The following is a 72,089-nucleotide window of genomic DNA, read 5'->3' as shown; positions in this document are numbered from 1 at the left end:
GGTGATAAATTTGATATTTCATGGTTTCCATTAATGGGCATGGCCTAATGGCTCAACAGCGCCCCCTAGAAAACTTTGTGCCACAATACGGTTTGACATACATGCACGAAAATCGGTACACACCTGTATCATGTCGCAACTTAAAGAAAAGTTGGTGCCATGGCCAAAACCGAACAGGAAGTCGGCCATTTTGAAATAATCGTGTAATTTTGGCGCAATTTATGCCATTTCTTCGGCCGTTAATGCGGCCCGAACCGTAACGTGCACCCAGGTGTGTTATACATCAAAATGTTCGTCTCCAATTATTATTATTATTTTCAAGTATTTTTATTATATCATTGGTTACTGCTGTACCACTGCTGGCTTTTATGTGGATGTTTCACTTCAAGACCTTTTTTCCTCATTTACATGTTTTTGTATGAGTTTTTCCTTTCTTTTTTGTTAATTTGCCCACAATTTAAGTCTCAAGAGTTGTTTTGGTTAATTTTGCTGCTCAATTATTCAGTGTCAAGTGTTTTTTAGCCCCGAAAAAAACTCTGGTAATTAAGACAGACTAAATGGGAATGGCAGAACACTGCATCAGTGTAGTTACACGCTGAAGTCATTAAGTTTGGACCTGTAGCAGTTCAGGCTTGGCAGGTACGGCTCTGGAAAATGTAGATCACAGTGTGGTCTTTGTGCTATTGGAACAGCAGTATAAGTAATGGCATCACAGCTCAGCCAGGAGGCTAACAAACTTCTGTAGTTTAACTGAGCTTAAAAGAAACACAACTGACTTTTTTGCAGCTCAAAATAAACCACGGACTTCTATGACAAAAACATTTCTTTTGTAATCCAGCTATGTTAGATTAGATTAGAATTTTTCAATACCCGCCAAATACAGGTCAATGGACATGTTTTCGGGGGCTTAATGTGTTTCGTCCATCATTTCCCTTCTTTTGCCTAATGAGATATTCAAAAGCGATTTGTGATCGATCTATCTCAAGGTGCAAAAATTACGGGTATTCACCTTACTCTTTTCAACCACATCAAAATGTCATTCAGACAACTGCATAGTTGTCTTTTAAATAGCAGGTTCGCAGGCAGGTTCGATTCCCAGCCTTTGCTGCATGTCATCCCCATTCTCTCTCTCTCTACCCCCTTCCTGTCTGCAACTTGAATAAAGGGCCACTAGAGCCATAAAAATAAATAAAAATCTTGTTAAGGTAATTTTGCTGAGAGGGTCAGGCTCTATTTTAAGTTAGAAGGATTTAAGCATCTTAAAATTACATTTGGTCCTTTCTCCATTGCCATAACTTCGACTTATCGATGCTAAAAGCATTCTTGGACACTGTCTCAAGACCATTTAACTTGCAGGTTGAGTCTCATGAGGACCTAAGATTCGTTGCAGTTCCTCGACTGGCTGCACAAGCGACTCAGTCTCCATTGACTCCCGTGTTAAATTATCCACCTTTAGAATTAAATTAAACATATTTACAGCCTGGTTAAAAAAAAAAAAAATGTTGGTCCCAATCGGGAATTATTTGTACCATGTTTGGAGAATTTCAATAAACCAATAACTTTATCTGGAATATGATTGACTGACAGCTCAGCCAATCGCTAGCCACTGCCACTATCGCTTCCTCACCCGTAACATCATGCTACCGCACCGCATGACCAAGCGTCTGCTAAATGCGACATTTTTGATGTGGTTGTCAAGTCAGCATCTTAAATGGTATATTTTACTCTGCAGGTATTTCTTTTTTGGGGGGCACTGTAGGAGCTGGGAGCCAAGGCTAACTTTGACTGACATACAGTAGGTTGGGCGTGTTCCCGCTTCTCAAGCAACATGGCTGCACCCCGTACTAAGGCTACGTTCACACTGCAGTTCCCAAGTGACCCAAATCCGATTTTTTGCTCATATGTGACTCAGATCTGATTTGTTTATGACAGTGTGAACAGCACAAGTCACATGGAATCTGATCTTTTCAAATCAGATTCAGGTCGCTTCCATATGTGGTTCTAAATCGGATACAGGTCTGATGTTTTGCAATGCGACCTCAGTGTGAACAGGCAGGTCGGAATTAATGCGACTTTGACGTCACACGCAGAGCGCCGAGCCGCCGGGGAGACACGGGAGACGGCGGGGGTCCCTCCGGGCGGCCTCCTCCTCTCCTCCTCTCCTCTCCTCCTCCCCTCCCCACCGCTCACCTCTTTTCCCCTTACGACCTCAGATCAGACGAGACAACCCGCTGAATTTAAGGATATTACTAAATAAAGAAGCCATGGATTCAAATCAGCGAAGCGGTCGTGGTCGCATAACCTGCCCGTTTTACAGCGAGCAGGACCGTGTGTTAGGTGATAAACCCAGCTGAACGCCGGAGAGCAGAGCTGACACTCCGGGGAGCGGAGCTAGAGCCCTGCTATAGCGGGACTGTTTTCTTCATCCCGCTCCCGCTGCATTTCTGACCATTACCGCCCGCACCCGCAACGTGTGTGTTCCGCTCTCGCCCGCGCCCGCAGTGTTTACATCCGCTCCCGCCCGCTCCCGCAAAACTCTGAGAATTCATGCCCGCATAATGATAGAGATGCAAGAGAAACGTCCTTGACAAATCTATCTGATTTAATGTTAACATGATAATTGTGGAGCTTGATGGATAATTGGCAGTTCACAGGCACCTGTTGGATGCAAATCCATCAGTCATCATCCCACGCCTCTGCGCATGCGGGTCAGTTCAGGGCCGCGATGCGTTCACACTCGAGTCGGATATAGACCCCTTTCCGTGTTTGTAAACAAGTATGACGTAGGCATGCTGCGCGCGCATTGTTGCGGCAGAAAGACGGAGTTCATGACAGTTTACACCAGCCGATTGACGGAAAAAGATCGTGGAAATTACGTTACTAAACTAACTTTGGCGGATGGAAAGCAACTTCCTTCCCGGAGGAAGATATCACAAAGTGGCCTGATGTCCAATGGCCGGATATTCATCTGTATTTGGTTGAGAAACCTAGTGTTTACACTCAGGAGAAGCTGCGACACTGTCAGCAGCTGTCACAGCTGAAGTTTGTAAAGAATTATGACAGTCAACTGAATGTATTTTATACACTAGACATTTTAAGTTATTTTATTATTTCACATTTATTTAATTTATATTATTATTTTTGTTAATTTACTGTGTCCCATTTGTTTCTTAATGAGTTTCATTGCATTGCCTTTGAATGAAAGCCATGTCATGTGTACCTTTGTCTGTGCTGGCTGAATGAAGTTGATAGTTATTTAAAAAAAATTAAAAATGAAAAATTATATGAGCTTTACTGTCCATCCTGCATCTCACATTATCACCATTAATTTCCAGAAACCTATTCCCACTAATATGATAAAAAGAAAAACATTAAAAGGCATATGATGCAAAATACTGTTTTTTAAAACTTAGTTGATTATTTTTAGGTAAATTCATTATTTTTATTTGAGGGTTTGCAGGGATTAATATATCTATAATTTACCTGAGTTTGATATACAACACATATAGTGAATATATGTATATTTGTGCAGCATATTTACAGCTGTGGAAGTTGGATGTTTGTAGCTTTAAAAAGAGAAAATAATCAATACATTTACACAATCAATGAGAAAAAACAAATAACTCCGGTAGTTTATTAGCAAAACTTTAATAGTCAAGTAAATCATTAATGGCTGATATTCAATTCATAGTCACAGCTCCAAATCACTGATGAGAAAATAAAAAAATGTCAAGACTTGATGTTATTATTCAGAACCCTTATTTCTTAGATTTTTTCGGAACAACACTTTTGCTAAGGTTTGTGAGACTAGCACACACAATAACAATATCATCATTATTCCTCTGGGAATTGCAAAAAATGTATGTTCCTAAGGATTTCGATTTGTACACCCGTACACACAACAGCTGGTGGGCATGTTGCTCTTCTATAACGTTACTGCAACTCCAAAAACGCAACTTAAGAAACAAATATTCCCTCGCTCCAGTCAAACTCATACAACTTCTGCCGCTCTTCTGCCGCAAAAATGCGCGCGCATCCTGTGATGACGTAGGCTGGAAAGGGGTCTATAGGACACATTTTAAAAGATAATGTGAACAGCCACACAAAAAAATCGGAATTGGGACAAAATCGGAATTGAGCATTAAGGACTGCAGTATGAACGTAGCCTAAGAAAGACAGGCTTCAAAACCGGTTTTCAGTAACCAGTTAGGTCACGTGACCTAATGCTTGGTCCATTGTTTTTGTACAGTCTCCAGCGGTGGTCTTCAACCCTGGCCGCCAGGACCCCCATATCCTGCGTGTTTTAGACGCTGCTTTGCATCATCACATCAGCTTCTAATTCAAGGTCATCACTAGCATCATCAAGATCTGCACAAGTCTGTTAATGACACATTCATTTGTACACGGGTGTGTTAAAGCAGAAAACCATGCAGGACAGGGGTCCTGAGGTTTGAAAAAAAAAGCATTATAGATTACATTATATATTAAAATGCATATACAGGACTGTCTCAGAAAATTAGAATATTGTGATTTTCTGTAATGCAATTAAAAAAACAAAAATGTCATACATTCTGGATTCATTACAAATCAACTGAAATATTGCAAATCTTTTATTATTTTAATATTGCTGATCATGGCTTACATCTTAAGAAAACTCAAATATCTTATCTCAAAAAATTTGAATATTCTGGGAATCTTAATCTTAAACTGTAAGCCATAATCAGCAATATTAAAATAATAAAAGGCTTGCAATATTTCAGTTGATTTGTAATGAATCCAGAATGTATGACATTTTTGTTTTTTTAATTGCATTACAGAAAATAAAGAACTTTATCACAATATTCTAATTTTCTGAGACAGTCCTGTATATGCTTTAGGTCAGGGGTCACCAATCCTGGTCCTCGAGGGCCGGTGTACTGCATGTTTTAGAGTTTTCTCTGCTTTAACACACCTGATTCTAATTAATCATCGTCATCAGCTTGTCATGGAGGTCTGCACAATTCTCTTAACGACACTTTTATCACGGTGCAATGAAGCAGCGAAACTGTAAAACATGCAGGAAACCGGCCCTCGAGGACCAGGATTGGTGACCCCTGCTTTAGGTTTTTACCAAACGTGGTATTAACCATTAATATATATGCAAAAAAAAAAACCAAAAAACAACCAAACCCAAACCAGGTGGAATATCAGTGCTCTGTGTCCGTGGCCTGTAGCACCTTTAAGTGATGCTGGACTGCTAGACTAGGAGCTGGTTGCAGTGTCTGTAGCTATTTGAGCCTCTTTGTAGAAGTTTTAAATCGTTTGATTGTCTTTGTGGATGTTGTGAGTGATTTAAATTCCCTTTTTTATTGTTTTGTACTTCTTTTAGTGATTTAGATATGAACATGATATCTGAACACTGAGGATTTCTATGTTTGAAGCAAAAGCACTCAAAGACGTTAAGCACAATCTAAGTGAATGAGCTGGAAACATTAAATATAAAAATGATAACTGAAATGCTTGTTGTATGATTGAAGTGCTTCCAGTACATTTCTAGGGGAAATACTATTTTTATTCCCAAGGCCAGAAACGAATACATATTTATGTACTTTCTGTTCTGAGAAATGTGATCATGAGGGATGTGTAGTCATCATGACTCACTTGTTATGTGTGTACGGGATAATAGGAGTTTAGCAGTTAACAGAAATGAAGGTCAACGATGGAACGTTGGTTCCGACTTCATCTCAGAGGAGACTTTAAACTTTATCGACCATGTGTATATTTTTCTTTCTTTCGGCTTCTCTTTCACATTATTGTCAGAGGAAACTATGAATTTCTATAACAATTCACATGATGCCCAGTAATATTTGACAGTGATGGCAGATCTTTCTATTGAGTTATTAAGAAAACGAGCATCCCTTAAAGGAATAATGATTTGTAACCAGTATTTTTTTTTTACTTCTGAATTTGGACTGAACAGAAGTTATATCCACATGAAAAACCTGACCATACCAGTCTGGCCTTCAGCAGGAGGGTCCCCCCTGATGAGCCTGGTCCTGCTCAAGGTTTCTTCCCTCCTAAAGGGGAGTTTTTCTTGCCACTGTTTGGCTTAAGGTTTTTCTCCCACTAGGGGAGTTTTTACCTGCCATTGTTTATGTAATAACTGCTCGGGGGTCATGTTCTGGGTATTAATATCTCCTTTCACTTTTATTGGATAGATTTGCAGAACCATCTTCTTATAACAGGACGTTTCTGTGGGAATGTTGTAGGACTGGACCCAGATACAGGACGGAGACAGAGGTGACAATAAACAGTTCACGTATGGGCTCAAATTAATGCCATAAGTATTTTGTATCTGTAAATAAACTTTGTACTTGTAGAAATATTTTGTGCGTGTGCAACAAATATTTGTACTTGCAAAAAATATTTGTACTTGCAAAAAATATTTGTAATTGCAAAAAATATTTTGAGCGTGTGAAAAAAATATTTGTACTTGTAGAAATATTTTGTGCGTGTGCAAAAAATATTTGTACTTTCAAAAAATATTTGTACTTGTAGAAATATTTTGTGCGTGTGAAAAAAATATTTGCACTTGCAAAACATATTTGTACTTCTAGATACAAAGCTACAAACTTTTTACAAAGCTACAAACTTTTTTTTTACCAAGCTACAAACTTTTTTTACAAAGCTACAAACTTTTTTTTACAAAAGCTACAAACTTTTTTTCAAAAGCTACAAACTTTTTTCAAATATTTTTTGCAAGTACAAATATTTTTGCACACGCACAAAATATTTCTTTTTTTTTTTTGTACTTTATTTTTCTATGTGCCACACCATAGTGACGTTCAGTATAACAACAAAAAAACAACAACTAATATACATATATAGACATAAGACAGACACCAACCTCAACATATACACGAAGAAAAAAAAAATAAATAAATAAATTTAAAAAAAAAAAAAAGAAAAAATTAAAAGGACATATCTAAACAACAAACACAAACAAAGCAAAGAGAGGCCTAACATGCCTTTAAATACCTTCTAACCCCCCTGTTACCTCCCTCCCCTATATATCCCTTACACTTCACTCTTTTATGTATTAGCCAAAATTCCTATTTTCACAAATCCTTATTTCCATTCTTATTTCATGAACACAATACAGCTAGAGGGAGAGAGACGCTCCATGAGAACAAGTACAAATATTTTTTTCACAAGCTCAAAATATTTTTTGCAAGTACAAATATTTTTTGCAAGTACAAATATTATTTGCACACGCACAAAATATTTCTACAAGTACAAAGTTTATCTACAGATACAAAATACTTATGGCATTAATTTGAGCCCATATGTAATGGGAAGGTGAGAGTTTACTGGATGGTCTCTGTGGTTCCCAGATGGGAGGGATCCAGAGGGAAGACTCCTCGTACATGGTCTGGCTGATTAATAAGAGAGAAGGAGGTTAAGACAGGTAGGTTTGTGATAAGCTGATCCTGACACCAAACTGAACTTCTCCTGCTTGCACTTAGACATGGTCAGCATATATAATCACACCATATATGTGTGGTGTGATTATGTGTCTAAGTAGATATATACATAGATATAGAGCAGATAAAGTATAGTGTAAATAAGTATATTTATATAAATATTTATATGGGCATGTGGTACAAATATATAGAAATATTCAACTATGTGTATGTATGTATGCATGTATAAGTATGTGTGTGAGTATAATTACAGTATATAATAATAATAATAATAATAATAATAATAATAATAATAATAATAATAATAATAATAATAATAATAATAATAATAATAATACTGTTATTTAGCAGTGTGAGTACAGTGTGTGAGTATTTATAAATACAGGTTAAATGATCAGTGAATGGGGGTTGGACTAAATAAGTTTACACTTCTTCCTACTCCTTTTTTGGCACATGTAAATCAAGATAGCAAGTTTTAAAGGATGAAATTCTTTATTTTGTTGTTTTGTTTTCTTAAACTTCTCATGAAGTATTGTTTTTTTTTACATGTACAAAAATAAAATAAATCAAATAAAATAGATCAAATCAAATCAAATCTAAGCCTATACTAGCGGACATGAGCAGACAAACTGAGACTGAATGAAGGTATCCAGGGTGTTTTATGCACTGGTGATGAGTAGATGAGAGGCATATTCTGCATATGGGTCAATGATGTGACGCCTATATTTTCTGAAAAACAGATTTTTTTTCAATTCAAAAAAGGTTTAAATGTATAAAAAAAATATCATATATATGAACTACCTGTCCCACATATGGACTCACTTGAATCTTACAAAAAATACTAGTTATTTGGGATTTTGTTGTTGTTTTAAGCGTCAGAATGTCATGTGGTGCGACCGTCCAACCATGACTCTGGTTTTGAAAACTTTTTTGAAATCACTCTAAATGTATTTAAATCAATCTTCTGTCCTCTCTGGCATGATTTCTGAAGTATCTTGTAGTGTGTAAGATTGCAACACATTTGTATTTATATTTCCATCATAATATCAAACAAAGTTTGACTGATGTCCATTTTATGAAATATCATGTGGCGCGATCATGAAAAAAAACAATCATTTTTGTAAAATACTGAGAACTTGTAAAAAAAAAAGATGTCAAGATGTTAAGGAAATTAATACATTTTAATATGAATCATGGTTGCACCACATGACCTTTTTTAAGGCTAGTGCCAATTCATCTTGACAAAAAACTCTGAAATCACTTAATTTAATATGTTTATATGAATTTATGTGTACTCAACATTCTTAATGTTTGAACTACTGCAATAGATATTATTTTTTTATTATTTTGAAATTGACCTGTTGAAAATCCTTATTCGTCATTGACCCACATACAGAATCAAATATGAACTCTTTCATCCTGTTATCCTTACTGACGAAGTCCCATCGTATCCTAACCCTTGTGCTGTCTCTGGGTCAAGGAAGGAGGAGGAGAAGAAGAGAGGAAAGAAGGAAGGAAGGAAGAATGAAAGGAAAGAAAGAAAGAAGGAAGGGAGAAAAGAAGGAAGGGAGGATTGGAGAAAAGGAAGGGAGAAAAGAAGGAAGGAAGGAAGGAAGGAAGGAAGGAAGGAAGGAAGGAAGGAAGGAAGGAAGGAAGGAAGGAAGGAAGGAAGGGAGGGAGGGAGGGAGAAAAGAAGGAAGGGAGGAAAGAAGGAAGGAAGGAAGGAAGAAGGAAGGAAGGAAGGGAGGGAGGGAGGGAGAAAAGAAGGAAGGGAGGAAAGAAGGAAGGAAGGAAGGAAGGAAGGAAGGAAGGAAGGAAGGAAGGAAGGAAGGAAGGAAGGAAGGAAGGAAGGAAGGTAGAAAAGAAGGAAGGGAGGATGGGAGAAAAGGAAGGGAGAAAAGAAGGAAGGGAGAAAAGAAGGAAGGAAGGAAGGGAGGGAGGGAGGGAGAAAAGAAGGAAGGGAGGAAAGAAGGAAGGAAGGAAGGAAGGAAGGAAGGAAGGAAGGAAGGAAGGAAGGAAGGAAGGAAGGAAGGAAGGTAGAAAAGAAGGAAGGGAGGATGGGAGAAAAGGAAGGGAGAAAAGAAGGAAGGAAGGGAGAAAATAAGGAAGGGAGGATGGGAGAAAAGGAAGGGAGAAAAGAAGGAAGGAAGGAAGGAAGGAAGGAAGGAAGGAAGGAAGGAAGGAAGGAAGGAAGGGAGAAAAGAGGAAGGGAAGAAGGAAGGAAGGAAGGAAGGAAGGAAGGAAGGAAGGAAGGAAGGAAGGAAGGAAGGAAGGAAGGAAGGAAGGAAGGAAGGAAGGAGAGAGCAGGAGGAAAGAAGGAAGGAAGGGAAAAAAGAAGGAAGGAAGGAAGGAAGGGAGAAAAGAGGAAGGGAAGAAGGAAGGAAGGAAGGAAGGAAGGAAGGAAGGAAGGAAGGAAGGAAGGAAGGAAGGAAGGAAGGAAGGAAGGAAGGAAGGAAGGAAGGAAGGAAGGAAGGAAGGAAGGAAGAAAAGAGGAAGGGAGACGGAAGGAGAGAGCAGGAGAAAGAATGAAGGAGAATTAGGTCATTTTGACCCAAACACAGTACCAGGGTTAAAGAGCTCCCAGTTCCATGTCCTCCCATCAGAGGGCTTCTCTCTCAGGCTTCCCTCTCACTTCAGGGTCCTGGAGTTCACAGAAGAAGAGAAGGGGGCAGGTCTTTAAATAATCAAAATCCTAAGCTAGCACCTTATCCTAAGCGAAGGTGACCCCCCCCCTCCAAGTATCCCTGTAGTTCTGCTGCTGGAAGCTGAGCTGCTGTGGGACATCCTATAATGCTACACCGTTGCTAGGCTGTCACTGCTGTCAAATGTCTGTTCTTCTCTCTGTTCCATTAGAGGCTTCCCTGGCCTTGTGTTGTATTACACTCATGAGTTCTCTCGGAGGGTCTTTTACTCCACTGTTTCCCGCCTTCTGTCAACATGACGACTGAAGTGAAATGAGGATTCAGTCTGATGTGAACTAGGGTTCTTTTTTTAATTGAATTGGATGGAATTGCTTTGTAATTAGCTGTATTGAATTATATTGCACTAATCTGGCAGCATTGATTCTGACACAATGGCGTGTATGTAACTGTACTTGAAGTGAACGTGTTTTGCTTCTTTGTAAAGCACATTGGGACTACAGGACTGTCTCAGAAAATTAGAATATTGTGATAAAGTTCTTTATTTTCTGTAATGCAATTAAAAAAACAAAAATGTCATAAATTCTGGATTCATTACAAATCAACTGAAGTTTTGAAAGCCTTTTATTATTTTAATATTGCTGATTATGGCTTACAGTTTAAGATTAAGATTCCCAGAATATTCTAATTTTTTGAGATAGGATATTTGAGTTTTCTTAAACTGTAAACCATGATCAGCAATATTAAAATAATAAAAGGCTTGCAATATTTCAGTTGATTTGTAATGAATCCAGAATGTATGACATTTTGTTTTTGTAATTGCATTACAGAAAATCACAATATTCTAATTTCCTGAGACAGTCCTGTATCTGTTGAGGATGGGCTCAGTTTAAAGTTCAACTTCACTGAGCTGAATTTAATCAAATTGAAAAGACGGCATTGTGTTGGTGTGGTTGTTATCAGTCACCTCATATCAAGAGGTGTCTTGTATCTTCTTACCACACTTCTTTTTCTTTTATAATAACTACATTTTATGCGTGATAAGTTCACTGGTGATTGTCCATATAGGTATGAGCATCTATGGTTGTCTGCGTGTTGACAGATTCATGACTTGTCCACTGTGTATCTTACCTCTCGCCTATTTAAGTCTTGGATACGCTCCAACAAAACTCAGCAGGATGTAAAGTCTTTGACAACAGACTTTACACGCATAATGAACTGCCTTTTGACAGCTGGTTGGTTCTGGCAGTGCTGAGCTTTATTATTTTACATATGGAGATAACTAGAACATGTCCTACAGCTGGAGTGTGTTTTTTAGCCTTCAAGTAGTTTACTCAATCCCCAGATGTACGGGGGGACTTAGGCTAAACTCGGTTTCACTCCCAGCAAAGAGGAGGGTGTCATTTATTGGCAACAGCTGCCTTTTTTTTTTGCCAATTACCAGCTCAACATGTTAAACCTGGCAGTGAGACGTGCTATTTTCTGTTAGCGTGATTGTGAAATGATCCATGTGCCCTGGCTAAATTCCCACTGCTATTACTTTTTTTTTTCTTTTTCCCCCCTAAACTGACCAACGCATTGGTTATGCAAGCTGCAGATGTCTGGCTCTGTTGTGCTCCCGAGACCCTCGGAGGAGCTGTTATATGATCGCACTGCAAAATAACAGCATGCATATATGAAAAGTCTGCCCGGGAAGGTTTCAGTCAAATGAAAAATGAGAACATGCAGAGAGGAGAGGCCATTTCTCTCACCCCTGCAACGCCCCCAATGCACATTTTAAATGTTCAAAACCCCTAAAAACAACCGTTTAAAACCAGTCAGAAGACCGGCGGCGAGAGACGTTTGACCCCAGTCTTGGGAGAATAACACATCTTTAGATGAATAAAGGACGTTACATCAAAAAAAAGAGTGGACTCTGTCCTTTTATACAAACACAGAGCTGGGAGATAACACCAGCGGCTGATGCAACGACACTGATGATGGCGAAAAGCACGATAGCTAAAACAGAAAGTACTGAAACCGTCTCAAATGTTAGAAAAGGCATCTCAACAGATGCAGCTCGTCTCCTTCTCCCCTCAGATTGTGCTTCTCCCACACTGTATGTACGCATACATGCATGTTATAACTTATTCCAGATGTTTTTCTTGGCCTGGTTACTTTCACGAGACAATCTGTGTCAGCATTAAGAGAAAAAAACACCCTTGTATGTATGTGTGTGTGTGTGTGTGTGTGTGTGTGGGTGGGGGTGGGGGTTGACCACACGTGCATAACATAGCAGTCAATAAGAGTGGGAACTGCAGTTATGCAAGTGTTTACTCAGTGTAAAGGGAGAGCAGGGGGGGGTCCTGGTCCCCCTAAAGTTCTTACACAATCCTCTGCAGCTGCATATAAGCCGATCCCACCCCAAACCCACGATTGCTTTGAGCTGCACTCTTCTTGTAGGAGCAAGGTATGACAATGGATTGACTTTTTTTTCCCTTTTTTTTTTTATGTCCAACATTTTAAATACTTTGGAGAACGTTTCTTGTTTTTTTAAATGGAAGTTTCTAACCCTCCGCTTGACTTATTGAGGATTTTAATGGAAACAAACAGGCATTGTTGCTGACCAACTTTTCTCTCTCTTCTCTCTCTCTCTGGTCCCCGTCATTTCCTTCTTTTCCTCACACTCCACGCCCCGACCTCGTCCCTTCCTTCCCTCCATCCTTCCTTCCTTCATTTCTTCACTTTCCTCCCTTTTTGCCCCCTTTTGCCCTGCGGCAGGATGCTGAGGTGTGTTGTGGCGCTGTGTCTTCTGGCGCTATCCTGGGCACAGGACTGCCAGGTAGCCAACATCCAGGTCAAGCAGGACTTCGACAAAACCAGGGTAAGTAGAGAGGAAAAAGTTAAGACTTTTACCTTCTGTTAAGGTTAAGGTTTTTATCTTGGAGTTTTGCAGCTTTTGCAGTCTTTTAAGATTTGTTAGACCTAGGGCTGGGCGATTTTGGACAAAAATAAAATCCCAATTTTTTTTCTCTGAAAACCCGATTTTCGATTTCGATTTCGATTTTTTTAGTAAAACTACAAAAGACAATGAAATAAATAGTTTCAAATATTTTATCTTTATTTTTAAATAAAAATAGCAAACAAATTTCCCTATTGGGAATGAAGTGCAATTGAAAGATACTGTAAATCCTCCTTGAGTTTAGTAAAGTGACAACATTTACAATTTTCTTGACCAAACAAAGATGACTAGACGAGCTCTGTCTGTCATGCAGCCAGCTGCAAAAAAGGAAAATCCATTTTCCGATTTTCCTTTTTTTAACATCGATTGTGATTAATAAATCCGATTTAGATTTAAAATCGATTAATTGCACAGCCCTAGTTAGACCTAAAAAAAATCTCTGCTTTTTTCTTTTTTAAGGATATTATAGTCTATCATAGAGATGTGGATTAACACGTAACCTTTGATCCACAGTATGCAGGAGTCTGGTATGCCGTAGGAAAGAAGGACCCCGAGGGTTTGTTCCTCCTGGACAACGTTGTGGCCCAGTTTACCATCGAAGACGATGGCAGAATGACGGCCTCCGCTAAGGGCAGAGTCATCATCCTCAAGTAGGTGTCTCTCTTCCCTCACCTCTCCTCCCCAGTGAAATGACAACATAACCGCGCTCCGGGCTAGTTGTCGTCGTCTATAATTCACATGTCTTTGTCTTTTTTTCCACCCGTAGCAATTGGGAAATGTGCGCCCACATGTTTGCCACGTTCGAGGACACTACCGACCCCGCCAAGTTCAGGATGAAGTACTGGGGAGCCGCATCCTACCTGCAGACCGGAAGTAAGCAGGATTCAGTTAGACGTTTTCACCAGTTCATTTCTACATTTGATGAAGGATTAATCAGGGGCCGTAACTGTCGGCGGAGTCATGGATGTGGCTGATGGGATTATTGACCGGAGGTCAGCTGCTGATACTGTTCTGATACTGTTCTCAACTGCAGAGCCTCCTTTGTGCACCCAGTTAGTTGATCAAACCTGTTGATTAACAAGAGTCGAGACCTTTTCTAGTCGACTTCTGGGTTGATTCAATCTTTTGATTGCAGCTTTGACACGTTCAGGTTAAGTTAATTTACTTTAAAGTGAACTGAATCTCACTTTTAGACACGATCACGGTCATACACCAAAACCTATGAGATTAAAAGTAGATAGGGCTGGGCGATTTTGGACAAAAATAAAATCCAGATTTTCTTTCTCTGAAAACCCGATTTTCGATTTCGATTTTTTTGGTAAAACTACAAAAGACAATGGAATAAATTGTTTCAAATATTTTATCTTTTTTTTCCAAAGAAAAATAGCAAAAAAAATTCCATATTGGGAATGAAGTGCAACTGAAAGATACTGTAAATCCTCCTTGAGTTTAGTAAAATGACAACATGTACAATTTTCTTGACCAAACAAAGATGACTAGACGAGCTCTGTCTGTAATGCAGCCAGCTGCAAAAAAGGAAAAATCGATTTTCCGATTTCCTTCTTTTAACATCGATTGTGATTAATAAATCCGATTTAGATTTAAAATCGATTAATTGCACAGCCCTAAAAGTAGATATATTTCCCTTTATTTTGGATCTTTCTTCCATGTGTTTTGTGTTATTACATCTCCAAGTTTAATAATCTGTTCCCAAATTGAAGGAAGACACTTTAAGGGGGATTTAAAAAACAAAAGTAACCTCTCCCACGCGCTCTCTGCTCTCAGATGACGAACACTGGGTCATCGACACCGACTACGACAACTACGCCATCCACTACTCCTGCAGAATGCTGGACTCGGACGGCACTTGCCTGGACAGCTACTCCTTCGTGTTTTCCCGCCACCCCACGGGCCTGAGGGCAGAGGACCAGGCCATCATCACGCAGAAGAAGGTGGAGCTCTGTCTGCTGGGCAAATACAGACGTGTCACACACAACGGTGGGTCCACTTCTGCTAAGTGTCGGTCAGATCGTCGTTGCGGACGGTCCTCCATCGATCCGTGACCTTTTTTTTCAGTATGTTATTCAGTACGTTGAAAGACTGACTGAATGAATGATTAACCGAAGTAAACTTGTGGCCACTTTTCAACTGTATTGATTTCTTCATTTAAAAAGACCTCTGTCAATGATAAAAGAAATCTCCGCAGACAGTGATTGTTTTTTTTACTGGTGGTTATTTTGAAACTTTTTGAATATTTTCATGACAACGCAGCATTGATGGATATTTTTTATTTTTTTTTATTTATCCTTTATTTATTCAGGAAAGTCCCATTGAGATACAATATCTCTTCTGCCAGGGAGTACAAGATAGCAGCAAAAAAAATAAATTCAGTTTCATATAAAAGAAAATACATACAAGGACAAGTAACTTTACAAAAAATAAAAAAATATCAAAACAAGAAACCAACATAAAACATACAAGGATCAGAAAGCTAAAAAGAATTCATGACAAGAATGACACTTGATTAAAAACAATGACATTGTTCTGTGAAAACTGATTTTTTTCTTCTTCTTTTTAACTTTTTTTTCTCTTTTTTTCCTTTTTTTTTCTCTTTTTTTCCAATTTTTTTCTCTTTTTCTTCTTTTTTTCTTCTTTTTTTCCTTTGTTTCTTCTTTTTTTCTTCCCTTTTCCTTTCCTTTTTAATCTCGACATTTTGACTTTTTTCTCGACATTTTGACTTTTTTCACGAAATGTCTACTATTTCCTCGACATTTTGACTTTTTTTTTTTCGACATTTTGACTTTTTTTCTCGAAATTGTACTTCAGCATTAATCTCGACATTTCAACTTTTTTTCCTCGAAATTTCAACTTTTTTCTCGAAGTGCATAATGAAAAAAAACTCTTCCCCCAATAATAACTAATATAGATACATGCAGCATGTGTTGCCTTCATTCTAAGGCTTATTCAAGACTTTTCATTTTTTGCGGCTCCAGACATAAATGTTTTTTTGTGTTTTTGGTCCAATATGGCTCTTTCAACATTTTGGGTTGCCGACCCCTGTGCTAGAGTAATATTTTAATAAATTGGATATGTACAGCGGTAGTTTACCCAGTAATGCTTTTGCAATAAATATTAACATATGTGATTTTGTCCTTATAAAATATATTGAAGGATGTGTTTTTCCAGGTTGTATTTTGTAGTGAGCAGAATGTTGTGTTTGTGTTGCAGGCTTCTGCGAGAGCAGTGGATCTGAGCCGCAGTGATCGCCCCCCCCAGAACTGTTCCCTCTGCTGGTCCCGGGACTCAGTCCCACCTTCGTCTCCCGTCTGCTGCCTCTGTTTACTCAAGAGAGGCCGGAGACCGCTCTCGTTCTTGTAAAAAATGTGAAACTGAACCGTCGACTTTGAAACTAGTTGACTCCCTCCTTCCCCAGATCCCCCCCCGTTCGGTCTCAATAGCTGTGTAGGATTTGTTTTGTTCTTTGTTGATAGAAATGGAGCAGCCCTCCTTACGGGGCGCCGGCCTCCCCACAGACCTCGCTGGTTGCAGTCACAAAACCAGGCACATCACTGAAATAATTCCTTCAATAATCAAATGTGGAACGATTCTTTGAATAATCCTGTTTGGAAATTTCTCTTTAGACAACCAAAACTTTCAGCAGCTGTTTTTTTTTCTAATAATTAATATGTTAGAAAAATAAAAAATTAAAGATTCCACGTCTCCCGACTTTGCTTTTACACCGAAGACCAAGCAATATCTCGTAGAACAAGCGTACATATTGTTGTTCAAACTTAATATATGCACCTTTGGTATTATAGGTAGACGCACACTAGCGTTTGTTCTTTTTTTTAAAGTTTTTATTCTGTAGTGTAAAACATTTTGATCCAGTTTTTGAAATAAATCATTCAAACCATGCTGGTTCCTTAGTTTCTAAGGTGTGCTTTATATGTTTATTTTCTCTTTTGAAGTTGCTCCTTCATAGTGAAAAGAGTGGAACCCTCAGACCAAACTTTCAGCATAAATGTCAACACACCTAAACATTGGTTGACATTGATAATTCCTGGGTTTGTCATGAAGTCTTAAAGGAGCATGAGGCTCCTTTTAAGAAATGAGACTCTCTAGCGCCACCCTTCACCAGGATGGCCGTCGGGGGTACTGCAACCAACAGTGAAGCCGGCACGGGAGAACGGGGAGAACGCACATGCAGCGTCATGTGACGTCACATCCGCAGCCCAGCGCGGGAAATTTGGGCCCGAATTGCAGCACATTTTGCAGCACACAGCCTGTTCAAGGCAACGGAGAGATACACTAGAGGGATCATTCTTTTTGGTTTGGAACGCTTCATCTGACATTATTACTAGAAAACTTAAAACGTATACACATTTTTTTCATAAATCCTGCCTCATGCTCCTTTAAAGATTGTCTGAGACAACAAGAAGACTACAAATCTTTTGTGGACATCTCAACAACTATGAACGTTGATTGAACTGAATTATACTTTCTGAATTTCAAAAGGTCATAATGAGTGAAGATAAATTAAACTGGGAGAAGAGAAGAATGGTTAAAGTCTCCAGTGGTAACCATGTTAATAGTATTTGTCGCCTGGCAACAGCCGAGCTGAACACATCTCCTGGGCAGACGGCGTGGAGAAAAGCCACACCTAACAGTTGAAAAATCAGGTTGATGGCGGGATGCAAACCATTGGCATATATTTTGGGAATGTCCAGTAATTGTACGTTTTTGGTTAGAGATGCACAAAATATTAGAAAACATGTTTCATATTAAAATATATCATTTCAAAACTTTTATTCTGGGAGAAACTCATTTTCTCACAGGGCATCTCAACAAATATCTATTTGGTGCTCTGATTTCTGCTGGTAAGAAAACCCTCACACGTCACTGGCTGCATCCTGACCCCCCCACAATGGAGATATGGACTGATATTGTTCATGAAATATATAAAATGTAAAAGGATTACTTTCTCACTTCGGCTACAAATGGAAAAATTCACAAGGTCATGGTCAAAATAGGTCTCCTATATACAAAAGTCACAATTATCTAGAAACTAAATTACTTGTCTCCACTCACTTACTTTCTCGGTCATTTCTCTGTTGGTTTGAAGGACTGCCAGGTTTCATGCGTTTTATACGTGCATAATTTTATGTGTGTGTATATCCAAACCTAGGGCTGGGCGATTTTGGACAAAAATAAAATCCAGATTTTTTTCTCTGAAAACCCGATTTTCGATTTTGATTTTTTTGGTAAAACTACAAAAGACAATGGAATAAATAGTTTCAAATATTTTATCTTTATTTTTAAAGAAAAAACTAATTTCCCTATTGGGAATGAAGTGCAATTGAAAGATACTGTAAATCCTCCTTGAGTTTAGTAAAGTGACAACATTTACAATTTTCTTGACCAAAGATGACTAGACGGGCTCTGTCTGTAATGCAGCCAGCTGCAAAAAATCGATTTTCATTTTTTTAACATCGATTGTGATTAATACATCCGATTTAGATTTAAAATCGATTAATTGCACAGCCCTATCCAAACCCTTATAATATTGTAGTTTGGTCTCCCTGCAACTGAATGTAGTCGCTGTTACAAGCCCATACATCCCGTTTTGATTAATCATTGCTCCCCTTTTTCTTTTTTTTGTGTGTTTGTGTCTTTAGTTAGTTCTGTTTGTTCGTTTTACCTTAAAAAATATTAATATACAGAGGTTTTGTTTCTTTCAACATTACACAACTATAGGGCAACAGCTATGTTTTGACATGCTGATGTTTTTCTTTCTCCCTGACAATAATTGTAAACCAATTGTACACCAGCTGTGTAATGTAAGATAATAATAAAGAGAAAAATAAAGAGAAAAAAAAATAAAGAGAAAAAAAAAAAGAAAAATCAGGTTAAAGAGATGCACCTCCACAGTAAAATGTTCAAGATTACACCATCTCTTGATAATCTTTACTTGCTCATAATCTAAAGGCCAGGCAGAGGTGGTGGACTTCTACAGCCACATCTCAGTAAGACAAAAACTGCTCCCCTGACGGTCCCGCTGAGATCCCCATGGCATTACTGCTCATTCATTTTGAGAGGGATCTCAATGTCCTCATGGTGACTGAAGGAAAGATGTTTACATTACTATTACTTCAGCCTTAGTTGCACTCTGACCCTAATTCATGAATGAGCCCATTGTAATCAAGATAAACACATTATACCAGCTTAAAAGTAGCATATTTAGTAAGATAATAGCTCAAAGTCCTACTTAAGAAAATAAAAAGTCATTCTCAAAAAAAAAAAAAAAGCACATAAGAAAAGAAAAGCAAAAGCACACATTGTGCAGGAAGCAGATTGACATCTTTATTGCACTTTGTTGCACAGTACAGAGCACATCGAAACAACTTTGGGTCACATGATTAAAACAAAGCATAAAAAAAAAAAAAATCTAAACAATTCCAACATCTTCTTCCAAAACACACAACCAAAGTTAAAACAGCAACCTAAAAGATCAGCTGTACAGCAGGGCGGGTCCGTCCTAAGTCTATTTAGTCACATTGCCAAGAGTGCAGGAATAAAGACACCTTAACCCTTTTCTACCAAGGAGACCTTTAGTAATCCCTGCTGGAAATAGTTTAGTACAAGGAATTAACTCATACAATCTCATTCCCAGACTCACACGGCTGCAGGCTTGAGAAGTCAAGGCAGAGATGGGTAGGAGGAAACGGTAGACAAGCTGCCACATGTGACAGGTAAGCTCCCCGCCGCGGCCAGTCTGAGGGCCGGTTAGGTCCAGGAAAACAGAAAGATAGGATCTTAGTCATGGTTACAGTCACACGGTTCAAGACGGAGGACCCCGTCTCCTCTAGTCCATGCTAGAAAAGAAAACAAATAGTGCAATAGAGGAACACTTTTTTTCTCTCTTTAGAAAGAAAAAATAAGAAAAGTTGCCTCATAACACTGCTGACCAACAATATCCAATGATGCCTGAAAATATTTCCCCATGTTTTTCTCATCAATATTGTCAAAAAAGCTAAACAAATGATCCCTGTTACTTTATTTCTGCAGAACAAACATTATTACACACTCTGAGGAATATATTAGAGAACGCCACTACAGGGGATGTTACTGAAACTTGGAGTGGAGAACGGTGGATTTACAGCAACTCAGCTCACTGGAACATATATTATCAAGAGGCTTGTAAACAAATATTCACACAGAACCAAATAAAATAAAAAAAAGTATAAGGCCATGATTATATAAAAACACCACCGCACATGCAGAATCTGGTACATCAATACATAATTTACTGAAGGAAAATAAAACTTTTCACCCAAAAAGAAAGATAGCACACTTTAGAATAAATACTTCTGTCTAAAAACTCAATACTCTAAGAGCTTCACAAGAACTATACAAGAGCGATGCAGGTTACGGGATCAGTGTCCCGGTGGAACCCTAATGACCAAAATGTCTGGAGTATTTTGTGAGGAGTGAAAGTGTAAAGGTATGAACGATGATTTAGAAAGACATTTCCTTTGATTTTAAAACATTTCACGGTTGTAAAAAGAACGCCATTTGACTCCCTTTCATCCTTAAAAAAAAAAAAAAAAGAAACAATGTTTTTGTTTGGCCTGAGGATTTAAAAAAGCATGATTAAAAAGGTCATTCTGAGTAAAATTTAGATGCCCTTTACTTGGAATAAAAAAGATTATTTACATCACTGACATGTTTACTTGGCTTTTGAAAACTCAAAAGAAAAAAAGAAGTGGTGATCATGTAACGAGTGATCTGCTCACAAGAGTGCTTCATTCGTGGAGTTGGAATCTAAAACATGCCTTTTTGTTGCTTTCGGTTTGTTTTTTGGACGGATGCTTTAGATGGAGTGCAGGAGTGAAGTTTCCGAACCGGCTCTTTTGATCTCTACTATTCATGTTTCCAACTTTCTAATCCTCATTTTAAGCAACAGAAAACTGGTTTGGTTCTTGTTGGTATTCTAGTTATTTACATAAGCTTTGATACAAACCCTGCACATGCCGCCATCATGTTTCCCCGTTTGGATCCGATTGGTATTTGGTTCTAGTTAGGAACCAAGATTGTGTTTTTCTGTTGACTGAAAAGCTTCTAGTTTGCCCGACGGTCTCAGGTTTCCCCTTTTTAAACACACTCATGCTATCATGTAGCAGCTATCATGTAGCAGCTATCATGTAGCAGCTCAGGCCAGGCAGTAGTCGATGTGCGCCAGGAGCTCCCTGTGGCGACTGGTGGGATAAGGAGCCCGACACTTTGGACACTCCAGGAAGCTCTCGTCCAACAGGTTGATGACTTTAGACGGAGACGTGGGGCCGCGAGGGCCGTCCACGCTGAGACGCTCAAACTCCAGACTATTGTAGGAGCTGGGCTCGGAGAAACGGGCATTTGGCTGTTTCTGAAATACAAAACATCACATTTAATTTCCCTTATGGTGCAACATTCTCTATTTTCTTGAAGAAAAAGCACGCTTACTACTCTAAGTACATTAATAAGCTTTAAGAGCAATCTGATGAACATTTGCATTAAAGGCATATTCCAGAGATAAATCAAACAAACAAATACAAATCAATACCATTCACGATACGTGAACTTCCCACTCTGAACTCTCATGGCTATTGGAGGAACAACACTGTTATCACAACCAGGCTTAAACTTGTGTAGTTTGTCTTAATGTTAATGATCTGTTTTAATTCATACGTACTAGGGCAATGTGCAATGCAACATGCACTTTGTATGTCACACAACTTGTATACTCAGGACCATAATATTACCATCGCTGGTATTTCATTATTGTAATATGCATTTTTTGCTCAAGTCACTTTAGATACAATCCATACTGCTTTTAAATGCTGCTAAATCTATTTTGCTACTATGTATGTTTTATGTTTGTTCCCTTGTTTGACTGTATTGTTTGACTGAATTGTTTTTCTGTGGGGACTGCGGGTGGAAACTAGCATTTCTGCTAAAATCCGGTGTATTTACACTGCTTAATGTAGTGTTCATTAATATGCATTGTCCAGTCTAAATAAACTTTGATTTGATTTGAAACCTAGCTCTAATAATAGATGGTAACCAGTAAACCAGTAAACGGGACAACTGTTAGAAGCAGCGAGTACTAAGGCCCAGTTCCAATCCCCCCCTAGTCCTACTTTTCAGCACTACCCCTAAATTTTGCGCGTTCTCGTGAGGGTAGTGGTGTCCCAATTCCTCTTTGCATCTAGGGGGAGTGCACATATCGAGGCGTAGGGAGTATGAATCTAGCCCTTCACAGCAAGGGATTTCAGATACTGACTCGCCGACCGAGGGCCTGAGAAAATTTCCCAGAATGCTTTACGTCATCATTTTCAGACTGAATAAAAAAAAAAAACATGGCAGACATTTCTAATTTTTAGTGAATAAAATCAATATTTTGAGTTAGTTTCTGCATAAAAATGCATTTTGATTACATTTCTAGCGAGAAATATACATTTTACTTTCATAATATTCACTCAGTGAATGTACATAATCGCTCGCTTGGTCGTTGTTGCGTTGTATCTTCAGATCTCGCCAGAATAAAGGCTGATTTATGGTTCCGCGTTACACCAACGCAGAGCCTACGGCTAGGTCACGCGGCGACGGGCGCCGTACGCCGTAGGCTCTGCGTTGATTTAACGCGGAACCATAAATCGCCGGCGGCTCTTCTCATCCCTGTAAACTTCGGATCAAATTTCTTAACAGGCGTTATTTGGATAAACTGAGCCCAGGTTGGGGATCTTAACAGTTACTTTTACGCCTGAAAAAATATTAAAACTTAATAAAGTGGCATATTAACAGCGCTACAGCTGAAATTAAAACAGCTTTTAGCTCTGGGCTTCCTGATATGGTGTGACGTATGTGCAAACGTAACTACACAGTCGCTTACGTACCCGAACGTAAACCACGCAGTGACGTAGCAAGTGGTGTCCCAATCCCTAGGGAACATTACAAGGGCCCTAAAGTTTGGGGCTTTTTTTCTTTTAGGGCTAGTGGTAGAAAGTAGGGGGTGTATTGGGATTGGCCCTAATAAAGCACTTTATTCTGACATTGCTACTTGCCGTCTGGGATATCATGAGCAGCTGTTATGGCCCCTCACTAAAATTATTGTGATCTGGCATAAACCAAGAGCAAGTCTAATCTAAAAACACGTGGCCGTGATGTTTGACACTTACAGCAGACTCCAGTTTAGCAATCTGATCGCGAGCTTTGCGAAGCTCCTTCAACACCTTATGCAGCTGGTGCTGCATGCTCTGGCGATCAATTCTCTCATCCTCAGAGTCCTTTGCAGAAAGTTGAATCTGAAGGGAGGCAGAAATATAAGTCGAGAGCACACATGGAGCGACTTTGGAGTGGATGACTTAAAAAGAGTAGCTACCTGTTGTTCCAGTGCTGCAATTCTTCTCTGTTCTTCATTTTGACCCAGAAGAGACTTTTGCAGCAGATTGACCTGAACATTTGTCAAGGCATGGAGGTTTCATTTGTACATGTGTAGAGTGAATTTTGTTCGACTACTGAGCTCTCGTCATTTATTCAGGGAAAGAATTGTTGCTGTATACAGCGTTTCCACATTGCTGAGTCTTTTACGGTGGCTGAGACCCGCCATTGCTGAAAATAAAAGTAACGCTGCAAACAGAAACAAACGCCGCTGCAAATTAAAGAAAAGCTGCAAATATAAAGAAACGCCGCTGCAATTTAAAAAAAAAAAACGACGCAAATAAAAAAGCCACAACGGAAGTGAATTACCGGGGACTATTTTTGCAGATGAACCGGTGTTTTTTACGTGGGAGGAGAAGTCCCTGACCACCACACACAGCTACAACTTCACATTCATACAAATAACTATTGTTACACACGCTTTGGATTATTCTTGGCATTATTATTAATGATAAAAACAACAACACCGGTGTCCTCTCACATAAAAACACAGGTGCATCGGCAAAAACAGTCCCCGGTAATTCACTTCCGTTGTGGCTTTTTTATTTGCGTCGTTTTTTATTTTATTTGCAGCAGGGTTTCTTTATATTTTCAGCGTTTCTTTTATTTGCAGCGGCGTTTGTTTCTGTTTGCAGCGTTACTTTTATTTTCAGCAATGGCGGGTCTCGACCACCGTAGTCTTTTGGACATCATAAGTAAATCTCATGAACAAATATTTGTAAAAAGGTGACTGAATAGAGCGGGATAAACGACAGCAGTCTCACCTGCAGCAGAAGCTCCGCAGATCTTTTTCTCTCCTCCTCCAGTCTAATGTCGACGCTCTCCAGCTCTGCTCTCATTCTGTCCGCCCGCTCAGACGACACCTTTCTTTCCTCGTGTGCCGTATGTCTGGATGTTTACACAGTTCACATAAATACATCAGTAATCCGTCTGATACTTGGGTAGTACTACAGTAATGTTTATGAAGATGGATGTAAATTGACTGCTTTGAGAATAAAAGTCTCATTCACAGTCAAATATGCCTTTTCCCCCCTCTTACATTCCCATCTAAGCATTTCCTCCAGATTATACACACACACTCGCACAGCAATTGATGTCTAACTCACTCATAGTTCCATACATGACTTATTGTGTGGAGGTTTGGGGTAACACCTATAAAACAAATACAAACCCTATTTTCCTGTTACAGAAAAGAGCGTTAAGGATAATTAATAGATCTGACTATTATAAACCAACAAATAATCTCTTTATTAAATATAATACTTTAGAATTCCATGATATAGCCGAGCAGAAAACTGTTTTATTTGCCTTTAAAGGAGCTGTATGTAAGAGCAATAATAAAACGAATCATAAAATGACCCCGATATGTCAACAGACATTTAAAAATCATGTTCATTTCAAATACTTATGTCACTGACAACAGCACTCAAGCCAGGATATTCCAGTTTAAAAAGAGGAGTTGCAGCCCTCAACTGATGTTTATGTTGTCATTTTTTGTTTTGGTCTGAAGCTCCACCCTCCACCTATCTCCCAATCACCAAGTCAGTATTGTTTCTGAAGCTCCACCCTCCACCTATCTCCCAATCACCAAGTCAGTATTGTTTCTGAAGCTCCACCCTCCACCTATCTCCCAATCACCAAGTCAGTATTGTTTCAGCATCCGGGTTGCCAGCTCGGCTGTAATTATGGCAGCCATGGCAGCCTACGTTCCTGCTGCATTCTGCAGCCTACCTGGCAACCTCTGGTCGGGGGGAGGAGGGGGAGGGTACACGCCGCTCAACAATATTTTGAAAGTGACTGCAGTACCAGTTTTGGACATTTCTTACAGACGGCTCCTTTAAAGCGCAGCAGAAACTGCTTCTAAACTGCATTCAGGATTTGTTTCAAATAAAAGAAACCTGCTATGACCTGAGGGGGAAACTCATGTTTGAGACGACGACAGCAAGAACTAATATTAAAAAGAGATGTACATCAATTAAGGCTAGAGAAATTTGGAATAGTTGTGATAACGACCTAAAAATGTGTAGTTCTATCTTCAAGTTTAAGGAAATGTTTAAAGAAAATACTGTAAATAAATATAAAACACTATAACTATAAAGTATATTATTAAAAACATTCTAGAATGTGAAACGTCAATTTTATATTTTGTCTTCTTTATGTATTGTTTGTATCCACGGAGTAATGCTAATGTGTAATATTTAAGCTGATCATAAGATAAAAAGAGTCGGCACTATAAGATACGGTTTCAGCTACACCTTTTCGGCAAAAGAAATGTTTTTTTTTTACCTCTTCATCTTGTTTCGTAAAAAAGTGTGTACAAGCCGAAATAAAGATTCATCATCATCATCATCATCATCATCATCAATGAATGCATAAATCAGTATCTTTTCAAGGTCATCTCAGCATGTACGCTGAGGACGCCGGGGGGCTGAACCACCAAACCCCAGGTTTGTTTTCTTACAACAGATCTGTGAACCAGCGCAGCGGACTCGTTCACCTGTTGCCAAGTCGCTCTGCCTGCAGCTGCATCTTCAGCTCCTCCATCTCCCTGCTCTTGTCTTCGTTCTTCCTCACAAAGGCAGACAGCTCGCTGCACTTGTCCGCATGCCTCCTCTGCAGCGCCTGCAGCTCCTCCTGGACTCTAGCGACCTGCTCCTTCTGACATTGCAGCTCAGCCTGAGCTTTCAAGGTCTGCAGAGCAGAGGAAAACAAATTGCAAAAAAACAGTTCATATTTTCTGTCTGCTTAGTTCTTCAATCCAGCTCTGCAGATCAATTATAAAGATGTCTGAATCCAAGGACTGTGGATATTCAGCTGCATACTGATTCGGCGCTGAATCAATCCCTTTGAACACAGGGAATGCCAATGAATTTGCTCACACTTCTAGAGGGAGACTGGGGGCCAGGTTTTTTCCACAAACGTGAACAGCAAAAGCATGCAAAATATGAGTGTTTGAATAAGTTATGTTAAGAAGAAGTCAGTCAAAATGAGTAAGTGATAATTAAATGATGTGCGTTTTTCTTTCACCACCTACCTCTTGCTTCTTCACACTCAGTTCCAGTTGGACTCTGTCAGTCTGTTCTTTCTGACTCTCCAGGTTTTTCTGCACTCCTGAAAGCAGCTGCTCATAGCGGCTTTTCAGGTCAGACTCTTTCTCTGGACCTGAGAAACAAAACATTATGCAACAGACGGATATTGACAAGTGTTTCGAACACGAGAGAAACCTTTTGGTCCTCATTGACTGCGTTTCCATGCAGTCAATAACTCTTTTAAAACCTGAATATTAGCAATAACCCGAATTTGCGCGGCCATGTAAACACCAATAACCCCTTTGAATAACCAGAATTTACTCATATTTGGGTTTTTAAAAACCCCAATATGACCCCTGGGTTACTCCTTTTAAAACCTGAATATTGGGTCATGTAAACGCCAAACAGAATATCCCCATCAAACGGAACATGAATGTGTTTTCTGCACATGCTCTGTTCACAAGGAATCCAGGGGCCTCATGTACTAAGAGTGCGTGGATTTCAACTTGAATCCGTGCGTGGAATTAACAAGAACGCAAAAATTCATATGTACAAAGCTGTGCGTTCGCCCAAATCCACGCAGGTTTCTCTGTACATCCCAATCAGCGTGGATTTGAGCGCACATGCGCGGGAGCACAACACTCCGCCCCGTCTCCTCCCTCAAATATATGTCTGAATATGATAAAGAAGATAATTATCCATTAAAACCGCTCATCCTAACAAGAAATGTGCAAAAACAGGTAAAAACATATATAAAAAAAAAAAAAAAAAAATCGGCTCCGAGCTGGAATAAATCATTATGGAGCATTTCTTCCGATTTCAGCTGGTGTCGGACTCCAGTCCTCGAGGGCCGGTGTCCCTGCAGGTTTTACATGTTTCTCTGCTTCATTGCACCATGATACAAGTGACTGTGTCATCAACAGAACTATCCAGACTTTGATGACATGCTGGTGACGATGATTAATTAGAATCAGGTGTGTTAAAGCAGTGAAACATCTAAAACATGCAGGACACCGGCCCTTCTGGGATTCAGTTTGACACCTAATATGGTGTTCTTTGCTTTGCGTTGCGTTGCGTTCGGTGAAGAGTTGTGGTTTTATTATGATCGTACGGGTTTTTAAATGTTTATGGGCAGCGCTAGTGCATCATTACACTCTGCTTTTCTTGTTTGTAATTTAAGAACCGACACCAGAATTTTTGGTGGATGAAAAACGGCTCCTCGTTCCGCTTTATTGTCATGCTGACGCATTAAGACCAATGTAGCCTACACGTTTATTTAGTCTTACACATTGTGGATGTCCGCGATCACCTCTCTCATAAGTATAACAATGTGAACAACATGGATTTATATTTAAAACATGAAGCATCACGATCTGATTCCTCCGCTGCAGAAATAAAGACAATTTGTGCCGACGGGATTATCGAGGTGCAAACGTGAGAAATAAAGAGACCGGTCTAGATCCCGGTGTCGTGCCAAAAAGTGATTGCCTGCCAGAAACTGATTTCTCCCCTGAAAATGGGTCATTTTACCTGCCAAATATTGATTGAAGGCCAAATACAGTTAATGAAAAGTTGTTTCTGCCTAAATATGACTTGATCTCATTCTTGAGTTTCATAATCTGAAAATCTGACGTTTTAGCGCTCTCGTTCAACGGGCTGCTGTGCGCGCTCCCGCGGCCACAAATCAGAAGAAATCAGATTCTGGCAGACAATCAACCGGTCCATCACCGGAGAAAACACTTTCTGGATCCTGCAGAACCTGCAGCTGACTCCATATCAGACTCTGAAAGTTGCCTAAACATTCAATAAAAACTTATTTCATCATTGCTGAATCACATCAGTTCACACATGCACATCATCACCTTTCCGTGACACCTTTTTTTTTTAAGACAACTTTAAAGAACCGGTTTTTGCTGCAAAATTAATTTTAATGTATTTCTGTCCAGACACAGTTATGGGATGTTTAAGATCTGGCTTTTATCTTGATGTATTCGTCCCATACGGTCGTCATGGTGACAGGGGTCCGACCTGTCAGCAGCTCCAGCTGAAAGATCATGTTGGTCTGAACCGGAGCAGCTGGTCCAGTTCAGGACAGAGATCCAGGAGGATTCTCTTGGTACCTGAACCAGCTGATGGTCCAGTCTTAGTCCTGGACCAGCAGATCGGTGTGGTGCCTGAGGACTCGCTCCTGATCCTGCCATCAGCAGGTTCCTCTAACGGAGCCAAAGCTCCATCAGGATTTGCAGCTTCCATCGTTGAGCTCCTGCCTTTAGTCGTTTGTTCAGATCATGTGGTTGATTGTGAGATTGTTGCAGTTCCACTCTTGTGTAATTTATCTGGTGATGTCGGGACTGTCGTGTCCTTCACGTGGTCCTGAATTTATTGTTGACGTTAAGTTTCCTCATATTCTGCACTTCACTGCATCACCAGCGAGTGTCGCCAACGGACAGAACTTCAGAAAAGTGCGTACAACAGCCTTAATGTGTGAGTGAAGGACCGCAGCTTTCTACGTTCACGTCATTCTTTGTACATCCGACCGTGAGCGTTGAAAGTGGCGTACGCACGTTTTTTGTGCGCCGCACTCTTAGTACATAAGGCCCCAGGTCTTTTGAGTCCAGGAAGTTCTTATAAACACGGAGAAACACAAGACCAGGAGGAGACTAATCACTTCATAAATGTAATGAAGGATATGAACATTTCTGCATTTGTAGACGGTAGAAAGTACCGGGATAGAAGATTTACAAGAAGGTGAGAGAAAAGTTGCGCAAAGCAGCATTTGGATACAGGAAGAAGAAGCGGAAATGACGGGAATTGCGTCACCACGTTCTCCGTGCGTCGCTGGTTTGATCCAGATATCCAGAATGATTAATCACCATGTAAACAGGGATAATCCTGTTTGCTCACGCATGTAAACGGAATATTCCAAATGTTTCAGTAACCGGAATATTAGCAATAACCCAAATTTTGACTGCATGTAAACGTAGTCATTGTCCGTACTATGTGGAACAAAATCCATTATTCTTCTTCAACATAGTTAAAGCATTACGCATGTTTTAATAAGTGAATGTCAAAGTGAGATATTCTTGCCTTCTGCCGTGTCCTCCGTCTTGGTTTGCTGCAGCTTTGCCTGAGCCAGCTGCTGCTCCAGCTCCACGGAGCGGGCTACGACAGCCTGGACGTAGGCCTCTCTCTGCTGGTCGTACACCAGCCACTGCTGGTTCTTCTCCAACGCCTGATGACCACATTGACAAGGTCTATAATAACACCCTCTACGCATGCATATCCAGCTTCAACGGCAGGTACGAGGAGAGAGGAAACCAAAAGAATGTTGCCGTTTTTCTTTCCTGACAGGGACACTGTGGGTTTGTGACCAATCGGATCGTCTTTCTCCAATTTTTTTATTTAAAATTCTACTCCTTACATATAAGTCCCAACCAGGGCTGGGCGATATATAGAGATTTTAATATATATCGATATATTTTCAAACGTTAGGTTAGTTTTCCTGGCACAAAATCTGTAAAATGTACAGTAGTTGACTTGTTGTAATTATTTGAGATTTGCTCAAAGAGATGCAATATCTGTTTACATGTTTTATTAGAGATTTGCACAAATGTTTTGTTATTTGCACAACTGTCAACCTCAGTGGAAAAGTCTGCCTGTAACTGTCTACATTGTATTAATTGCACAGTGTATTTTAATTTAATTGTTATGCAGGAAAGGAATATTTATTTTATTCAAGAAGCATTTTTATTCTATATATGCAGGCAGTTTATTTTTATTTCATTTGTTTTATACATGTTGATATTGTGCAGACCTCTGTTAATAAAAGGTACCTGTGTGACATTTGGCACGAGGCTTTGTATTAAAACTGACTGTTTTTTTAAGGGTTTGCCTCAGAAAAAATGAAGCTAACAGAGATGCTATGCTATAATGCTTTTGGGGAAACCCCAATTATGGCACAGAAAAAATATGGATATATATCGAGTATCGCCATTCAGCTAGAAAATATCCAGATATGACTTTTGGTCCATATCACCCAGCCCTAGTCCGAACACACACACACACACACACACACACACACACACACACACACACACACACACACACACACACACACACACACACACACACACACACACACACACACACACACACACACACACACACACACACACACACACACACACACACACACACACACACACACACACACACACACACACACACACACACACACACGGCTTCAGCAGGAATTACGGTACTACGTAGCAACTGAGAAAAAGGCAAAGCTACAGTAAAGATCAACCACATTTGTTTGCCACAGCTCTGTGTAGCTGCATTTCTGGGGACGTGCACATCAGCCTACAGTGGCGTTACGACATTAGGATCCCTACTAAGGAGGACCCAAGTTGCTGATTTGACATGCAAGCATATATCACGCTTTATTTTTCTGAAGTTTCCAAAAGCAAAGCAGGAGGCAGCAACTTCAGCCATCAGGCCCCTTATGAAAGCAGCTCCCACTTCCAGTTCCAGCAGAACCGTCCCTTTAGTTGTGCTGCTAAAAGACTAAGAATGAAGGGGAACATCCCATGATGCAATGGACATTTTGATCATTCTCCTTTTTGTACTTTTCATGTGTGTACATGCCATTATGACTGTTTAACTTTGCGTCTTTCTCTCTTTTTTTCCCTTCATGCTTTTCTTTGCCGTGCCCTCACCCCCTGTGGTGTTGATTAAATTTAAATCACACTGAACTGAATCGTATCTAATTTGCACTGAACTTGTTAATGTTTGTTTCCTCTGCAAAGTGCCGTGAGATGACTTGCTGTGAACTGGTGCTCCAGAAATAAACTGAACAAAACCAAGAATACAAAAAGAGACTAATTCACTGACAGGACTCACATCTTTGAGTTGATCTTGCACCTGCGCCGAGTCTGCAGGAGGCACCTGTCCGTTCTGAAAAGAGAAAGACCTGAAAAAAACTGGAATCCTTGCAATGTACACACACCTCATCCTCCCCAAAGTATTTAGTTATGGTGGCACCAAAACGAAAAGATCTGATTTAATTTGGATGACGCCAAGGATGAATAAGCCAGCCTCATTATCATTTAAAAAAGTAAAAGAATAAATAATCAATGTGTTATAAATGAAAAAGGATTGTGCAGCTTGTCTGAGCTTCTGTTCCTCTTCATTACGCACACAGCAGGTAGCCTAAACACTACCCTGTCGAGAAGATGCCTTTTTAAATTATCTTACCAATTAATGCCAACTTTAGCTTGCAGCATATGGTGGTTTCTGTCATTTTAAGTCATTTTTTCCTTCCAGTTTTCACTGGAAAATCCCAAAAAACAAGACTGCAGGTTTGCGACAGGTTAAAAATTAAATCGTGTCGCTTTAAATCATTCAGCGTAATCTTAATAATGCAAGAAAAACACACTGCAACAAGTGATCTAAACAGAGGTTTTCAAAGACTTTGCCACGTGACCGTGAGTACAAACCCGCGAGCGAGTTCCACAACATCCGTCCTAGGGGAGTGAAGCTCGTCACTATTCTGTGACTCTGACCTTGAAGTGTGCGTATTTGATCCCGGCAAACAAAGCCTTCCCAGCAACATCACTGTGAGCATCTGGACAATCATCGACGTGCTGAAGCCTCCGAGGGATCTTATAACATCTGACAACAATCATGAGCTTGTCAACTTCCAGCCCGCTCAGAATATTTCTCGTGAGACTATATATGAGCCGAGCGAAGGGATTACAATGTGAAAAGTGTCTAAAAAAAACAAAACAAACACACACAAACAATCCTAACAAAGAAAAAAGGATCCAATTGTTGGAGGAGCCGAACGGTACGTTTGATGCATTCCTGACACGCACTCTTCCACTAATCCGACTGAATTTGAAGGTGATGGTTTTATGCCTGAAAGGAAATCTTGTTCATTTTTCCTGCATAAAAAGTCACGACTGCAATCAGCAACATTTACGCATCATTTTCAAAACGGCATTTCTCAACACCACCGTTGCATTACAGGAAAACAATCATATTTAAGAAGTGAAAGTAATGATTCCAGGACACATGTCATATAAAGGCTCTGACTACATGTTTGCACTGCATGTACATGTATTTTAACTCTCTGACTATGTCCGAAAGAGGCTGAAAAGGATCATTAATGTAAAAACTGACAAAAATGCCTCTACTTATGTTTCATGTCCCAAATCTGCTAAGAAAGAAAAGCATTCTTTTTTTTATTTATATTCATGCCTTGTACTCAATGCTTTTCATCCTGGGGTCTAAAAATGAATAATCATTCCAAGAATATCTGTGTTCAAGAGCAGAACTTCCAGCATTCTGTTCGACTTCAAAGGATAAAGAAACAAATGTATTCTTAAAAAAAAATGTATTATCAACGAACACTCTCCCACTGGGCTGAGTCTAAGTTACAAAGATACAATAATGCACCCACGATGAAACAACTAGCACACATCAGGGGATGCTCTGTATTTGGTCGCTCTTTGGTAACCTACAGAGTTTAGTTGGTGCCATCAACCGTGTTTAGACCCTTAACCGTGCCACTAGTTGGTGGAGGCCTGTGTCGAAAAAAATAAATTTTCCGATTCTAAATCGATTCTCGTATTAATTCATAAAAATCGATTCGTATGTCTAAAGATTTTTTTTTCATTATTACATTACAACTTTTGGTATTTTTTTGTTTATGCCCAAAAAAGGAATGTTTTGTTGGACACGAGAATAACTGTCGCCATGTTTTTGCCTTTAAATATGTTTAAAGGTATGAAAACATTAAAGTGTTAGGTTATAATTGCATAAATAGTCTATATTTCATTACTTTATATACTGTCTTGGGGTACATTTGCATAAAATGCTAAAAACCAAATTCTCAAAAATGAAAAACCGAAATAGACCGAAAATGCAAAAAATTTAAACAGAATGTGGGAAAAAATAAAAACGATTTCATCCGTCCTCTGTTTGCTGCCCTGGATCTGTTTGGTAATTCTGACCCACGATGTTTCTGAAAGCAGTTCTATCAGCATTCTGGGATATGATTGGTCCTACACAGTTATATAATTCATGCAACAGCTCAAAAAACTGTTTTAATAACACTAACCCAAATTGATATCGGAATCGAATCAAATCAAATCTTGATAATCAATTCTGAATCGGAATTGAATTGATTCTTGACATTTGAATGGATCCCCAGACCTAGTTGGTGGGACGGCTAAATCACTTCCATCAGCTTCAGGCCTGCAGGCGTCTTCCTCCATGTTGTGCCCTACACAACAAGACCTGCTTTTCCTGCTCCCCCAGCCCTGTGCACCGTTAATGTCCTTATATTCCCAGGGTGGCGAGTCCTGTCCACACAGACTGCTCTGCAAATCCTTGCACCCACCTCTATGTGCCTCACAATAACAGCCTTCTTTAGCTCTGCTATTAAAAAAAAAAGAAATATACAGGGGGGGTGGGGGTATAATCCAATACAGTTAAAGGCCTTAATGTTACTGGACACCATTCCCCCTCTTTATATCACTTTGAGGTGATATCCACAATGAAGACCCAAAGGGATTTATTTTGTGCATAAAAGACAGATTTGAGATAACTTAATCTTAAGCCATCTGAATTCCTCAGATCCCCATTAGTGATCTTGCTCCCCAAAGCCTTTCCAGAGGCCAGGAAATATCCTGATGACTTCCTAGTGAATGCAGCAGAATGAGGTCTACAGTTGAGGAGGAAACAGCCAAAAGCACATGTAAAGATGATTTAACTTACTTTTTACTATGCAATAGAGACATGGAGAAAGTATTTATTTTAAAAAAGAGAAGCTTTTAAAACCAACTCGGAACTGCAGTGGCAATGACCGTTGGAAAAAAAAAAGTATTAGGGAAAAAAAGATTGCCATTAACATTTCATTTTGTCCCATCTGCCATGAGAAATTTAAGTTCAGTCAAAACAAATTAGCGGCTGCTCCAGGAAGGTGATGTCAACGTCATAATAAAACAGGTTCAACAGTGCCACCTAGTGGACAGAGGGAGAGCTGCAACGGTGTCCCCAGACACGCCCCCGTTCATGCATCAGTCACTGAAAACGTTTCATGTCAAACAGAAAACCCACCAAAAAGCCCAACTAGTGTAAAGCTGAGTTTAAAAGCAGCTCTACCCACTGATCTGAACAGATGCTGAAAAAGCCGACCAGAGCCACACCTCACCAGTTATGGTTAAGGTGTTTGTTGCCTTTTAAACACAATCTGTGCTATGAGGATCAGGAGCCAAATAACTCCTGAAACAGAACTTTGGCAAAAAAAAAAAAAGAAAAAAAAAAGGGGGGGCTTCAATTAAAAACACAAGTGACTCCTGAATCAGCAGTTTAGAAATAGATGGGAAATTTCGCAGGAGGAGAATATTAGAAAAGGGAGGCAGAGGAAAAGTGGTTGCAGGATTTAATCCTGCGCCAAGGGGGAAAACGTGCTGCCAGATGAGGATAACGACTAAACTCTGCTCCTTGGTGCTTCCTGAGCAAAAAAAAATTTTTACAGGGGGCACCTTTTCAGCCCTTAAAACTGCTAATAAACATTCCCTCACATTTTGAAAATGTTATATTTGTAACAGCCCTGGATTATATAACCAAAAGCAGGCAAGACACATTTCAAAGCTCTAATGACCTGTACCAGCACAAGAGCACATTTTTAAAACCACCTTGATCATTAACATTGCTCTGATCATGTAAAAGAAGACATGTATTTAATACCGGTATAATGTAAGGTCAACCTTTACTAGCACCTGTGTTTCCAGGGACTGACATCGAGCAGAAACAGCAGCCAGCTTATTTGTGAGACTCTCCGTCTCCTGTGACAAATTCTGGAACAACGCGTCTTTCCGCTCGGCCTCTTTTCTCCACTGCTCCAGTTGAGCCTGCAGCGATGCAACCACCTGAAATGCAGAAGAAAATGGTTAAAAAAAAAAGAAAAAGACAGAAGCAGCAGCAAGAAACCGAGTCACCTCTTGTAACGACCGTGTCATCCTGATTGCGGACCTTTGTATAAGCAGAGACGGTATGGCGAGAAACCGTGTGTGCCGAGTCTTTGGGCGCAATTATCTTTGCATAATTGACATTACATGGCTGGAAGTCTGGTGGCACTGCCCACTTGGCAATTATGTTGATGAAACTTAATGAGGAAAAGGGAAGGGGTGATTAACGTCTGTGCTAAACAAAATGCTGATATTCCATTTGCCAGCATGTCATCTCTGAGTTTGGCCTGCTGCCACTCTGACTAGACTGAATTAGAGAGCCATCTCGGCAACAATAGGGGAGAAATTACACGAGGATAGAGCAGACTGAAGCCACAGAAATGTAGCTTGAATCTTTTACAATGTCAAATAGTTCCAAGCCATGAATGGCAACACGTACACACACCCAGTACAGACAGACAGCTATAGATGTCAAGTGAAGAGTACACAACATGTGTAAGAATGCAGTTGTCAAAACACCACTTTGCAGAGCTGCTGTCAAAAGGGGATAGATGGCATTTCTCACCAACTGTTTGTGGCAGCTCATTGGGATTCTAGTGTGGACCGGCCCCCGGCCCCCGCCCCCCCCGCCCCCCCCGCCAGCCGTCTGCTGCCAGCAACACCAACACAATGCCAGGAGCACAATAAAGTACCACAAGTTCAAGAGCACTGCTGTGGGTATTCCCCTCATCCTGAGGGCGACAGTTATCCCCCGGCAACATCCAACAGGGTGTATCAATGCATCCGCGTTTGCACTTTGCAGGGGATGTTTTGATGGATACTTGCACTCCATGCAAGGGATTTTGTAACTGTACATTTCCACGGTGAGGTGAGAGTGTACGTACCTCTCCTCCTTTCGCTGACAGCTGCTGTCTTAGAGTTTCCATCTCGTGCTCTTTAACTAGCAACTGCTGGTTGTTTCTCTCTCGCAGCGTCTCAAGAGACAGTATCCTCTGAAAACAAAACAACAAAAAACTTTACATACACAGGAGAAACAAACACAGACACAGCCAAATCGGAGCTTAATGATAGAGAGCACCTCATTTTACCTCCAGCAACTTGCTTTTGTCTGCGTCAGGTGGTTTGACGTGTCGCTTAGCCAGCTCATCGATCTTCTTCCTCAGATGAGCGTTCTCCTTCCTGACTTTTTCCAGCTCGGCCTCAGCCTTCGCGGCCGAGCTGCTGGATTTGAATCCAAGCTTGGAGACGATGGTCTCTTTGGCACCTTTTGACGCCATGGCTTTCTTTGCCGAAAACGTAAACTGGAGTGATCTGGGGAAGACAGGTAACTTTAAAAAGTGACCGTTTTGATGCAAACTACAAATGTTAAGTGTTCGCCTCAAATAATAATATGTGCAATATTCACCCAACTACTATTATTTAAGTGGGGGATAGTGACAGGCAGTACTCGAGTTGTAAAAAAGAATATTTGTCTTATTTCTAGTTAAAATGTCTCATTTTAGTAAAAAAAAATCTCATTACACATAAAACAAGACTCATCACTGGAAAAAACAACAGTTTTTCACCTGTTTTAAGTAGATTTTCACTTGAAATAAGTAGAAAAATCTGCCAGTGGAACAAGATTTTTTTGCTTGTAATGAGAAGATAAATCTTGTCCCACTGGCAGATTTTTCTACTTATTTCAAGTGAAAATGTACTTGAAACAGGTGAAAATTGTCAAATAAGTTATTTTTCTGGTGATGACTCTAAATGTTGAAATAGCAGTAAAACCACATTCATTGATGAAATGACATAAGGGATGGAAAGGGGGGATGATTTGGACCGTTTTTATTTCAGGGGGGATGCCACCCCCCTCAACTAGAGTACTGGTGACAGGTATGTATACAAAGGCTTTAAAAGACAAAACATGAACATTTTTGCCTGTGTTTCGATTTTTACCGCCCAGGTACCCAACCATCTAAGCAAAAAAGGCCTAAAATGTGTGAAACCAAGTCTGGTTGAAAATAAACTAACTATAAACTAAACTATCACACACACTCTGTCCCGGAAGTGAGGGTGTCTACTCTGAGCCCAAACTGGCCCAAAACATCAATAAAGCTCTATATTCACTCACAATTTCAACCAAGACACACTCCTCTATCACTCAGCAACTGAATTAATTTATATAATAATAAATATACGTAGCTCTTAGTGATAATTAATTTAAAATAAAATGTCAACTCCTTCGTGTCAGACGAGCCTATTCTCTACATGTTTGTTTTATCAACTTACGAACATAAAACTAATACAACAAAAACTGTCGAAGTCAACTCTGCTCTTGTCCGAGCTGAAAAACAAAACAAATCAAAGTTCCTGACACAGATAAAGTATAAAGAAAGAAAACACTCACGGGGGAGGAGGAGGGCAGCAGACCTCCGCTCAAATGTGTCCGTTGTTTAACCAACACTTTCATTTCCTGAAGTTTGAATTGCCTCCCGGTCACGTGATCTCCATGACGTAGCGGCAGGGTACGCCTGTTTAATGTACCCCGCGTACCGACATACTAAATGTTAGGCGGTGCGCTGGCAATAATATGTAATATAAAACCCCCAGCAGAAGTGAAATATGGTCTTAGATATATTTTATGTTATTTTATGACTTGTGTCTTAAAGTTGCCTTTGTCTGGCGTTACCTTTGTCTCTTGGTGAAACAACAAAGTTAATACGGGCTGACAGTTGCATAGAATGAAACGAGCAGATCCAGCATATTTAAATAGCCAATATAAAGCCGGTGTTCTGACATTTTTTGCTGCTTTGCCAAAAAATGCTACCTAATGGTTTTCTACCTTTTGTAGAGCTACAATTTTACTGTGTTTTACTCTCTAGCCCACTTCTTTGCCCCCAAGTGGTCCTTGTTGCTTGCCAGGCCGTCATTGTAAATAAGATCTTGTTCTTAATGACCTGCCTGGTTAAATAAAGGCGAATGACTGAATGAATATCAAATAAAGCCATAGAATTGTTTTTTTTCTCTTTATTGTATAATGTTCACAAAGTGTAATGCGATTCATGTCATGGATAGTGTATTTTGAAGGATCAAATACTCAACATCCCATATTATCAATTTAGCGTGGCAATCAAACTTTGAAAATCGTCTGTGCGCATGCGCAGAAGTACAAAGTAGCATTTCTCGGCAGGGAGCAGAAATTGGCAGAACACCGGTGTTGTGCCAATTTCTGCTGCTTTGCCAAAAAATGCTCCCTAATGGTTTTCTACCTTTGTAAAGCTACAATTTTACTGTGTTTTACTCCCTAGCCCACTTCCCTTTCCTCCAAATGGTCCTTGTCACTTGCCAGGCCGTCATTGTAAATAAGAATGTGTTCACACAAATAGAATTTAATTTCATGGATGCACAAGTTAAACCGTTGCAGTTCCTGGACTGGCCGATAGAGGCAGGCTACAGAAGTGAGTCAATCTCCAGTGACTCCCATGTTAAAATGTCCAACTTTAGAGCAGAACTAAACATGTAAGAACACAAGATCCTTCCAGCTGGTTTTGACAGCTAGGCATTGCAACTAATTTAAATAACTTGAAATGAGTTGGGAGTGGCCATAACTTATAGATCATCATGTACAATCTTACAAAAGTTGGGACATTTCTGGAATCTCTTCAGGAAATTCTGATAAGCTGTATGCACATTTTTGTATTAATATAAGGTTTAAATAACCAGCAAATTACTGCATTCTGTTTTATCTATGTTTCATACAGCATCAAACTCTTTCTTGGAGATGCCGTTGATCATTTGACTAAAACTAAATATTGCATGAGAATTCCGGCATGTGAATTATTAACTTTCTTACAAGTTAGAAAGCCTTTCTGAAATGACTTTCTGTAAATATATTGAGCATATTCTTATTATCTTCAAAAGAACTATTTTCACTGTGGTGCAAGATTCCTTAATTAATCTTTTTCTTTCTAACTGAAGCAGGAGCTATATTTTACATTGCTGGTATATTTCATCCTGTAATAACTACAGCCATTGTGTATATTTAATAGCCTTAGCCACATTATAGAGCTTGATTAAAACAGGGGTGATGCTGAAGGAGCACTCAGGGTTTCCTCTCATGCTTCTGTCAGCGGTAAACAGAAATAATGAGTCCAAGTCATTATAAAATAACTCCAGTGTAAAATAAAAAGGCTTGTCACTCATATTCAGCACCAGTTGCATAAAACGGATTTGTGACATTCATCACAAGTTAATTTATTAATGTGGAAAAAAAAAAAAAGAAAATTTGCATCGATCAATAAACCAAGAGATGTTCGTTAAAAGTGAATACCTTTAGTACTTGGAAACCCAGGAGTTTTCATTTTTACACGAATCAGTTAGCTTTTTAAATGTTAAGGTTTAGGACAGTAAAATGACAAAATAAGGGATGCCAAGAAAAGCATTTTCTCTTGAAAAACAGTTGAGTTGGTTTTTGCAAACCTGCTTCAAAACAAACCACTAGCCCTCCGGAACAAAGTTCCTTAGAAAGATGAGAACAAAGTAGAGATGTTTGACTGTGACACACACAGCCAAGTTTGACAAAAACCAGGCATTGTGTATCAACACAAACAACTCATACCAACTTTCAAGTTGTCATGGGTGATCATTTGGGCCTAATTTGCATCCACAAGACCTCAGGACTTTTGAATCACTGAAATAACCATACATACCTTCAAGACTCAAATATGAGCAAAGGATTATTTAAGTCTTCGAAAGATAGTTCTACAAGCTATTGATTTATGAAGTGTATTTAGTTTTTTCACACATGATTTTTGCATTTTGGCATAGTTTTTGTTCAGTAATTAATTGCACAATTCAAGAAAACTTTTTCAATACTTGAAACAGCAAAGAGGCAGCTATATAGATAGTCATCTAACGAAAACTGTTTGCAATGTTTTTCCAGTTAGTTGCCAGACATAAATATTAGTTGAGATTTGAGATTAAACTGACCCAACTAAATTTTAAACTGTTTATATTAATTTTAAAAATATTTCATATGCATAAAAATGCACAATTTACACAAAAATTATAGATAAGAAACTCAAAAAACAAATTAATAACCTAAAAATGTGACAGACATATTCATCGTGTGGATTTGGAGATTTGATCGATATCTTTTGTCCTCTATTATTCAAAAGAAGCATAATGATAAACATTGCCCCACCTGTTAAAAGTTTTCAAATGAGATATATTTGTGTGCGATCATACGAAGTTATCATTAAAAGTAACTCCAAGCTGTTGAACAAAAATGCAGTTGAGCATGAGGTCTTCTCACTGCTCAGCCAGTAATGTTTTTTCTCTGATAACGGTCTTTCTTAAGCATATCTTCTTCGGTGTTAATCTAAGATAAGTATCTGTATCTGTGTTCCTTGGAGATGAGCAGAGAAAATGCACACGGTGGTCATGGATCCAGTCGTATTTATACTAAAAAGGGAGGTGTTCTTTGTACGTAAACCCCATCTGCCAAACATATCAGACCTGTTTATTGCTTCCTACTTAGGATGTCAACCCAGATAACGGATGAGACCCATCAGGGTTAAAACATCTGTTTATCTTCATTGTCTTCACTTAACGAAGAATAAATATCTGAACTATTTTAACAACCTAGTCATAAACCCTGCAACTAGAGAAAACAGCCTATAGCCATAAAACGAGCTGACCCTGCAAATAGAGAAAAAACACCAGTGTAGAATCTTATAGAAGAAAAACCCTTCAAACTCTTAAACAATTTCATTAAATCCTAACACTACAGTAAAGTTGGACGACACTGGACACTTGGACTGCAGGGAGACAACTGGGTTATAATCAGTACTGGAGTTGAGGGGGGATGAGGGGGGATGAGGGGGATGGCATCCCCCCTGAAATAAAAACGGTAAAAATCATCCCCCCTGTAAAACTGCCATCCCCCCTTTCCATCCCTTATGCCATTTCATCAATGAATGCGGTTTTACTGCTATTTCAACATTTAGAGTCATCACCAGAAAAATAACTTATTTGACAATTTTCACCTGTTTCAAGTAAAATCTCTGCCCACCGGCAGATAAGTAGAAAAATCTGCCGGTGGGACAGGATTTATCTTCTCATTACAAGCAAAAAAATCTTGTTCCACTGGCAGATTTTTCTACTTATTGTAAGTGAAAATCTACTTGAAATAGGTGAAAATTGTTGTTTTTTCCAGTGATGAGTCTTGTTTTAAGTGTAATTCGATTTTTTTTACTAAAATGAGACATTCTAACTAGAAATAAGACAAATATTCTTGTTAAGATTTTGAGTTTTTGCAGCGATCCATTTTACGTATCCTGTGAATGACAGAGTCATATTGATAAGTTCAGAAAAGTGTTTTTATTGTTGTGTTTTGATGTATTTGATGTAAGCCCAGTGGATATTTAAAGCTTACAGAAGGCTGCATTTAACTGCTGCTATGTCATTCCTGCAGTATTTCTGCAGGTGTTTTGGTCAGTGCTATTATTTGTAATATATTATATTATTTGTAATCAGCACAAATTATCTGTCCCCATATGATAAAATCCACCATCCCCCCTGATTTTTTTTTACAACTCTAGTACTGGTTATAATTTATCTGGACAGTGCAGTGTTAAAAATATTTTATTTTCATTTGTCTCTTAGTTGATTTACAGAGCTGTCAGAGCTTTTCGTCTGCCATTGGATGGCCTTGTCAGGGCAAGGAAGGAGCCTGGCTTACGGATCAGCCTCCCGGTGAGCCATGTCAGCATCAGCAGAGTGCGAGCAGCTTTGCAGCCGACCTCCTGCTGCCCGGCATCATTGACTGGCCCGGCTACTCTCGCCTGGGGACGGCTCAACGACCCGTGAGGTTCACGGCATAAACCAGAACTGCACTCTACCGGAAAACCACACAATTCACTCACTGCCAGGGAATTTGTACCCACCTAGACAGCCATCATTCATTCATTTATACTTTAGTTTTTATCCTGTTCGTGGTTGCAGGAGGGCTGGACAGTCATCCGGCCCTCCTGCTGTCATCGAATGGGGTGTGGTAGTTACAGGGTCACACAAAGACAAACAAGACAAACAACCATGCTGTCTCCACTCTCCTTCCTTACAGATCATTTTCTACAAAGCATGTTTTTGGACTGTTGGCATCTGGAGTATTTGGGTCACACAGCCACAAGCCGCACAAATACAACACACAGAGGCCCCCCTGCTGCTTTGCAACAACTTTGATACATGATCCATATCATCTTGCATAGATCAGATGAGATCAAACTGCTGAAACTGAGCTGCAACAGTTGCATAATATGTATCCATTTGCTGTATTTTATAGCAATAGTTGGGATATATGGAGAAGGATGCTGGTTCTTTGCACAAATTGAAGCAAATCTTTTTTTCTTCAAAACAAGATTACAAAAAAGGACCACTTACTATATTTTAGAAAGTATATATGACACAGAAACAACATGGTATAAGAGCATAATACCCACATAAAAGAGTAGTGGTGTCAGCAGGAAGCTTTGGGTGCTACTTTTCCTCACTTGGGACTGGGGCTTTAAAAAGATCAACATTCTGTAATATGGCAGCCTGAGACCTGACCTGAATCCAAACAAGAATCTGGATCTGCAGGGTGACCTGAAGAGGATTGTACATAGGATGTGCCATCAAAGTTCGTCTGATCTGTATTCTTTTTTAGAGTGTTTCAAATACGCCCAAAAGTCCTTGAACAAATTGCTTGTTTAGTGGTGTGCACACTGAAGCAACCTGAATTTTTAAGGCTTTGATTTTTGTTTCTCCCTTAGTGGATTCTGGTTTGTTTTCACTTTCTAGGTTGCTACTTTGCAGATAATGTTGCACACACTATCAAAACATGATTTATCTTGATAACATAAACCTGCTATTTGAATAGGAGGGTGTAGGATGTTTTTATTTTTTTTTTTGGTGAATTGTAGTCACTGGAGTGTCTCTTTTATTTTCAAATAATGTGATGCTAACTAGGAGCCCAGTTGGAAAACAGGCAATAAGAATGATTAAACCAATAACCTCAACTTGTAAATATCCATCCACCCAGGGCCGCCACAAGGGGTGTGCGAACCGTGCGACCGCACAGGGCCTCGCGCCCCAAGGGGCCTCGCGCTATGGGCCATTTTTGAAAAAAAAAAAAAAAATTGAAAAAAAATTAGAATTTTTTTTTTCCGTTCTTTTTTCCTTTTTTCCCTTATAAATATCAACAGTCACGTTCCATTACATACCTAAATGTGTACTAGTCTGTGCATATCAATAAATATATGTGCAATGATGCGCGTGTCACAAGCTGCTCTGATCCAGACGGTGGAGTTGGAACAAACCGTCACACAATGTCGAGAGAACGAGACAGATTCAGGAAATTTCCATCAGGGGATGAAAAAAGAAAAAAACTAAAGGAAATGGAAGAGTTTAATGCCTCTCTGAAAGGCTCGTTTGATAAATTTGTTACAAAAATCACCAATCCGACCGGTCTCAAGCAGCCGTGGGGCCCCGCGTCGAGGCAAGAGATGATGATGAGGCAGGGGAAGGTATCCAGTATTTTGCTAATTGGAGAGTTTGAGAATTGCGCATATAGACACCCGATCCGACCCGAAAAACCCAAAAAATTTTGCGAGGGCCCCCCCCAGCCATTTCGCACAGGGCCTCGTAAATCTCCCAGACGGCTCTGCATCCACCCATCCATTTTCTACACCTGTTTTATCCTTTGCAAGGTCACAGGGCTCTGTCATGTATTGGGTTACGTAGGTCACATGATGGGGGTAAACAGGAAGTGTGTTAATATAGAGTCCGCAGCCCAGAGGCGGGTAGTGTTCACTTGTACTGTTGGTCAGATAATAAAGCAAGTAAAAGAAGAAGCTTTATGTCATTTTTACGTTCAGGATGCACTCTAATCTAATCTAATTAAGTTGATAGGCACAGAACAGGGTCTGCTGGAGCCTATCCCAGCTCATTACAGGCAAGAGGCAGGGGTTACAGCCTGGACAGGTCGCCAGTTTATTGTAGGGCCACAAATACAGACAGACAACCAGACACACTCACACCCACGGGCAATTTAGAATCATCAATTAACCTACTAGCATGTTTTTGTACTGTGGGAGGAAGCCGGAGTACCCGGAGGAAACCCACGCAAGCACGGGGAGAACATGCAAACTCCACACAGAGGAATTCCCGCCGGGCCAGGGAGTTGAACCAGGAACCTTCTTGCTGTGAGGCAACAATGCTAACCACTAACCTTGCTGCTCCAAAATAAATTAAAGCTGCAAGCAGCGATGAACGGGCCCTCACACCCTTGTGCACGTTCAGGCTGCAGTGGAAGCTTGTATGACTTGATGTAGATTCTTGAGGCCTGGACATTTAGTGGATGACACCACCCACGACTCTCCATTCAAAAGTTATGGCAGAAAGTAGGAACTATCAGATATCGACCAATCAGAAGAAGGGGTAATTTGCACCAATTATGTTCAAGGACTCAAAACCGAGTCCGATGACACCACCCACGAGTCTTTATTAAACCATTCAAAAGTTATAGCAGAAAGTAGGAACTATCAGATATGGACCAATCAGATGAAGGGGGGCGCGCTTTTTGGAGTCTATCGTCGCCACGGTAACGCTTTTGACTGAGAAAAGTAATGCGCGTTGTCACAGGATCTAGACGCACATTTTGATGTATAACACACCTGGGTGCACGTTACGGTTCGGGCCGCATTAACGGCCGAAGGAATGGCATAAATTTCGCCAAAATTACAAGATTAATTCAAAATGGCCGACTTCCTGTTGGGTTTCGGCCATGGCGCCAAGAGACTTTTCTTTAAGTTGCGACATGATACAGGTGTGTACCCATTTTCGTGCATGTACGTCAAACCGTATTGTGGGGCTTGAGGCACAAAGTTTTCTAGGGGGCGCTGGTGAGCCATTAGGCCACGGCCATTAATGCAAACCATTAAATATCAAATTTATCACCAGGCCTGGCTTGCGTGCAAAATTTGGAGACTTTTGGGGCACGTTTAGGGGGAAAAAAGGCCCTCATTTCGTCGGAAGAAAAACAAGGAAAAAAAACAATTCCTACAGATACAATAGGGCCTTCGCACTGTCAGTGCTCGGGCCCTAATAACAGTATATGGAAGCCTAGACTTTTGAGCAAGAGCAAACCCAAAACCTTAATAGCAGTAAAATGACAAAGACAAAGAGAGATTCAACTTTGTTTTGAATACACAGCAGCATAGATGTCGGGGTGTGACTGTTAAAAGAACACAATCAGTTATTAGCAAACCCCAGTGTACTGGAAATCAAGACATAACTGACTCTACCGAAAGTGACAACAAAACTGTGAAAGACTATGACAAATTTCAAGTTCATTTTACCACCAAAATCCACCTACGGATCAGCAGTCTGCCTTCCCAGGCTGGAAATGGAAACTATGATTCATTCTGTGGCTGCAAAACTTTAATGAATCACTTACAGTACATTTGGTTTCTGCATGACTGATCATTCCCAACAAATCTCCGTTTGTTTGGCTGCTAATTATCTTAAGCGTATGTTTATTTCACAGTTTGACAAAGCTAGGGGTGTCAAATTAGCGGGTTAATTAATGACAGGTATATTTAGCGCCTTATGTTTTTTAATCGCTTAATCTATTCTTTAAGATCTAATTTTACTTTTTCTGTTTGCGAGTTGCCTTTATTTTGAAATCTGTGTTTGTGCGGTGGGCTGGAAAACAACGGTCAGTCCCACCTTGAGGTGGACGCTGATTGGCTGTCCCTGTGTGTGGGCGTGGTTAGCAGACGCTGGTAGGCCTTTATAAAGCCACTTTTTTCGTTATATAGTCTATCAATCCTTTGATCTGCCACAACAATGTAATGAATTCAAAGGAAAACATCTCAAGTTGAGGGCTTTTCTCAGCAATTTTTAGGTGAGATTAAAAAAGCAATTAATTAGATTAATAAATTACAGATCTTAATTAATTAATCGCTCAATTTTTTTAATCGCTTGACAGCATTAGACAAAGCATCACCTTCATTGTTCTATTTCGGTTCCTGACGAATATGACTGAATGAAGAAGAATAAAGCAGATAAAAGCAACAATCTTGTGCCAAGTTAGTGACTTAAAGGAGCTGTATGTAAGAGCAATAATAAAACGAATCATAAAATGGCCCCGATATGTCAACAGACATTTAAAAATCATGTTCATTTCAAATACTTATGTCACTGACAACAGCACTCAAGCCAGGATATTCCAGTTTAAAAAGAGGAGTTGCAGCCCTCAGTTGATGTTTATGTTGTCATTTTTTGTTTTGGCCTGAAGCTCCACCCTCCACCTATCTCCCAATCACCAAGTCAGTATTGTTTCTGAAGCTCCACCCTCCACCTATCTCCCAATCACCAAGTCAGTATTGTTTCTGAAGCTCCACCCTCCACCTATCTCCCAATCACCAAGTCAGTATTGTTTCTGAAGCTCCACCCTCCACCTATCTCCCAATCACCAAGTCAGTATTGTTTCTGAAGCTCCACCCTCCACCTATCTCCCAATCACCAAGTCAGTATTGTTTCTGAAGCTCCACCCTCCACCTATCTCCCAATCACCAAGTCAGTATTGTTTCTGAAGCTCCACCCTCCACCTATCTCCCAATCACAAAGTCAGTATTGTTTCTGAAGCTCCACCCTCCACCTATCTCCCAATCACCAAGTCAGTATTGTTTCGGCATCCGGGTTGCCAGCTCGGCTCTAATTATCGCAGCCATGGCAGCCTACGTTCCTGCTGCATTCTGCAGCCTACCTGGCAACCTCTGGTCGGGGGGAGGAGGGCAGAGGTGGCAAATCCGGCTTCAGAAAGTAAAAGTCCTGCCATATATTTGTTCTGTCCATTCACTAAAACCAGGTGAGTTCACTAATTAGCTCATCTACCTGGCTGAAGAGCTGTGCTGATTAGAATCAGCTGGTTGAGTGAATGGACAGAACAAATACATGGTAGGACTTTTACTTTCTGAAGCCGGATTTGCCACCTCTGGAGGAGGGGGAGGGTACACGCCGCTCAACAATATTTTGAAAGTGACTGCAGTACCAGTTTTGGACATTTCTTACAGACGGCTCCTTTTAAGTTGGAAACAATTGTTGCTTTGGTAACATTCTTGAAAGGATCTGAAGTTGAGCAGTTACAGTAAAACAGCTTTTTACTACAAGGAATGATGTTTCAAATTTTTTTGTAACCTGTGCTCGTCTCTTTGTCACTTTGAATAACAGATATTTTCATGGGCTGTTTATTTTGAATCAACAGCCAGAAATGAATACCATTTAGAGCAAAATTTGGACACACTTGCTGGCTTCTTTCTTTATGTTGCCTGTAACCGATCTAAGTTGGACAGACTTTTTTTTTCTTTTTTTTTAAACACACTTTAATTTTGACTGGTTCAAAATTGGTAAGGTTTATTTAGTATTATGGAGAGATGCTTTGGATGCTCTGAGAGTTTTAGAAGCAGTACCCAACAGTCCACCGGATTAGACATGTCCAGGCCTAAGCCTGACCAAACACAGTGACAGGGCTGTGCCATATAGGACTTGTGCTTTCAAACACCCAACTAAACGCACTCATGATTTTTTCATGACATGTCCCCTTTAGGTTTGCCTGCTCCAGATTTCAGAGAACTGGCGCGTTCATATTCACAAACAGGCTTGCATTGACAGCCTACCTGTCACACTGTGAAACGGGAGAAGCTTAAATTACAACACAGAGGACAAAGAATAGTTTTAATAATGTGAAAAATTAATAACTTTTTCAAAACACATTTTGAGATAGAGTCATGGCATTGATAAAAATGAAGTGGTATCATGGAAAGGGACAATTTGTTGTCTAATGGAAAAACAGTGTTAGGAACTTGTGCTCATCTCAATTATTTCTTTAAGATCGGACTAAGCCATTTATGTTGTTATACAATATGATCAAATGGAAAACACTATAAATGTCATGTTTTGATTTCATTGAATTTTGATTTAACCTTTGAATAGGCCTATAAGTTATTCTTGGAGCATGCTATTGCTATTTCGCGGATGCAAGCAAAATTCCAAGGAAAAGATTACTATTGACAAAGAGTATAATTGCAAAAATGAGTAAAGATTCATCAGAGGAAAAAGGAAAGTTAATGCTGGTTGCCTGGCAACAGTGTAAGAAATGAAAGAAAGCACATGAGCAGCTTTAGCTGCTCATGTGCTTTCAAGGATGTATGCTTTATGTGATAAAGGCATAAAAATATCAGGCAGAGTGAGTGATCAATGGGCTTTAGACAAAGAGTGATAAAAAAACTTACGTAGAGAAGACAGTCACCTGAGGAGGATTATTTCACATGACAGCCATAGAAGGAAAGATGGAGGGATTCAGTTTTATATTTTTAGAAAGAACACATTGGATTTTGGTGGAAACAATCCATGTGTGGGTAAAAGTCAGAAAATAGCCGATAAAAAAATCCATGATCCATACGATTTTCAGCTGTTCATATCTTTAAATATAAAACTGAGGGGTGTCACAAAAACTACTGCCCCTACAGGCAGCATGAAGCATTGCAGATCTCAAAACTATCCAGCCACTCATTTCCTTTACTGCAGTGGTTTTCATTCCACTGTCCTGCATGTTTTAGATGCTTCCCTGCTTCAATACCCCTGACACAGATGACCATGTCACCAACAGAACTGTGCAGACCAGTAACCAGGCTTATTAGTTCTGACCATTTTGATGAATTGGTGTTGGGTCAACTGAGTCAGCTCATGTTTTTCACCCAGTCCGATACTGCTCTCATATGCTCGTACTCGCAAAAATTCTCAGATACCACGCGCCGATACTTCATTGTTGTTGTAGTTACTGGTTAGTGACACTAGGGGGAGATGTTGGGTGAGTGTGCAGCCTGGCGGCGGAGCAGCCGCCGAGCCGCGGCGGCTCAGCAGCTGTTCCGTGTTTCAGTTTGTTATATCTTCCTTAATTATACAAACTGGACGGTTGAGTATTACCTTTACTCACAGGAAACTTTATTAAACACTCCACGTAACTTACAGTACAACATAAACAATCCCATTGTTACATTCCGATTAGCGGCGTTAGCTGCGTTAGCCGCGCCGACAGCCCACAGTCTGTCTTGCTTTTGTAGTCGAAATATGTCCACCCTGGTGACATCCCGCTTACATTAATTGTTGCTATCTTGCCTGAAACGGCACTGCCAGTCTCACCCACGGGTATCATCTCTTCTCATCACCACGCTAAGCTTAGCCGACTAGCGGTAACCAGAATGTAACAATGGGATTGTTTATGTTCTGTTTATTTCATTTAGCCTGTTTTTTAAATTATATTTGATTGTTTATGTTGTTTCACACGGACGGCTTCAGGTGAAGCACCGCACATGCTCAGTTGATGTACCTGCGATGAGACTAAAGCGCGGAGGAAAGCCCCGCTGGCCGAGTTTTGTTTAAAATTGAATTTCTGTCGCAAATAAAACCTGTCTTCCAATTCATTGCATTTTTCATTGCATTTTTAGCCTCGTTATTTTTGTGGTAGAAGTATCAGATCGGTACTCGGTATCGGCGAGTACACAAATTAAAATACTGTACTCGTACTCGGTGTGAAAAAAATGGTATTGGGGCATCCCTAGTAAATACTGCAAGAACAAACCTTTGAGGTTGTTTTTGGAAGGACAGTCTTACATATCTACCCCTGTGGTTGAACGTTGTTGTTCCTAATGAACTACCACTTTTAATGTTGATAATATTTTTCAGATATATTTAGTGAGAAGGTGCCATTTGCTTTCACTACATAAACACCCAGATGCTTTCATTAAAAACAGCAAGAAAAACAAATATTTCCGTTTTGTTAAACTCTGCAGCATTTATGAAACATGGACGATGAGTTCTTTGGTGTCAATGTCCTAATTCAGTACACAGCAATTTTAGACACAGAGGACCTGCAGCTAATGCTATTCTGGATTGTTAATTTTATGAAGAAAGGCCATTTTCTCCATAAAGTGGCTGGGATGGAGGTGGCGCAATGCTGTGGAATGTAAAAACACGAGAGTAACCTAGGAAAAGGAATATGTATGCTCAAGTGAAAAGACTTACCGCATAGGTCATTTCAGTTAGTGACGGTTTGGAAGGACAAAACTGAATTGAAGAGAATTGTTTAGCTTCCTTGGAGAATTTCAGAGCCTCAGTGGAAACCTTTGCAGCGTGATGTGGGGGATCGGTAGGAGAAAATAAATAATTCTTTTGTGTTTTTATCCCTCTTTCATCTTTGGAATATATCTCTTTCACTCCAACCCCTCCCCTGCCCCCCTTCACTCCTCTCCGTTACTGCCACCTCTCATTCCTGTGATACTATGTTGATTTTTATTGATTACGCTGAAAAATGTCACTGATGCATGTACTGAAAAGGCAACATAGATATAAATTCTTTTCACAGCACATAGGTACTCTGTGGGGGCGTTGATCCTGCGTGACATTTTGAAGGACTTAACCTGGACAGGTCGCCTGGCAACAGAGGCGGTCAGGTGTTCGTGTGCATATTTATATCTGTGGACATTTTAAGTGCAGGCATGTCTTTGGACATCGGGAGGGCACCTGGCAGAGTAATCCCCCCTCCATAGCAAAACCAGGTAAACGCTGCAGAGAGATGCTGCTCCCCCACTGCTCTGCCCAGTATTACACATTCAGAAGTAAATCTCTCTCCATGTGACATTTGTATATCCTTCATCAAGAAACACTTGTATTCACGTGTGCTCGCTTTGTGTGTCCTTGTGAAGTCACAGCTCTTGCTTCACACCTTCTTGGTCTAACAGTTAAATTATTGCTCTTCACCCTTAACAAAACCAGCCACAGCCATGCATGTTATGACCCAATGGCCGTACACACCAATATGCCAGGGGGGAAAGAAAGCTGTGAGAAAAAAATGAAAAGATTGAGATGTGATTCAGACCATGAGTTTGCAATCAATTAAGAGCCTAATAGATATTCCCTGGGTCTGTATGTTTCAAGGAGAAAGAAAACTTATTTTCAAAACCCTGACAGCCTGATTAAATGTGCAATCCAATGACATTTGGAAAGGACTAGAATTGGCATTTCTGTGTTGCCATGAAACAAGGAGCCTTCATCTTGCCATCGCAATAATGATGTTCTACAGTAATACTCATTACAAAGCGTAATTAATGAAACAGCCAGTTCCTGCCAAGCCCAGCTCCGGTGGATTCCAGGCTTGAGTTCCCTGTACTGGTAATAAGGTAATGAATTGCACTGCTTTCTACCACAGAACAACAAAAAACAGATAGCTTGAGACTTTATTACCCTTTTGACAGCCGGAGAAGGAATAAAAGTAAGTTATATAGTGTCCCTGTGTCTGTTTTAGTGCTTTGTGCTCCCTACTGTAGATGAAAAAGCCTTAAAAAGGAATTTAACAATTCACAATTAATTTCAAATATTCAAAATATCCTTGATCCAATAAATTACACTTCCCTAAAATTAACATATAAAACACAATGTTAAACTCTCTAAACAACTTGTGGAGATACTTTACACGTTGCCTTTGTTCGTAATTTGCTTTTTGGCATCCACAGGTTTGAACACAATCTGAAAATCTGCTCATGCATCTTGCACACCTTTGGTGTTCTCTCCAGTTCTTGCAAAACTTTAATGTGCTTTGGAAATATTATGCTATTGAAGTAAGATCCCCCCCCACCCCCGCCACCCCCAAGGATGAAAACCAAAGGGTGTATCTGAAGAATAGAGAGCCACTTCTCCTTGGTTTGTACACTTACATACTTGAATATTCCCACTTCACTGCGGTGTCTGTTTCCTCCTTGTCTCTTTGTAGATACATACGCTCTCCTGATATGTTGGGAGGGGCACTCAAAAAGCCTGAAATGAATTCTTTGATGAAGGACATAGGAGGGCTAAAGAAAGCTGTATTTTGTATGCAAAGAGCTCAGATTTATGCACTCTGCCACTGCGTGAAAGCCTGTGACAAATACATCCTAATTTAAGACACCCCAGTCTCATTCGCTGATGATAACAATCTTTGCCTTGATTCTCTGAACCACACAGTTACAGTGTTTTGACCTTATGGAACGAACTCTTAGCATCAATGCAGATAATCTACATCTCATTGCAAAAGCTTCATTTGACATTTCATTTTAGGTCAATGCAGATTGGAGATCAGCTCATACAGCCTTAACAGTTCTTCAGGCAGTAAACTGCATATTTCCTTTAGAGCTACTGGCATATTGCTCAAAGCACTTTAGGGTTGTTAAGAGTTGTTGATTTTGAGACTTGAACCCTGATATCTTTGGAGATGAGCGCAGAGACCAAAAATGTCTCACTTCTTCTCATAAGGCCTTCTCAAACTGCTGGGTGGTGGCTTGACAAGGTGACCTTTACTTATTAATGAATTTTTGGGCGGGTCAGGAAAAATGTAATAAGGCGCGTTTAATGTTTCAGCATTAGACAACGCTGTCTCTTTTTACAGATTGCTCGAATAAACTGCGCATTTATGGTGATTAGACAGGAGACAGAGTTAGTAGCAGGCTATGTTACTACTCTGGTCTGCTTTTAACCTATGTGAGATTGGGTTTTCTGGTAATTCCTCTGGGGAAAAAAAGGATTTGGGTGAGCAGAAGCGCTGTGGTCCAGTTTTGCAGCAGTTGTGCTGCATCCTCAGCGTGTGTTTCCATACATTTCAATATCACGTGAGGATCATGTGATATTTTCTTTGTTTTATGTACATCTTACCAAGTCTTGTCCTTTCTGCAATTATACATATGGAAGGATGAGTTCTGTCAATAAAATGTACTTGTACAAAGCTGAACTTCTCTGCATGTGTGGTTCAAATCTCTTCTGAAACCCTTTAAATTGTTTAAACAGATATATATACAGTATAATATAATATAATATGATATAATATAATATAATATAATATAATATAATATAATATAATATAATATAGTATAATATACTATAATAGCATGTGTCAACAATCTTGTCTGCGGTCACACACCTGTTGTAAATCCACTGGCCAACCATGAGGCCAACCATAACTATCTGGTCCATGCAGCCATTCATTGCCAGATTGTTCCGACACCCCGAGGTCAGAACCGATACGGCCAACTAATTCTGACCTTTGACTCGGGTGCTTGCACTCATGTATTCTCTCTTTGTTGGATTCAGTGATCTTGTGAACTTCGGCCAGTTCTTTCCTGCCGCCAACTCCACTCCTGGATGGTCTGAGTTGGTCATAACATCCACCTTTTTCTCGCAAGAGTATTGTTTTTCTTCTGTATTTTTTGTGCATGGTTTGGGAGATGTAAAACTTGTAGAATCAAAAACAAAATAAAATTAAAGCTGCAAGCAGCAATGAACGGGCCCTCGCACGTGCAATTTTCACCAATAAAGGTCAAGGACTCAAAACTAAGTCCGATGACACCACCCACGACTCTCTATGTCAAACCATTCAAAAGTTATGGCAGAAAATAGGAACTATCAAATATCAGCTACTAGTATCACTTCCTGTTTAACGTTGAAGTTCGACGCGGCGCCACGGACACGCCATTTCACGAAAACTCACGATTTTGATAACTTTTCATGGTTAACGTCTTTTGTGTCTCCTGAGCGAGTTTTATGTTGAACGGACGATCCTGCTAGGAGGAGTTCGTTAAAGTACGACACGTGAAAATGGCATAAATTGCGCCAAAATTACATGATTAATTAAAAATGACCGACTTCCTGTTGGGTTTCGGCCATGGCGCCAAGAGACTTTTCTTTAAGTTGTGACATGATACAGGTGTGTTCCGATTTTCGTTCATGTACGTCAAACCATATTGTGGGGCTTGAGGCACGAAGTTTCCTAGGGGGCGCTGTTGAGCCATTAGGCCACGCCCATTAATGCAAACCATTAAATATCAAATTTTTTCGTCAGGCCTGGCTTGCGTGCAAAATTTGGTGACTTTTGGGGCACGTTTAGGGGGGCAAAAAGGCCCTAATTTCATCGGAAGAAAAACGAGAACAATTCCTAGATACAATAGGGCCTTAACACTGTCAGTGCTCGGGCCCTAATTAAAGAAGGAGAAACTCACTCTCTTTTGCTACCTCCTCTAGCTTTTCTGCGGCAATACCTAGGGTCAGCTGAGAGACGTTATCTGTCCAGTATGTACTTGGTCTGCCTCAGGAATCTACTCCTGGTTGAACATAACAGGAGCACCTCCAAAGGGAAGCATCCAGGAGGAATCCTCACCAGGTACCCCAACCACCTCAGCTGGCTTTTTTCAATCTCTTAGTATGGAGAAGCAGGGACTCTACGCCAAATCCCTTCGAGATGACATTTGAAAAAATGCAAATCAATTTTAACAGTATTTATAGTTTTCCTCTTTTGAATAACAGGCCTCTGTGATGGGATCTTCTTCTAACAGTGCACTGTTTAGTGAATCGTCTAGTGAGTTTTTTATTTTGCAGTGTTGTCTGAATGTATACAGAGGTTTTATAAAGTCAACTCAAAGTGTCCCACAATATGCTGCGAAAGTAGTGTAAAAACTAACTCAGCAAATATGTGTCTTCATGCATTTGTTCCAAAGGAAAGATGGTGTTGACTCAAGTAGAACCACAGCAATGCCCAAACCTGCAAACAAACAAAAAGAATACTTCAAGATATTTTAACTTTGTTTCTATTATATTTTTTGTTATATATTAGGAATGACACATGTGCAATATACGTAGTATGAGTAAGACTTTTGTGGACATCTCACTTGAACAAGGTCAGTTGTAGGCAGAAGATAAATATGAGAGCCGTGGCCTGAACATAATATGCTAAATGCAATTTGTGTATTTTGAGCAGAGCAGAAAAATATGAACAGAAAAATATGAACACACTGAGAAAAAAGGCCTTATATTTCTGAAAGACTTCTTTTCATTATGATAAGTGTACTATGAGCAATCCTTCCCGCACAGTTCCGGCAGTAGTCAGGATTAGAGAATGAGTGAATGATTGTGGGCACAGCGAAGGTCTGACGGTCTCCTGTGAAACTGCACTGCATTTGTGACAACTGACTGAACACATGGCGCAGCACTCACTTCATGTTAAATTGGTATTCATTAGTGTCAGTCTACTCACTGAGATGCACACATTTCTAATAAAGATTGAAGACAGTTAAAGTTTAGTCAAATATATTACTGATACGGGTACATGAGCATCACATTAGTCTCTTATTGATAGTTGTATGATAATCATTGGTTACTAAACCAGTAAACCAAAAAACCCAGAATAATAATAGCAACAACTAGAAAATTTCAGGAAATTTTGATATGGGCATGCCCTACTGCCCATTCGACCCCTCTTGCTGCTTTGGTTTGGGGCTGTAGTGGTTGTGTTCGGGGGGGTTCTATGTCAGTTTGAGGTGTTTACGGTTGTATTGCATTCATTCCCGTGCTCCCAATAGTTATTAATGGGGCGCGCTTTTTGGCGTCTAGCGTCCCCACGGTAACGCTTTTGACTGAGAAAAGTAATGCCCATCGAGGCGAGATGGAGACGCATCTAACGATGTATGCCATGCATGGGTGCACGTTCCGGTTCAGGCTACGTTAACGGATAGGTTTTTTTTTCACCATGGTAAAAAACCCCATCTGAATGAATGGGGCCATTTGGCATGGATTTTGACATAAAATTTCCTTAAATCACAGCTTCATGAAATTTGAATATGTTGAAGTCCACAGCCTGCCGAGTCGGAGAACATTTGTGTCTCTACGATAACCTGTTGCCTAGCAACAAGCGTCCAAAGAGAGAAAAGAAAAGTAAATATCGCAAAAACTGTAATAATTGGCATAATGAGGTTGTACGATCCAATGATGTATGCCATGCATGGGTGCACGTTGCGGTTGGGGACGTATTAACGGACGAAAAAAGCATGCGGAATAAGAAAAGGGAAACCTTCCTGTATACCATTATATCGCCTTCATTTTCATGTTTTTTCTCGTTTTTTCGGGGGTGTTTTATTTTCAGAGCACGGTCATGCTGTACACCCGCTGGTGCGCAGTGGGACTTTTGCGACTTTAGCTTGTTAGCAAAATGCTAGCAACATTGCCCTTTGGGCCATTCTGGACGATTGCAATATGGTCATGCCACTACTTGGCATGCCCATAATAACACATTACTTTTCAACCATCACAAAACAACAACACCACAACAAGAGACAACCTGCACATGAAGCTGGGATTTGTCACCATGGGACCCATGAAAGTGGAGGAGAAGAAGGTGATTATTTCCACAATACAGTACATGTAATTTCAACACTTTCTGTTCCTTCGTGAGACAAGGTGTTAAGAGGTCGGGGCATTTTCAGAGCCTGCTGAGAAACGTGTCAGTGTAGTCTTGCACAGAAAGTCACACTCTGTGACACTAATTTGAATTAAATACTTTGAAATATGACCAAAGACCAGTGATTAAATATTAAAGAAAATCTTCTTATGGGAGATCAGGCACAGAGAGTCTGCCCCCACATTTTACCCACCTTTTTCTTCCTCTCCCCTTCTTCATCTTAGGTGAGTCAACTTACATTTTAGGTGAACAAAGGGAGGGCATGTTATTTTCCTTTCCCTCTTTCTTTGCTTCATGGTGAAAACTCAAACATCCCATGAATAGAAATCTGTCCCACAAAGTCTGAAGTACTTGCTGTCTGAACAAGACAACGTTTTTTTTTTTTTTTAGTTTTAGTTAGATTCCTTTCGGTGTTGAAGATGGAGTCTAAGCAACTGACATCATTAGTGTAGAAAATAACCAGCATCTTTGTCAGGAAGCCTTTGCCAGATCTGCAATCACTCAAGTCTCCAAATTCATTCCAAGTCCCAAGCGCTCTGAGCTTTGTAGCAGATATATTGATTGTGGATCTGGATGTAACTCTGAGGGAAGGAAAAACACTCCGAGGTCTGCCTGAACTGCGTAGAGCACAAACCACTATGATGATGCACACGCAGCATTGTGCTCAATTACCAACACATGTCATGCAAATTAGGTTGTTGCAAATTTTATGCTCTCTGAGGCAAGATTGTGCTCAAAACACCTCATTAAATGGTAGAACAAAAATGGAGCATCACAGAGAGCCCGGAAACATTTGAAGAAATGTTTAGTTCATTGTGTCAAGCACGCAGCGGTGTAACGAGCCGGCACCGGGCCCCAGTGTAAGATGGTCAAAACTAGGCCCTCCCACCACAAACACATCAAAATATCAGGCTTCCTATTCAATGTGCCTAGTGACATCCACGTCAATATCACAATAAACTTAATAACTTAAAGGGGACCTTTTATGAAAAACAGGTTTTTTCTTGCTTTAACATAAATAAAGTGGTATCCCCTCAGCCTGCCAACTCAGAAAAGGAGGAAAGCAACCAAATTCTGCAGTGTCTGTACAGCCGCCCGGATGAGCCGTCCAGTCTGATGTGGCTTCTAAGAGCCGTTCAAATTCTGCGCATTTTCGTTACGTAACCAAAATGCAAACCACGCCCACAACTATAAAACCGTGTAACTGCAACAGCGTCCGACTATCGTATCACTGCGTGACATCGGACGCTCTCTGTCCATCTCCCTCCAGCAGCTGCCACTTTATTGAGGTTTTTGTAGTGAAATGAGGAGGAATCATAGAGATAACTTCTCATTTCAACTAACTGGATCAGCCGTTCCTCATCATGACTGTTTCCTACAGCGCTTTCAACCGGCTTGCAACGTGAGCGGCAGGAAGAAAATAGAAGCAGGGCGTCCGACAAATGTTCAGCTCAAAACGCCGCGCTGCGTCGCTGCGGCCAGATAGGACAGTCACATAGAAAATAAAGCAATGGAATTGATTTTGTCGCTGACGCTCGCTCGCATTGCATGCATTGAAGACACGGTTTAAATAACTCCGCCGGCCTGAGCTTCCGCCATTTTTTCGTAGCGGTGTATCGCGTCATTCAGGCAGCCAATCACCACAGAGCCTCATTATCATAGCCCCGCCCACTCAGAATCCCGCATAGATAATGAGGTTAGAGACTGGGAAGATAAAGACATGGCTCAGAGGCTGAATTTCTAATTTATTTAGCAAAAACAATCAAAAGCTTGTTTTTTAAGACATTCAAGGCCTGTTTAAAATAGACATTAGATGCCATAATAGATCCCCTTTAAGGTGACTTCAGTAGTGGGCGAATGTGGCTAAGCAACTTGTAAAACAATAATAATCATGACCTAGCATTCCCTGAGATCTCGTGTTCAAATTTAAATTATCCATCAATCCCCATTGAAGCTTATTTTATGGTTGTAGCATACAAGTCAAAAAGACATCCTTTTATCCTGTCTCTGCTACATTCCTTGCTGCAGCAGAGCTCCATAGCCAGCACACATGTGGAGTATATGCATGTGGTTCCTGATAAAAACCCTGCAAGCGCAGCGAGAGGCACACGCAGCTTGAACATGAACAGAGGACCTTCTGAGTGGGAGGCAGCCGCACCAACCCCCACGCTGGCAAGACTACCAATTCTTTCAGAAAAAGACACGGAATTTGATCAATAATGTGCTGCTATGGCACATAAAGTTCAGACATGATTATTTAAAGTTTTCTGAACTTAATTTTATCAACTATCAGTGTGCGTGGAGAAATGTAAAGTCTCAGACTCTGAGGATGGTCAGAAGTTGAAATGTGATCTTCAGTTATTCAAGTTGTTATAGATACTATTTTAAAATGAAAATGTATTATTAAACTAGTATCACTGAAATGGGAAATAATGAGTCAGCTCCAGCCCCCTCGTGACCCTGAATGGGATCGAAATAGTTATGGAAAATGACTGCCTCATAACAACTGAATGAAACGGAGAGGACCTTCTCCTTGTGCTGGCTCACGGTCACCAGGGTCCAAACACTGTTGCCCTGGTTACATAATAGCTCTTATGTCTATAATATCAAATCTGGCCATCTTGACATTAAATGTATTATAATAGTGTATTTTCTCCTAATCTACATTCACCAGATAATGTGTTAGGTTGGATATTTACTGCAGAACCTCTAATCTGATTTACACTGTGGACCAGGCAGTGATTTCCGACAATCAGTAAATGGTTTGCCTTAAAACCTGCATTGGCTAACCTAATTACCAGCTATTGTCTAAATAGTCATGAATAACCAGAAAAACTAAAAAGGTTTTCTGCATTTTTTTATTTTTGTTTTGCAATTCACACTGAAATTAATCAGTTTTTATTCCTATTTGCTCTTGCAAGAAGCTATTAATCTCAATAAGATTCTCATCCTGCAGAAAATGATAACACAAATAATACGAGCCCTGAATGCTCTCATAAACCTGTAGGGTTTTCATTTCTATATGCAGACAGACTTAGATCATTGGGTAATTCATCTTTGCTTTACTCAAAATCAACCATTTTCCTAGAGCTCAGCCCTGAACCAAACATTTGCTCAGATTTCATTGATTACACATTTTATTGACCGTGAGGATGTGTTATGGGGAGCACCGTTGAGGCTCTAAAGTAGTAATACCTAATCACCTGCTAAATCACTGCAGTTTTAGTACACTTTTGATGCTCTCTAAAGCACTTTCTAAGCCTTTTATTTAAACTGCACAATCCTCTTCCTGGGCTTGTCTAAGCGGGTTGTAGAGGGAATGACTCAGGAAGCATTAAAATTCTTCCTGTGTGTTAAATGTCTCATTATAGTCCACACAACTCACATTGCTGTTTATGAGAAATACTTGACACGTTTTTTAGCGGAAAAAGCGAATCACTCTGAACCACTGAAAAGACAAACTGACAGGTTAAACTGTCCTTATTTACCAGAAATGCTCCTGAGAGTTTATACATCCTCCAAGAGCCTGCCCAGCCTCATAATACCCTGATATTATTTTTGACATCGGAAGCAGCTTTAATTCTACTTATGAGACAGGTCTATTTTTACTTCCCCAGCAGCATTATTTTTACATCCCTTCAGCATCACTTTCAAATTGGTCGACACTTAACCTTTATATGATTGAGAAGATCACAGGAAAGATAAATACCTGGGAATCACCAATTCTGCTGGTTGAAAAAATAGTGACATTTGTGAGTTGTGTGGGCTTTTTTTCACCCATTAAATTTGTCACCATTTCTTTCCGTATATTTCAGTTTTTTCTTAGAAAAAGGTACAATGAGATAAGAGAGGAATGGGGAAGTAAGTGACTGGACGTGGACCGGAGGAGGAGTTTGGATCTTATAATAACTTAATTCCAAATTAAACAAAATAGTACATATTTAATCATTTAATGCCTGATGTATGAAAGCCCGCCCCAAAATCTTTTTTTTATTTTCTTATTTGAAGTATTGATTACCGGTATATATTAAAATGAAAAAACTTCCAATTTTGTATTTAACAATTTCTAAATAATTATTTCCCTTATCATTTTGAATAGATTAGTTAAGTTTATGTGTTTTCTTTTATTTAGTTATATTTATTTTATAATCTTTTGGTTTGTGTAAAACTTTTCACTTTTTTTTTTTCCTTTTCTTATTATGGGGTTGGTTCAGAAGTCCCAGGAATTCATGAATCAAATAGGATACATCCGGCATTATAGAGTTACATTTGTTGCAAAAGACCTGAAGTGACTATTTGATCATTGCTAGTTCTGGGGTTGAGGCCACACATTAGGGCAATCAGTTTTTAATTATTGTATTTGTACGATAATTTCGATTCCCGTATGATGATCAATAGTTGGAAGTATACAATAATTTACAATCCCCCTCAAAAAAGCAAGTATTTCTTCACGACTCTAATTTACTATTAGTCTGATGTGAATCAGATTCAGCAGATTAATTTGTTCACAATTGATCTGGTGTTTTGTCATTTATTTTGTCCTCACCTTTCTCTCACGTCTTAGCCCCACGCAATCAGCAAACTAATTTCTCATTCGGCATTGTTGCAGCGTACGATCATTTTATGTGAAAAAGTTTCAGGCTATTTGTATGATAATTTGGTTTCGGGTATCTGGCAACACTGAATTCCATGTCCAAACAGTTAGTGGGAATAAGGCCCCGAATAGGAACGTACACTGTCGAGAGGAATAAGGTTTTAAATGTTGCTGCAATGACTCGAGGACTACAGATTAGACTACATTTAACTTATATTAACCATTGATGGCAGTTATTTGTGGCATTCCATGGTAGAAAAACGTTATAAATCTCCATGATGCACATCGCAATCTTTCCTTTCGGTACTTCACCGTCTCTGATTTTTATTCCTGTTGGCAAAATCTGTCTTTGTCAGATGGCTGGTGTAGGACACTTTCACCTTCACTCTCACTTATGCATTAACTTACATCTGCTGTAAGATCAATCTGGATACACGCACGCACGCACGCACGCACGCACGCACGCACGCACGCACGCACGCACGCACGCACGCACGCACGCACGCACGCACGCACGCACGCACGCACGCACGCACGCACGCACGCACGCACGCACGCACGCACACACACACCATATATATGCAGACAGTTGTGGATGGTTGCTTTTAATGAGAGAAAGAACATTTGAGCATCTAATTTAAATCAATCCTAGGCCTATCAGTAGATAAAGTATGAACATTTTGGTAGGAACTGAAACAACATGAATCGATACAAGTTGAGAGCACAACTTTAAGTCTCCGTCAAGACTCAAAATGCCACTAGAGATAGTGTGGATAGAGTCCCTACAGACGAACAAGAGTAATTCTAACTTTGAGAGTGTAATCAAAGAGACTTTTGTTGTCACTGGACACAGATATCAGGTCGCCACCATCTCTGGGTTAATGTTAAATCCATTAAATACATATATTCCGTTCCAATTCTAAACTGCATTGATTCATGTTGTTGTGGTCTCCGGTGACAGTTTACACCCTTTACCTTCTAGTAATAGACCTAGGCTTGATTTGACTTCAGAATATTACTTTACGGAGCAGCTGCAAGCTATTACTTATTAGTAAACAGTTAATTACTTGTGATTAAGCATGAATCTTAGCATTTCACTTTCAATATTAAATCCAATGCTAATTCATGTGCTTCAGTGCTGTGTGTATTTGAAAGTCATTTGTCTATGAATGAAAAATAAATGTCTCTTTTTTAGTGTTACATTTAGTGTTTGAACCAAGTGTTACGGGTGAAATATATATATGTAACCCGGTGTTAAAATGTGGCTGTGCCACTGCACTACTAAAAAAGTGTGTGTTACACACTCTACTACACTCACTCACTCACTCACTCACTCACTCACTCACTCACTCACTCACTCACTCACTCACTCACTCACTCACTCACTCACTCACTCACTCACTCACTCACTCACTCACTCACTCACTAGCAGCACTTCTCCACAGACAGTGAGGTGACATCACTGGCTGTGGCAGGTCTGTCTGCTTTCTCTCTCTCCAAACATTTCATCATTTGAACTAATATTTACAAACATCCTAACTGTCAAATCTTGACATTTTAGACTCCATTTACTCCTTAATGACTCACTGATGTTACTGATGAGCTATAGAGAACTGGTGAGTTAATCTCACTGTTTTGAAATGTTTGCTTGGTTTGGTTGTTTTGATTTTGGTTATTTTGATAGTGGTTTTGAAGACTATTTGATTTGCAAAAAACACTGTTTGATTTGTATGATTTATTGAACAACTGTTTTGGAATTTATTGAAATATATTTATTTATTGGCCTTTTTTGTGTTCAGGACAGGTTTCTTTTCAGACCTGAATGATGTTGGATGACTTAAAACACAATGGCGAGCCAAGCCCAGAGAGCTAAGGCCGGGGAGCATGTGCCAGTTTCTTACCTACCAGGACGGTAGGCCCTCAGCTGCATAACCCACATAGCCCTCCATAACCCACACAACCCTCCATAACCCACACAACCCTCCATAACTCACACAGCCCTCCATAACCCACACAACCCTCCATAACCCACACAGCCCTCCATAACCCACACAACCCTCCATAACCCACACAACCCTCCATAACCCACACAACCCTCCATAACCCACACAACCCTCCATAACCCACACAACCCTCCATAACCCACACAGCCCTCCATAACTCACACAGCCCTCCATAACCCACATAGCCCTCCATAACCCACACAGCCCTCCATAACCCACACAACCCTCCATAACCCACACAACCCTCCATAACCCACACAACCCTCCATAACCCACACAACCCTCCATAACCCACACAACCCTCCATAACCCACACAACCCTCCATAACCCACACAGCCCTCCATAACCCACATAGCCCTCCATAACCCACACAGCCCTCCATAACCCACACAACCCTCCATCACCCACACAACCCTCCATCACCCACACAGCCCTCCATAACCCACACAACCCTCCATAACCCACACAACCCTCCATAACTCACACAACCCTCCATAACCCACACAGCCCTCCATAACCCACACAACCCTCCATAACCACTCCAACCAACACAATGGCAAGCTAAGCACAGAGAGCTAAGCCCAGGGAGCATGTGAACTATGAACTATGAACTGTGAACTATGACCAATGACTGGCTGAGTCACTTTGGGGTTCTGATTTCTCTCAACTGTTGCTGTTTATTTTATTTTGGTTTATTTAATAATAATATCGTTTCATGCATATTTACAGGGTCTGAGGTTCTTCATGTTTCAATGTAATTCCTTCTCATAACCACCTACTTCTGAAAGCAGTCAAACTACGTATTCCAATACAGTATATGTTATATACACATACATACACCTCTCCAAAAATGGGGTTGCTCTACAGGAGTGAGTGTGGGTGTGAGATAGTTCTGTTTGTGGCCCTGCAGTGCATTGCTGTCCTGCTGGCCCTGTGATCCGAATAAGTGGGTCTAGAATATGGATGTACTTAACTGGAATGACTGCATTATGACTACTCTGCATTGAATTGAACGTATTTGCTTCTCTGTTAAAGTACATTGAGATGATTTTGTAAATGCATTTAACTTTATCTCTCAAACCAAGAACAGCTCTTATCTGGTGAAATATATATATATTTCACCCGTGTTTTCACAGGTCTGCCTAAAAAGTAAATCAGACAACTACAGTGAACCCACAATGCTGCTGCCGAGTTCTCAGTGCTAGGAAAGTGGACCACATTACTTTGGTTCTGAGGTCCTTACTCTGGCTCCCCGTATCTCAGAATAGACTCTGAAATACTTCTGTTAATTTATAAATCCCTGAATGGTTTAGGACCAAAATACATCAGAGACCTTTTGTTGCCATATCAACCATCCATACATCTCAGGTCCTCTGGTTCAGGTTTGTTCTGTGTTCAAACTGATGCTGATCTTTTTCTGGTGCTTATGTTTTTATACATTAATTAATGTGTTATATCCGATCACTTTTATCTCTGTTTTACGTATTGTGTCATGAGATGACCTTTGTTATGATATGATTAAAAACTCATCTGTTTGATATTTGATAGAATTATTGTAACCATTATGAATTTAATTTTTTTTTTTAAAGAATGTTAACTTCACTACAACACTAACTCTAGCTTAAGTACAACTTGTCTTTTATTTGTTTTACTTGTCCTTTATCTTTATGCCACTGCATGTTTTACTTCATGTTTTCACTATGCAAAGCACCTTGAATTGCCTTGTTGCTGAAATTTACTATACAAATAAACTTGTCTCGCCTCATGTTTTTGGCTTAAAGTTTTTCTCCCATTAGGGGAGTTTTTACCTGCCATTGTTTATATTTATCTTTATGTAATTGCTTGGGTCATTTTCTGGGTATCTGGAAAGCGTTTAGAGACAACTTCTGTTGTAATGCTATATAAATAAAATTGAATTAAACTGTTTTCTCTTCATATAGTAGAATCCCTTGGTTTACATTATGTTTGCATTTACTTTTATGCTGATGATATTCAGCTGTTCCTCAGTTTTTAAAGACCTGCAGCTTGTTAAGATGTCGATAGCTCCTTTTCGATACCCTGCATTTTTAACACATCTGGCGTGTTACCTGTCCATTTTACACTGGGTGAGGTGTTGACACGGTCCCACCAACAACTTGCCTCCGAGGGTTTACTTAATCACGTGTAGGGCCTAATGTAAACATAACTGACGTGGGGTCGTGGATGGGACTTGTTGGTGACAAGATGTCTGCAAGCTCCTCATCCTGACAACCGTGGACGTGATAAATCGGCATATCACAGAACTGTAATCTGCAACTGGCTGCTAAAAGACAGACGAGGGCTTTGCAAGAAACAAAACTCGAGTCATTAATAAACTGAAGAGAGCAGTTATCTGCAGTCAATGACTACAGCAGTAGCAGTGGCAGAGGGAGACTGCTGGTCATATATTTGTTTAATGTGATTTGGAAGTCACTACGCAAGTCCAACATCAATTCCGAATGGGTCCACCACCCCCTCCATCTCTTTCATCCCGACCACTAGCCTGCTAGACCAACCAAACCACAGACTGGATAAAACAATGGATGAAACATTAGGTCACATGACACATTGGTTTCTGAAGACTGGTTTTGAAGCCAGTACGCTCACGTATGTCAATCAAAGTTAGCGTTGCTCCCAGCTCCTACAGCCGAACCCCACCGAAATATCTGCAAAATATCCATTGACAGCGGGATCTACTGTTTAACATGTGGACATATCAAAATCAAAAATGACTCAATTTTAGCCAAAGCTGGGTTAGTAAAGAGTGGTAGCATGATGATTACAGATAAGAAAGTGATAGTGGCTAGCCATTGGCTGAGCCGACTGTCATTCAATTATATTAGAAATGAATGTAATGCTTTATATAATATCTCCTAAAGTGGTACAAAAAGATTCATCCACCTCAGAGTTGTCATGGATGTGAAATCAAACGATTGAGGCCAAAATGTTTTTCTTTTTTAACTAGGCTGTAAATACGTTTATTTCTGGGTTTCGGGTTATTGCTAAATATTCTGGTTACTGAAACATTGGGAATAATGTGTTTCCATGCGTGAGCAAACAGGGTTATCCCTGTTTACATGGTAATTAATCATTTGGGATATCTGGATCAAACCAGCGACGCACGGAGAACGTGATGACGCAATTAGCGTCATTTCTGCTTCTTCTTCCTGTATCCAAATTCAAAACAAATGCTGCTTCGCTCTACTTTTCTCTCACCTTCTTGTAAATCTTCTATCCCTGTACTTTCTACCGTCTACAAATGCAGAAATGTTCATATCCTTCATTACATTTATGAAGTGATTAGTCTCCTCCTGGTCTTGGTTTCTCCGTGTTTATAAGAACTTCCTGGACTCAAAAGACCAGGATTCCTTGTGAACAGAGCATGTGCAGAAAACAAATTCCTGTTCCGTTTGATGGGGATATTCCGTTAGGCGTTTACATGACCAAATATTCAGGTTAGAAAAGGAGTAACCCAGGGCTCATATTGGGGTTTTTAAAAACCGGAATATGAGCAAATTCGTGTTATTCAAAGGGGTTATTGGTGTTTACATGACCGTGCAAATTCGGGTTATTGCCAATATTCGGGTTTTAAAAGGGTTATTGATGCATGGAAACGCAGTCAATGACTTGCTTTTGGAGTCAACCTCCATCGGTCAGTTGAGGAACTGAACCGAATCTTAGTTCTGCATGAGCATCGATGCAGAAGTACGATGGTTGGCACTTGGACCAAACAGACAGCAGGCCATCATGCTACGTAGTACAACTTGATAACGCCTCCCAAGTTGTCCTCCCTTCCCTCAACATGGGTTCAGGCACTGGCGAGGCAATAACATGGCTTGCAATTACATTGCCCAGCGTGTGTTAAACAAGCCTTCATCATCCAGGGATAAAAACGGGGTCTAATCTAAAAACGCCTTTTAAAGACTGACTCCCATTTCATTTTCATCAAAACTGACAGAACAAATAGTGAGGTCATCGTCATCTGGTTCTACCTCATTTCTTTGCTGCTTCTTTTTTTTCTTAATTACTTTTCCCACCATAAATCTTGCACGCAGCAGGGGACACATCCTCGCTATTATGTGGAAACCATGCATTCGTCTTCTCTAAACACTTGATAGTCACAGTAGAGTTTTATGTGGAAACCACGTGAATTGTCGATGCGTCCTACAGGAATGGACCTTTTCTTATATTTTCCATAAGCATATAAATAATCTCATGCAAATGTAATCAATCCCCCTCTACACACTGACACAGTAATGTGATCAGTCAGCAGTAGATACAGCATGTGCTCCTCTTCTCTAGCAGCGTGCACGCTCAAGTTGATGGGCCCTTAAGCTGATCCAATCCAGCACTGCAAGACAGAGTGGGGGGAAGGATGAACTACTAGATTTTTCTCCAAAGGGTAACACATTTCAACATGTCTGTTGGTTTGACTGTTTTCAAGGCAGTAATGTCAATCATGTGCAAAATGGGTTAAGTTCTTTTAGATTTGTTTTGAGATGTATATAACTCTGAAAAAATGTAATGTAATAATAGATACGTGAAACACATTATCTGCTGATTTTGCTTTCAAAAGAAACTGAAACTCAACATTTCCAATTTAAATGGTAAAATAAAAATGTCTTAAAGAAATCCAATTTCCTAGTCAGGACCTCCAGCAGTGGACAATATTGGCAGAGAATATTGTTCTGTGCTGTGTTTGTGATGCAACAGCATAAGATGTGCACAGGTACGTGCTATTGTTGCCCAGGCAACACAGAATTGTAACAATTCAAACATTAGGTTTAAGCCAGGTTTTAAAGTAACGTGAAGTTTTGTTTTGTTTTGTTTTTTATTTTGGATCCCCATTAGCGGACGCAAAACGCCAACTAGTCTTCCTGGGGTCCATGAAAATTAAAATACATTCATATAAAAGCACAATTATACATATATATACTTCCTATAGTACTTTACATTTTAAATGTATGAATACATAACTAAATACATAAGTAATTACAATTACATTTATTATTACATAGTTTGGGTGCTTACAGGGCACAGCCTTTTCTTAAAAGAGGAGACAGATGCAAAACTATAAAGAGCTGAAGGAGGTAGCAAAGGCAGGCTGAACAGTCATACCCATTCACGTGCTCCTCACAGCTATTTCCACTGGTACAGATGATAAAGAACCAACTGCAACAGGACAGATAGAGACTGTTGCATGGTATATCCAATAGTGTCCAGTTTCTTTTGCATCCGATGATACAGCCCAGAAGAACCAGACTGATTCTTGTATAGTAGGTGAAACATTACGATGGAAATAATGTAGAACCATTCTCTATTCTGTGTTCTGTGTTCTCAGGGGCCTTTTTAATCTGGAGGCAGACTAATAACTAAAATTAGATATTGCTGTCAGTGATAAGTACACAATATACTGCATCTGTACATAATATTGCGACTTATTTCATAGGATTGTAAAATCATTACTTAAAGTTGGAGTGTTTTTCTGTCAGAGATAACCCCAGAAGCTGCAGTTCACAGACCGCTCCTTCACATTTGAGTCAACGGCCCCTTGAAATGTCTGAGCACATCCCTGAACAGTACTCTTCAGGTCTAGACAGCTAAGTGAATTTCATTGTTTTCAGATCGAAAACCACCAACAAAGTGTCACAAAGTGACACACGTTCACTTGTCATTTGAAAAAGTGCTCACTTCTCACTATATAGGCTGCCCCTTTTAATTTACTCCCTCAAATGAAAGCTACAAAAAACATTAAAAGAGGGAATCGTGACAACCACAGGGATACAGCAGACGTTTCCCCGGAGCTTATATTGCCTTATATTCGAATTATTGCATGAATGATAACTATGTTAAACTGATCCAGAAAATGCACAAATTAATGGCTAAAAATGTAACCGAATGCTATTGATCAAAAATTCCTGTAATTTCATTGTTCAAACTAAACACCCCCATGTCCCCTTGTTATTGAATTTGAAACAAGCAGATGGAACCTTGAGATGTTCTGCTGTTGGAGAGTGACTTTTGGGTATTTGGGTTAAATCAGTGAACTCTACGGAGGCAAACACCGTAAAAGACGCTATTGTGGAACTTTTTTTAATTATTGGTTAAATTTGTTAAGTTTTGTTTAACATTAAAGCAAATGTAAAAATACTGTAAAAGAAGTTGTATTTTACAGTTGCTGCTAAAAACGGAGCCGGAACGAGCAGTGTTAAATCATGGATTCATTTAAACTTTACTGCCAAGGGGCCCTACCTCCATGAAGTTATTACTAGTGAAATACCGTGAAGTAAAAAACGCCCTCACTTGCAAATAATAAATGCAGTTGCATCAGCGCTTTTATGCAGGAGATTCTTCATACCGGCTTCTCCCTCATCTTCACCACCACTCCACTCAGATTTCTGCCCTACCTGGGCAGGCATTTTCCAAGCCTGTGAGGAATCTTCTGTGAAAACTGACCGGCGAAAAGGAAATTAAAGAGAAGAAGAAATCACAGGGAGCGGAGAGACAACAGCCAGAGGGGAGCAGAGCTATTGGAATTGAAGATTAAGCTAACTGGAATTTAAGCATGAATACCACACCTGAATTATAAAGCAGGGACAGCTCACGTGCACACAAATCCAGAGATGTTGATATTCTAACATGGATGTGTGTTTTTCAGTAGATGAATCCCGCTGAATCTATTTGAAAAAAACAAAACAAAACACATTGAATGGCCACCCTTCGCTGTGGTGCTGTGTGCAGTGGAATGTCCTTCAGCACTGATTCTCCTCCTCAGTGCAACCTGTGCATGAAAGACAGAAGCCAGCAGAGCTCCTGTGCTAACCCCTTCATGTCACTTTCTTTTTTTTTCTGTCTGCCATCCTTGCCCAGGTGACTTTTCTTATATCAAGCCCCAGCTGACTTGACGGGAAGCAGACAATGTCATTAAAAACACCCTGCATCTGCTGGAGGAGTGGGGAGGAATGCTAAGTGTCCTTAGATCTGCCACTTAATGTGACAAGGTCATTTCAACACCTGACACTCCAGCGTTAACGATGCCGTACTGCAGGCCATGCTGTGAGCTTTACTTCCTTAAGTTTTTCAATTGTCATTGCATGTTTAATCTTAGCAGTTGTGTATTCAGGCGGATGAATTAAAACCACTTTACCCTCGCAACCTTGGGGCCTGTGTGGCAGTCAAATGCAACTGCGAAAACCATGCCCTGTGTTTAAAAAAAAAAAGAACGAATACATCATCAGTTCAATTATGGAATAAGGTCTGTCACACGACAAAAATAAAATCAGTGCAGTGTTATGAAATAAACATGTTGTGGGAGATATATGAAGCAGAAAACAATAAAACTAACTGTCACTGCTGCTTTGCACCCAGTCACTTAAAAATTCCTTCAGTGATGTTGCCATCATCAAAAATACACTAAAGAGTTCAAAGACAGGTTTCTTTTGTTTGAAGAATTGTAAACCATGCTTTTGAATCAGTGCATATCAGCCATCAGCTTAGCTATCAGTTTATATTATATGTTTGCATTATGGGTAATATGGAAGCTGGGAACATCCCTACCTGCTCTGTTAGTTTGAGATCACATAAGGTTTATTTTCATCCCTCGTAACAGGTTAATTCAGTGAGAAATGCCTTTTGTTTTCTTATGAAAAACAAGATTATCTCCTTCATCTCAAATTAGCTTATTTTCCAAAGATCAAAGATAATGATGGACACATTAGACTCTCACTGTCTGGTTCAGTTGATCATATTTGAGGTTGAACAAAATGTTTTTTTTGTTTTTTGCACTAAAGATGTAAGTGGAGTAAATTGTGTCTAAGAGTAGACAGTGATGGGAAGAGGAGCATCTCTCACCTCCCTGCTTCAGCCAGCAGCTGCTCAAAAAAATGCAGAGATAACGACACAAATTAACTCCTTATCACAACAAAACAAGCTTTGTTATCTTGAGATAACAGAATAATTAATTTGTGATTTTGAGATAAAGGCTTTAAAGAATAATTTCAAGCCTGTTCGTTCTCTACTTCTGTATGTTGTTCTGATTGAAAACACAGACTTCCACAGAACCAGTTAAGTATAGCTTTGAGATAAATACAAATTGTTTTTGAAGGAAAGATTGTATTAAAAGCATTGAGCCTTTTCATAAGAAACTTTTACTATTCATAATTTATTCAAAAGTGTGTTCAGAATTACAGATGTTATCCAGCATTGATTATAATTTTAGTATAAACTATATTTGTATAAACTATGTTTTGCTCTTAACAGCAGCTGTCACTTTGTGTGAAACAGAGACTATTTTAGTTGTCAGATTGAATGCAAAATATATTTAAAAAAACATCACAAAGGCATCGCAATAATAATTTTTTATTCAATATTCGCATTAAATAGCATTTTCCCCTTTACACTGGATTTTTTTTGTATTTTTTTCACTGTGGTGTGTTGTAAATGTGCAGGACGAACAGCTCTGGTTTAGTTGCCACCATAGTCTCTATAAACAACTGAAGAAGATTCGGTCACATGACCCATTGGTTTCTGAACACTGGTTTTGAAGCCTTTTTTTCTTCCTACGGGTTGCAGCTATGTTCCTCAGCAAGCCGATGAGAACACGCCCACCGC

General features: G+C 39.9%; 2 protein-coding genes across 2 annotated transcripts; one reads left to right on the top strand and one right to left on the bottom strand.

Moving 5' to 3' along the window:
* Window positions 1–12,428: 12,428 nt before the first annotated feature.
* On the top strand, window positions 12,429–16,756 carry rbp4 (retinol binding protein 4, plasma). The gene is made up of 6 exons (XM_061707719.1): window positions 12,429–12,551; window positions 12,863–12,965; window positions 13,557–13,693; window positions 13,810–13,916; window positions 14,829–15,041; window positions 16,272–16,756. The coding sequence occupies exons 2-6, from the start codon at window positions 12,864–12,866 to the stop codon at window positions 16,304–16,306; spliced, it is 594 nt and encodes a 197-aa protein (XP_061563703.1). The 5' UTR covers window positions 12,429–12,551; window position 12,863; the 3' UTR covers window positions 16,307–16,756.
* A 2,622-nt stretch (window positions 16,757–19,378) lies between these two features.
* cep55l (centrosomal protein 55 like) lies at window positions 19,379–36,831 on the bottom strand. Its single transcript, XM_061708560.1, has 11 exons — window positions 36,615–36,831; window positions 36,411–36,518; window positions 35,338–35,487; window positions 31,451–31,504; window positions 29,636–29,780; window positions 26,554–26,681; window positions 26,017–26,210; window positions 24,284–24,407; window positions 23,461–23,532; window positions 23,258–23,383; window positions 19,379–21,465 (listed from the first exon to the last, which is right to left on the bottom strand). The coding sequence occupies exons 1-11, from the start codon at window positions 36,801–36,803 to the stop codon at window positions 21,253–21,255; spliced, it is 1,503 nt and encodes a 500-aa protein (XP_061564544.1). The 5' UTR covers window positions 36,804–36,831; the 3' UTR covers window positions 19,379–21,252.
* Between the last annotated feature and the right edge of the window lie 35,258 nt (window positions 36,832–72,089).

The sequence above is a fragment of the Cololabis saira genome, chromosome 19 (genome assembly GCF_033807715.1).
Source record: "Cololabis saira isolate AMF1-May2022 chromosome 19, fColSai1.1, whole genome shotgun sequence".
In the NCBI taxonomy this organism is placed as follows: domain Eukaryota; kingdom Metazoa; phylum Chordata; class Actinopteri; order Beloniformes; family Belonidae; genus Cololabis; species Cololabis saira.
Note: the sequence above shows the minus strand (reverse complement) of the source record. Positions and strands in the feature narration are given on the sequence as shown.

Bases quoted from the DNA above. Each gene is read 5' to 3' on its own strand.
- rbp4 (XM_061707719.1), top strand. From the start codon at position 12,864: ATGCTGAGGTGTGTTGTGGCGCTGTGTCTTCTGGCGCTATCCTGGGCA. The intron at 12,966-13,556 runs GTAAGTAGAGAG...TTTGATCCACAG, and splicing joins AGGACTTCGACAAAACCAGG to TATGCAGGAGTCTGGTATGC. The intron at 13,694-13,809 runs GTAGGTGTCTCT...TTCCACCCGTAG, and splicing joins GGCAGAGTCATCATCCTCAA to CAATTGGGAAATGTGCGCCC.
- cep55l (XM_061708560.1), bottom strand. From the start codon at position 36,803: ATGGCGTCAAAAGGTGCCAAAGAGACCATCGTCTCCAAGCTTGGATTC. The intron at 26,682-29,635 runs GCAAGAATATCT...TTTGTTTCTCAG, and splicing joins GACGGAGGACACGGCAGAAG to GTCCAGAGAAAGAGTCTGAC. The intron at 23,533-24,283 runs GTGAGACTGCTG...ACAAATGTTCAG, and splicing joins CTGCGGAGCTTCTGCTGCAG to GTCAATCTGCTGCAAAAGTC.